Source organism: Daphnia carinata, chromosome 8 (genome assembly GCF_022539665.2).
Source record: "Daphnia carinata strain CSIRO-1 chromosome 8, CSIRO_AGI_Dcar_HiC_V3, whole genome shotgun sequence".
Classification (NCBI taxonomy): Eukaryota; Metazoa; Arthropoda; class Branchiopoda; order Diplostraca; family Daphniidae; genus Daphnia; species Daphnia carinata.
Genome location: NC_081338.1, coordinates 257,283 through 327,454, shown reverse-complemented (window position 1 = coordinate 327,454; position 70,172 = coordinate 257,283). Strand labels below are relative to the sequence as shown.

Below are 70,172 nucleotides of genomic sequence, written 5' to 3'. Positions count from 1 at the left end.
AAGATATAAAAGAATACTGCTCTGCTTGTGAAATTTGCATCGCAAATACGAACTCCAGCCTCAGAGCTTTCCTGTTTCCACATGAAGTAGCTAAATTCCCATTTCAGATTATAGGGATAGATTTTTTATGCCCCGGCCCCAACCAATATCCCCTAACGGAAATAACTGTATTTGTGTAATCGCCGATTACTTCACAAATTATGTAATTGCTGTCGCCATTCCCGACCAAACTGCCCGTACCACTGCCGAATGCGTGTATAATAATGTTGTATTGATCCATGGGTCCCCACTAGCTATCGTCTCAGATAGAGGACCGAATTTTACCTCCGGTCTATTTAAATACTTTTGCAAAAAAACTCAACTTCGAACAAAGATTCACTACAGCATATAACCCGGCAAGCAATGGGGAAACCGGACCCTCACAACTAGGCTAAGAAAAGAACTCGTAGACGGGCAACATCATAATTGGGAAGACATATTGGGAGAAATCTGTTTCGCGTACCGGGCATTCGTTCACTCCTCCACCAACGAGTCACCTTTCTACATGATGCACGGTCGGGATTGCAACATACTCATCAACAAAATTCTGGGAGCAGTTCCCGAAGCCAGACCCTTATCTGGTGGCTACGTCGACACGCTGTTAGAAAGACTAAAATGTAGTTTCCAGCGGGCACGGGAAGAAAATGAAAAAGCCAGAGAACGACAAAAAGAACAATATAACAAAAGGGCCAAGATATTTAATTATAAACCGAGGGATAGAGTCTTACTAGACGTCCGGGTCGTGCAGAAAGGAGACAACCGGAAATTTAAATCGAATTTTCGAGGCCCTTATCGTGTCGTTAAAGTATAATCAAATCGTACAGTGGACATAGCAGAGGCATGAGGACAGTGCTACCCTCCGTCAGAAGTACCTAGAGGTTTCGACAGAATTACCCCAAAAAACGACAAATCTACCCCGACATACGTACCCCTGCAGAAAAAGGGAAAACATCCTCCGTCAAAGCTACCCCGACATATGTACCCACTAAAAAATTAAAAGACGCTCCCGTCACATCTACCCCATTATAAATATACTACAATTACAGCCATCATATGTACCTTTTTGTTTTATTAAGACAGACATACTTACCCGTTCGTTTAAAACTGATCGACACAGCTACCCCTTCGATTAACACAGGCCGACATACCTACCACTTCGATGGAAATTGAACAACACACCAACCCCTTCAATTAAAGCTGTCCGACATACCTACCTCTTCTTTGGAAGCCGGACGACACACCTACCCCATCGATTAATACAGACCGACATACCTAACCCTTTGTTGAAAGCTGTTCGACACACCTACCCCTTCGTTTTGTTGAGCCCGACAAACCTTCCCCTTCGTTTTTAAAAATCCGATTTACCTACCCCTACGTTCAATTTAGCCCGACACACCTACCCATTTGTTACAGACTTTTTATTTATGTATTTAGACTCTCTTAACTGTCCCTCTGATAAGAAGCACCCGTTTTTAATCATCTTTAGTTCTGTAAGAAGATAAGGTAATGAAACAAGATATTATTTCCATGTAAGATACCGTACTGTTTGTATTATTTGATCAGCTTTAACAATATTTTATGATTCTATTAAGGGGGTTACAAAGACAAACTGGAAAGTATTCAATGAAGAAAGTTCCTAGAATATTCCTGTTCAGGTTACCGTCTCCATACTGTTATTTGTTACCTTGAAAGGACGAACGAGACTACTTATGCCTTTTGGTTCGTTTGGGAATTTTGGGTAGGAAAAAGGATAGCCGACTTATGGGAGAAACCCTGGATAAGCTTTTCTGTCTCAGAACGACAACAATTGTGTTGCCGAAACTACCCTACAAGTAATACTACAAATAATAACTCACAGTTCTAACTATTACAACTTGTACAACTATTACATACGCTACAGAACTTTACCACTTGCAGCAACAATTATATATAAGTAGAAGTGTGCGACAGAAGCTCTTGACAATTTACAGTAGCAGACGAAAGGGAAAAAGGGAAAAACACAAATACCGAGGCTAAACTCTCCCTCAAACCCTTGTTGACTTAATCAGATAGCTTGCCTACACTGATCCTCCTTCTCACCTCATCAAAAATTTGTGCTAAGTTCAGCTTGTGTTGAGTAAATATATCAACAAGTTGACTTTGAGTTCCGATGAAGTCTTTAAGTAGATAACTCAGCCAGGCAACAGCCTATGCAACTTCACAAGTAGATATGTAGTTTGCTTCAGTTGTCGAGAGGGCAGTAGAAGACTGCTTCTTGTTGGTTCGGGCTACTGGTCCACTATGGAAAAGAAATCTTACGAGACGTAGATTTAAGGTCGTTGATAAGTCTAGTTCTTTCTCCTTCGACCCGTATTCCGTAGTCTTTAGTTTCGTTGCGATATCCGATTTTGTTGATGACTGCTCAACTTTGGGTTTTGAGAATACTTGTCACCTAGGAAATAGCACATGCAAGAACGAGGCACGTTCGCAGAGCCAAGTAGAGAAGAACGCCATCGAGTTCATAGAATGCTCAGTTTTTTCCCCTCGCTCTTCGACTTCAAGCAATAGCTGAGGCTCAGTTTTAAGAATGGAACGGGTTTAGATATCACCTTCTATCCTTACCGAAGGAAAATTAACACCAAATTCACATTTGTTAATGTAGGCGACATAAGGCAGGACGTGAGGCGGCATTGGGAGGAGCACGCGAATTTGTTGAGCATGCGCGGGTCTTAGCACATCAACTCCTATATTCCGATTGTAGAATCCACTACTGTTATTACGAACCATCGCAATTATGAACGGAAACATCTTCTGGAGTTTCTGGCGGGCGCGAGCTGGACAAACATTCGGCCGGAATCGCTATTAACAATGGCTTTGGTTCTCAAATTATGGTACCATAATTGCTTGCTAAATCCAGAACGCGCCATGGCACGAGCTTCACCGTCTCAGTCATCGACACAAAGCGATTCGTTGGACATAATATAACCGACATGCGTGCGACTATGTTTCTTGGTATTATTCCATATGGCAACCCACAAATGTGCATCAAACCAATGCGTAACGCATGGAACGAGCTTAAGCCGTCCAGCAGGTTGGAATACACCTCTACCGACAAGTGATCGCTCTAAACATTTGCCAGTTGCTTTATGAATGACCTTTCCGAAAAATCTGTCTGGTGCAGGGGAAAAGTTCTCAAACCAAATGTTCTTCAATTACCAATTAAAATCATTGCATTTAAACCTACAGTACCTACACAAAGTTTCCGGACAGCCGAGGGCGGCTTATGGAAAAACCGCTTTTCGTAGAATTCGCAGAAAATACAATAGTCTGATGTAGATGATTCTTCAAATGAATTTGTTCGCAAAGAAAAGTTTTATAAGGGTTTTTTTTACGAATCTTTAATTCACGGGTAGGGCCCTTTTAAATCGGGCGATTAACTTTCCGGACAGTCAAGAGGGCCTGTAGTAAATGGGGCTACTTTGGATCTCATGTACACGGCGATAATAGGGCTACGAGGGCGTTTTTTGGGCTTAAAAAAAAGAGCATCGTTTAAACTATAATCTAATATTTTCCTACTTATCTACATAATAAGTCGGAGGGGAAAATATCTTTTAGAGCCTATAGTGGCTACTGCTGCCGCCGTAGAGACCTTGAATATTTTCTGCTCCGATTTAAAAAGTAGATAAATAGGAAAATCGCTACTATGCGGATTGGGAAGATAGCGCAAATTTTTTAAGAATAAAAATTTGCCGTTAAAAAATTAAAAATTCGTAAAAAAAACCTGTATAAAACTTTTATTTGCGAAGAAATTCATTCGAAGAATCATCCACATGAGACAATTATTGTATTTTCTGCGAATTCTACAAAAAGCGGTTTTTCCGTAAGCCGCTCTCGGCTGTCCGGAAACTTTGTGTAGGTACTGTATCACGCAATGGAAGGCGTGACCGGATGGACTGGGCATCACGAAGGCGGTTGGCTGCAGGGTTCATTTTGAAAAAGAATTCTTTCCATTCGTCCATCCATACTAGCGCAGCTCGAGCAAGATTTGAATAGAGGATTTGATTCACTCCACCTGGAAAAGATGTAAGGACTCGATTTCTGGAATACGTGAGCGACATGGCGATGTTTCTGCTTGACCACCACACTGCCAAATTCGTAAAGACATTTCAATGTTTTCGCCACCCCAAATATCCATCTGGTCGTCATATGATCCAATCTTTTCAAAAATAATCTCTGCCAATTGCAAATAATCCGCCTGTCATCACTGGAGTCCTGAAAGGAATAGTCCTGTTCCGACGTCGACATTAAGGTTGCCGATACACCAAACCATCGAAAGTGCAGATTCCACGACATACCTCGGATCGTAAAGAAGCATACAATCAGAATTAAAACATCAAACCAAATTCTGGGGAAAATAAAAAATCGTAAGAATCGAACAAAATTGATTGGAATCAAAATTGATTCGGGCGATCACTGCCAGCACCCACCAAACGCCACGCGGAACTCATTCAATTTTCGTCCTTACCATGTAGTTTTTTCCTTCTTCGGCGAAGAGGCACAACAATCAGAGTAAGGATTTTGCTTTTTCTGTGTCGGGGGGATAGGGTTAAAAGCATAGCACACCACGAACCAGTGGTCTTTATTTATGATATGAGCATGCGATGGCGCGAGAAACAATTATACTTTTTCTGTAGTGATGTTGATTATCGGTGTATGCCTTGAATATTACGATACTGATATATCACAAAAAGTTATCGATGTTCTTATGCCAAATGATATGATATTTTATGAAATTCACCTAAAGCCTTGCATTCAAATTCGAAAATTAACACAGTATGTTGTCAGTTTTACGCTCTACCTTATGGAATGTGCTACGCACAATGATTTGGATTCGGCAATAATAGGGTATAGGATTCATTCCGAGAATTTTCTTATTTTGGAAAGCAACGACGACCCATGGGTTGTAACAGTACTCATTTCATGGTTGGTCATTCATTATTTTTTTTTCAATATAATTCGTTGTTCAGATAATGCCAAGAAGAAAAGCGTAATGTAAATCGGCTTTAGAGATGGAAGACATTTCGACAACAGATTCAGAAAGGAATAAAAGAAGTCTTAGCAATGCCACGAAAGGGAAACAAACATTCGACAACAGGAGTCCCCACCACCTCCTCCACCTTCTTTGCCTCTTCTGTCTCGTTTAGGTTATTACTAGGTTTAATTCACATAATATACAAAACAAAACAACCCTTTCTATCAGTTTTCCCAGTTCCACTTAGAGTTTTAGACTTATTTATGGAAACGGGGTAATATGGTATGTAGAGAAACAGAAAAATTTGGTCGTTTGGAGACGGTGACCAGAATAGAAACTAGGCAGGGAAAATCTTCATTGAAAATTTTGTAATCTACTTCATAGTATTATAAAAATATTAAAGCTGATCAAATAATGGAAATAATAGGGTAAGTGTAATCACCTTGTTTCCTCATCTTATCTTATGAGCAAAAAGATGATATATTACAGCAGCCATGAACGAACATTCCGCGACTAGACCCAATCAAAACACAGGAACATCGGCAATCGTCATCTCAGCAGCCGAAAAAGCAGGTCTCGGTACTTTCACTAATTGGTTCGAGAACTTTAAAGTCTACTCGTTTATCATTCTACTTATCGCTGCCTTCCCACACGGCAAGACGGGCTCCTCAGTACCTCTGCAGAACTGCCTACTTTCCTCCTCAGTCTACCCCATTACCATCCTAAATTCCTCTTAGAACCTTCTATTTCGCCGCCTGGTAGCTGCCTGACAGGCTCTTCAGTCCCTCTTACATCCTCCTCAGCTAGTACCTAGAACCTCCCATGATGAAAAAATTGTGTAACATATGTCTTCGATATACCCAGCGGCTTTATATAAGTTTTATAGGAATTGAATGTAATTAACACATAAAATGAATATTAAACGACAACAGAATATTGGAAATTGTATATCAATTTCAAAAACTTTATCTTTTTTGGGATTTGCAGTGAAATAGGAATGACTTTTTAAATATTTTAGGTCAGTTCTATTTTTCCAAGGCATTAGTCCTATTTCTATTTAGAGTTAGTCCTATTTTCTAAAATTGTTTCAATTGGAACAATTAGCCTCCAATCCAGTAAGCAACATAATGCGTAAAAGCGTCGGCTTATATTCATTTTCCTTTTTAAATTACCGATGGTGTTTATTCATTACTTAAATGGTTCACAAAACTTTTTTTTCTTATGCTATTTTAATTAAAATTACAGCACAACATGAACTATATTATATTTGATAGAGTTAATTTAACAAAATACTATTAGAGTAAAATCAGAAATATTTATTACTTATATTGCACTTTATAGTGGTCATAAAAAACTTTTCCAATTGCATAAATTTTTTACTATTTCATACTACTATCGTTACCTAATTCTAAATTTCAAATTTTTAATTCTAATTTGAAATGGTAAACCCCAAAATTTACTTTATCTAACAATTCTACTTGAGCCAAATGTTTTTGTGTTACTTTAAAACTCACGAGCCTTCACTTTCATGGAGGGTTCTCCTAAACAATTTCTTGAATTGAAAATATTGGCATGTTTCTCCACAATTTTCCAGCCTCTTGTGGCCCTCCTCTGTACTTCTCAACGGTATGATTGATGCGCATGGGGAGGCTAAGAGCCTTTTAGGAGTGTTGGGAATATATTAGATTCCCAACAGCAGACGACGCGGTCTGGACGCCGCACGAGGCTGCCCAGCCGTTTTAGCACTTTTGAATTGGGTGGTCCTCGATAGAGGGCCACCATTGTACATTTCTTGTATGTAAGCCCCGCCCTAGGCCTATTGGCCGTCTCGGAAGAGAGGGCAAGGGGCATTCAGTCGCGAAATACATCTCCTACAGCTAACAACGAGTATCACCAGTGCCTCCCGTGTGTTTCAATTCTTCAACTTCAATTTGTTAAAGGTAAAAGTCAGAACACGGGCTGATTATTTCCCTTCATGGTCCTTCGTAACCGTTTAAGTATTCTTAATTTAAGTTAAAATTTCTTACTTTAAGTATTTACTTGTTGTGTTCTGTGGGGGAGTTTTTCTGGGCTCACCTCTTTTAGTACCTAGACACCGCGTGGGAATTTTCCCTTTTTTTGAACACGTGTTACCCTAAGCGTGTGAAACCTTTTTTTGCTGTTTCACCACGCGATTAGTTAAGACTCGTGAAATTTTTTTCCTTTTTTTTGCCTTTTACCACTCGTTGAGCCACGTGTGAAACTTTTTTCTTTTTTCACCACGTGTTGAGTGTGTAGGCACCCTTTTTTTTCCCTTTTGCCTTTCAACTGTTAGGGCAAACACGTGGTTGGCGGCCATTAATTTGGTCGTCCCTTTTTTTTCTGATTTTGAATTTTTTGGTAAATTTTTTTTTTCTCTCTTCTCGTTCTCCCTTTGAGAAACGTTTTGCTTTGCCTTCCTTTTCATCTCCCTTCCCATTTACTTCAAGTAAAGTTAGGGCTAAGTAGGGTGGGGAAAAAATTTTTTTTTGCTTTTTGCAATTTCGGTCGCGTGGTCGGCGGCCATTGGGGACTCCGCCTCCAAAATTTTTTTCCTTTTTCAATTTTCAAATACACTATTTCGCCTTGCTGCGTGTAGCGGCCATCCTTGTTGCTTCACATTTAGGGGTCCAAATTTTTCCTTTTTTACCTTTTTTGGAATACCCTCCCTTTGGAGGATATTTATATCCTCCACTACTACTCTTTTCTTCTCCGCTTTAGCGGAGCACCTGTAAGGTCTCCAACACCACCTCAAAAATTCGCGACGCCGAGAAAATCAAGAGGGCGAAGAGGAGGGCCGAGGGTCTGGAGAGGCCGTGGACAGGTCCACAACAGCCGAGGCGATTTAGAAACACCCCGGAAGGACGGCGGCAAATTAGCATCTTCAACCGCCTTGCAGCAGCCGAACCCGAAATCAGAGGAGCTGCCTCCATACTTCCAATTGCCATTCATCACATGCCCTTGGCAACCATCAAGGAAGCTCTCGAGCCGAAATTTTGCGGGGACATCAGGTACCGCCCAATAAACCAGGGGGAGGAGAAGGAGGAGGGAGCCGCAGCTGAACCAACTCCAAGTGGGTTGACCAGTTCCCAAACAATTGCAGCAAGAGCAATTCTTTTTCGCTTACGTGGGTGGCGACTCCCCACTCTTATTAACCAGAGTGAGGAGCCCCAAGTCGGAGCAGGAGCCAGCGGAGGTGATCGACCAATCGAACCCCAAAAGGAGAATCCATTGGAAACTCCAATTCAAGATCCAACCCCAGTGTTGGAACCAATAAGATTAGTGGAGCGCACAGCTGAAACAGAAGAAGACATCCTGCAGATTGAAGCCGATCCAACGGACCTAATTGATCTCTACACCAAATTGTAATTCCCCATGTTGCAATAAAATAATTGATCACTAACCTTCCCTTTTCACTTACTTCAGCTAGGAGAAAACGGCTCAACCGTACTCCACAAAAAAAAACAAAAAAAAAAACTTTCTTACATTTTTTTTGGATTTGGGCTAAAAACCTAAACTCCCACTAATTATTCCCTTTTTTTTTCTTCCTTTAGAAAACTAGCGCCATCTAGCGCTCAAAATTACAAACCTTAACTCTCTAACTTTTCAAAAAAAAAAAAAAAAAAAAAAACTTATTTCTTTTCAGAACTGCAAGCTTACGCCATCTGGCGGTCGTAAGCAAACTAAAAATCCAAAAAATTCAAAAAATTTCAAAGTTCTTTTCCTTTTTCTTAAAACTGAACGCTCGAGCCATCTAGCGGTCAAATTAAGAAATTTCTCCCCAGAAATTCAAAAATTCAAAATTCTTTTTCCTTTTTTCTCAAAAACTGGAGGCCCGCTCCGTCTAGCGGTCAGAAAAACAGACTTCTCTATTATTTTCATTTTTTTTCGATTTTTGTTCAGAAACTGAACACAAACACCATCTAGCGGTCAAAAACCAAAGGATGGTAAAACTTTTTCTATTTCTTCTCATTTCTTCTAAACTGAAAGCTTATGTAGCCTAACGGCCAAATAAGCAACCTTATTTTCCAACTCATCGGAAAATAGTCCTTTCCCACTCCTACCCATTGAGCATCGTGCTAGCAACTTATCAAATCTTGACATTTTTTATTTTTTTACTGACAACAAGGTCGGTTTATTCGCTCGAAGTTACCGAAAGCTAACTAAGAGCAACAAATTTAAGCTTCCACTTTTTCAAAAGATTGTGTTACATAGCAAGGAGGAGAAACCTCAACCAGTGGAGTTCAAAAAATACGCCCACTGATTGGAGCACTGCGTCAGCGCTGCTCCCTTTCCATTTCACGCACAATTTAGTGGAAGCACTAAAAGTAAAACTTTTTCCAAGTTTTCCTTTTTTCTTTTTTTTTCCTCACTCCTTCAAGGGAAATCCAGGAGTGAACCCCGCTGAGGATTGTAAAGAAGAATCAACTTTCCAATTCCAGCAAAACAAAAAATGTCACGATCAGTTGCAGCAACACGAGCGGGCCTGAAAGGCCACCTCACGAGGACAATGGAGAAGATCAAGAGATACAAGGATCTCACGATGACGGCGGAACTGGATAACGATATTGCCACGGATACAGAACTCCTGAAGCAACGTTACCAGAAATTTATTAAAGCAAGTGACCAAGTACGCTGGGCCTTGCAGAATACGAACGCTACCGAGGAGCAAATCGAGCAAGACTACTCCACAGTAGCTGAAGTAGAAGAAGAAATGAGCAGCATACTCGCCTTCGTTAAAAACAAACGAGACGAGTACAAAAGACAACAAGACTCGGAATTTCAAGAGCTGCAGAGAAAAGAACAGCGCCAAATCGAGGAGGACAGAAACCGATTGCTTCAAGACCTGCTTACTCAACAGCAGCAGCTCTTCGCAACCCAAATCCTCCAACAACAGCAAGCCCACGCCTTACAAATTCAACAACTCATGGCGCAAAACCAGGCACCAGTTCAAGTAGCAGCAGCAGCAGCTCCAATTCAACATGCTACACGTCTTCCCCAAAGACAAATCAAGCATTTTAAAGGAGATATTCTTGAGTGGACATCATTCTGGGAGAGCTTTAATGCCTCCATTCACTCGTCTACAATGTCGGATGTCCAAAAATTCGACTACTTAAAAGAATATTTAAAAGGGGAAGCGTACTTGTGCGTTGAAAATCTGGAACTCACCGCAGCAAACTACAACGTAGCCATAGCAGAGCTAAAAAGAGTCTACGCTAAACCAAAGGCTCTTATTCAAACTCATTTATGCAAGTTTGACAACCTAGCTCCTGTCAAGACAATGGCAGACGTATCGGCGCTGAGAAAATTGCAGCTCACAGTCCAGTCTCATATTAACGCCTTGGAAACCCTCGGGGTTCGAAAAGAATCATTTGGAGGACTCCTTGGCACAAAACTAATGAAATTGCTTCCTGCAGAATTGCAGAAAGAGTGGTCGAGCTCTGAAGAAAACGACATCACAGACATCGCATCCCTACTGAATTTCATCAGGAATGAAGTTGACGCAGCGGAGAGGTACAGCCGATGGAAATCGGAAACCACAAAAACGCCACAACAGTCAACATCGCCAAGTCCAGCGAAACCAATACACGCTGCCACAGCATCACAGCTGGCGATTGGAGCCAGATCACAACCAGCTCCACACACCAGCAAAAACTCCAGACAATTTGTGCCACCGTCAAACACACCTTTTAGGAGACAGGACAATTTTATCATGCGAGAATGCACAAGACCATGCATTTTCTGCGGGGAAGTTCACTACCCCACGGTTTGTCCAGTGAACCTAAAAGAAAAAAAGGCCATCATCGCCAAGCTGAAAAGGTGCGTCAGATGCTTCAGTGCAAACCACGAAACTCTGAACTGCACCACAAACTACACTTGCAAACATTGCCAAGCCATTCATCACACGGCTCTCTGCGACAAAAAGCAAACACGTTTTGCGCACCAAACTGTTAATGGCAACAGCGCCATCACAAATGTTACGGCGTCTGCTGCAAGCGCAAACACCCCAGGCAATCTCGTGGTGAAGACAGCCACAGTAAATGTAGTAGGCCCAAATGGCAAACAAACAAGAGCCATTTTATTTATAGACGACGGTAGCCATAGATCTTGGGTCACAAGATCTATATCAAAATTGTTGGATCTTAAAGTGGTAGCAGTGGAAAACATCGGTACCAGAGTTTTCAAGCAACGAAAACCAAATCCAGTGAAGAAGACCAATTCAGTCGAGCTGACATTTAGGGGCACTTGGCATGGTGCCCCACTCGTCAAAATTACAGCACTAGAAACGGACTACATTGGAGACACTGGTCCATATGCCCACACAACATTCGCACAAAAATTGTGGCTGGACAACGAAAGAATGGCTGACGACAGGTTCGAGACAAACAGCCAGGAAAAAGATGTCGGGATTTTAATCGGAGTCGACCAGATGTTTGAAATCATCCCTAATGAAGCAGCTATCCAAAGCCCGTGTGGCCTAAGGGCCTACAACACAAAACTTGGGCGGATGATAGTTGGACCTTCTAAAGAAAAAAATTCGAAAAAAGGCAAAGCATTGATCCAGCAAATGCTGCAATGCAGTAGTTTCTCAGCCCAATCAGTAGCTTCATATGCAGCCGCCTGCCTTAATTCAAACTACACTTTTACAACTCTTCCAGAAGAAAAGGAGAAAACGCCGGATGTAAAGGAGAAAAAGGAATCTTCATCTCCCCACCCGACCTCTATAGAAGAAATTTCCATAGAGAACTCCATTATTAAAAAAGAAAAAAAGAAGATTGTAAAAGAAGAATTAAAGCGGCAGACGGACTTTGACCTATCCTTGTTTTGGAAGCTAGAACACTTTGCCATTTTAGACGATTGTGATGCAGTGGAGCCAGACGATCCTCTTGGCTCCTTTGGAGACAAAATCACCCGTCAAGAAGATGGGCGATACTGCACCCCAATCCCATGGAAAACGGATAAGTGGAGGTTGGAGAAAAATTTCCTGATGGCTAAAGGAAGACTGGAGAGTCTTTTAAACAGACTCAAGAAAACGCCAGCGCTTCTATCGGCTTACCACCAGGAGATCGAGCAACTCAGAGTCCAAAACTTCGTAGAAAAGGCAGACCTAAACTACGATGGACTCCACACTTATCTGCCACATCATCCTGTCATACGACAGGATAAAACAACCACGAAAATCCGACCGGTCTTTGATGGAGCGGCTAAGTCCAAATTTGGACCAAGCCTCAACGACGTCCTAGAAACCGGTCCGAACCTGAATCCTGACCTGCTAGCCGTTCTAATGCGATTCCGATTAAATCGGATCGCATGGATAGCAGATATTGAAAATGCTTTTTTAAACATCGCCCTGCATCCTGAAGACTCAGAAGCAGTACGATTCCTGTGGGTAACGGAGCCAGAATCACCTGGCTCCCCTTTAGTTGCTTACAAATGGAAGCGAGTTCCATTTGGACTCAGTTCCAGCCCATTCTTGCTTAGAGTTACCCTCAACAAGCATTTGGATGGAATGGAGCCACTGTACTCCACTACAGTGAAGCAACTAAAAGAACAAATTTACGTCGACGACTACCTAGGTGGCGCCGACAGCATTCCCACAGCCAAAAACAGGATTCAGGAAACAAAGGCCATCTTCCAGGAGGCTAAACTCAACATGCGAAGCTGAGTGACAAACGACAAAACACTTCGCAAATTTCTCAGTGAGAAGGGGCTTATCAACCCCATTGTCAAAATCTTCACTCAGAAACTGGAAGAGGGCCAACCAAAGGTCCTAGGCATTCGGTGGGACACCGAATCCGACACATTCCAATTCGACCCCGCGCCCATCATTGAAGCCGCAACAGAATTGGGGGACCTTGTCACCAAAAGAAATATCCTACGGATATCGGCAAGAGTGTTTGATCCCATTGGGTTCTTAGCACCCACTACACTCCTGCTAAAAATCATCTACCAGAAGCTTTGGGAAGCAGAAATTGACTGGGACGTCGAAGCGCCGCCGGAAATTGCACAAACATGGATAACTGCTATGACTGGGTTGAACGAGTTCGCCAAATTGAAAATCCCCCGCTGGATAGGCCACTCGAAAAGTGTCATACAATCAGCAGAAATTCACGTCTTCGGGGATGCTTCTGAGGCGGCGTATGGAGCCGTTGCTTACGCAAGGCTCCAAACAAAAAACAACGAAACCAGCATTCACTTTCTAGCCAGTAAAACGAAAGTGGCACCTCTCCCAAAGAAAAAAGTTACCCTACCTCGACTGGAGTTATTAGGCTCGCTTCTAGCCGCAAGGCTAGGAGAAAAACTGAAAAATTTTCTTCACACAGAGTCATGGCGAACCATATTTTGGACAGACTCTTTGGTAGCACTTGGGTGGATCAGAGGAGATCCTAACAGATGGAAACCATTTGTTAGGAACCAAGTGGAAGCTATCAGAAAGCTGTCTGGAGTGAGTTGGTGGCGGCACTGCCCGGGCATACACAATCCTGCGGATCTTGCCTCGCGGGGAGCGCCAGCGTCAGCGCTGGTACACTCCGAGCTATGGTGGAATGGTCCACCATGGCTTAAAGAAGAAAGAGAATGGCCGGATTCAACACCCGATGCAGGAGAAACAAGCATCCACGAAAAGATCGAAGCGGAAGCCAAAGGAAAAACCGTCATCATGTCGGTGGTTACCGTGGAACCAGCTACCCCAATGGAATGGCAGCTGGAACGAATTCCATCATGGAATCGACTACTTCGACGAACCGCCTGGATGCTTAGGTTCCTCCACAAGAATCGCCCCATCAACAGAACGCAAATCAGAACTCCAATCAAGATAGGAGACGAAAAGGAAATACTGGTAGACCATCTGACAGTAGAGGAACTGACGAAGGCGGAGCTACTGATCTACAGGCAGCTCCAAAAAGAAGCATTTCCAAAGACGTTCCAAGACCTACAAGAGGGAAGGCAACCACACCACAAGGAGAAAATTGCCAAACTCCGACCCGTGTGGGATGAAAGAGACAAGCTGATCAGAGTGACCGGAAGGGTCGAATTGGCACTAAGAGACAGGGACATTGAACCTGCCATACTGCTGCCCACTCACCACCCAGTTGTCAAATTGCTCATCGCAGACAGGCACGTCTCACTTAAACACGCCGGAGTGAAAACTACCCTCTCCGATCTAAGGGAACGTTTTTGGATTATCAAAGGGCGTCAGCAGACCAAATCTGTTTGGCATGCCTGCGTCAAGTGCCAACGGCTAACTTCACCACCATTTACTGAAGTAGCTGCACCTCTACCACTGAATCGCTTGAAACAAGCGAAAGCCTTCGAAATCACGGGTGTGGATTTCGCAGGGCCATTGTATTACAAACACCCAATATCACGTAAGAAACGCAAGCAAGCGGAACTTACGACCTCCGTGGATCCCCCACAAACGGATGATCCAAGTGTGGAGACTCCAGCCGAGCCTCCAGCCATGGAACAAACGGAGGAAAAAGAAAACCTCCAACCGGACGACTCAGGCAAGAAGAAAAAGGGTACAATCAAGCAACCCAAAAGTTATGCCTGCCTATTCACCTGTGCGGTGACTAGGGCCGTCCACCTGGAGTTGACCAAAACCATGTCAGCACGTGACTTTCTCCTAGCCTTCAGAAGATTTTCAGCTAGGAGAGGTAACGTGTCTGTCATGTATTCGGATAACGCACAAACATTTAGGTGCGTTTCCAAACACTTAAAGGTCTTGAGATCCGATCCAGCGATCCATGACCTCCTAGCCATGCGAAAAACCGAGTGGATCTTCTCCGCCAGCCTAGCCCCATGGTGGGGAGGCTTCTGGGAACGCATGGTTAGGACAATGAAAGACCTACTACGGCGTTCCAATGGCCGTGCGTGTCTAGAATACGACGAGTTGGAAGTCAGTTTGATCGAGACAGAAAGCGTAGTGAACGCAAGGCCACTCACCTACGTGGCAGAGGGGAGTGATGATCCACTTCCCATCACTCCGAAACAATTTCTGAACAACAGACGATCTAATTGCACTCCGCCGGAGCCAGCAATTAACCTACTGACTCCCGACCCAACCAACGCGCGACTCATTGAAATGGACCGCCTACGCAGAGACTACGTCAAGGACACTTGCGAGCGATTCGTGAATGACTACTTGCTCCAAGTAGACAATTTTCACTGCAAAGGAGGGCCTGGACGCAAGATCCGAGTAGGCGAAGTTGTCATCATCCACGATGACAACACGAAGCGACTTATGTGGACAGTCGGTGTAGTGAAGGAGCTCATTTCCAGCCGAGACGGGCTGATTCGATCGGTAACGGTCAAGACCCCTAACGGGAACTTGATTAACCGAGCGATTCAGTCCCTACACCCCCTGGAATTACGCGAGGACCAGCCCGACGACGTTGAAGTACTACCCGCGCCGGAAATGGAGCCGGAAGAAGACACAACTCCATCCGTGTCAGCCGCCAGCCCGGTCGAAGAGAGCGAGCCGTGGAGCACGGGCTCTGGTGGGGAGTGTGTTGGGAATATATTAGATTCCCAACAGCAGACGACGCGGTCTGGACGCCGCACGAGGCTGCCCAGCCGTTTTAGCACTTTTGAATTGGGTGGTCCTCGATAGAGGGCCACCATTGTACATTTCTTGTATGTAAGCCCCGCCCTAGGCCTATTGGCCGTCTCGGAAGAGAGGGCAAGGGGCATTCAGTCGCGAAATACATCTCCTACAGCTAACAACGAGTATCACCAGTGCCTCCCGTGTGTTTCAATTCTTCAACTTCAATTTGTTAAAGGTAAAAGTCAGAACACGGGCTGATTATTTCCCTTCAAGGAGGTTCCCAGGAAGGAGATGTGCCGTGTGGGTTCCTCCTACTCGCTCGTGGCTGCTATGCCCTCGGATTTTGTGGCTTAATACGGAAATATGGTTGTAAACCCGCTCGCCCTCCTGCTACAGCAATTTACCGACCCCAAAATAACCGCCCGAGAGAGCCCTGAATTTCTTTTGGATTGCGGGACGCAATCTGGTATGACGGGGAGCGATGTAACGAATCGTCTAGCGAAGCCCTTTCTTGCCTTCCTTTCTCGAATAGACTACAATCTTATACCTTAGACCTTGTTACTTAAAAGCCTTCATTTACTAAGCTAGTTTTAAAACTCCGTTAAGAATATAATAAATAACGAAGACATGTCTCGGCACGTTGGCTAAATATAGATTTATTTTGGTTGGTTGGGAATTGCCCGAAATGGCCTAACACCGTCCGACCGATTTTTAGCTAGTGGGCAGCGAGTGGGTCGACGGGCAGTTAGGGGGCCGACGGGCAGTGAGAGGGTCGACGGGCAGCGAGTGGGTCGACGGGCAGTTTGGGGGCCAACAGGCAGTGAGAGGGTTGACGGGAAGCGAGTGGATCAACGAGCAAAGAAGGGGCCGACGGGCAGCGAGTGGTTTGACGGACAGAGAGGGAGTCGACGGGCAGCTTCAGCTGGTATCTTGACGGGCAGAGAAAGTGAGGGGGTGGACGGGCAAAATCAATGAGTGGGTTGGCGGGTAAGACAGGGGAACCCTTCATTGCGAAAAAAAATTAAAAGTAGACGGCGAAAAAATGGAGTGGAATCATTTTCTCGGAAACAGCGTAAGGATACGCTAGCGCCAACTATACCCCGGCCCTGGACGGGCCCAGCATTACTAGTCTATACTCTATAAAACAACAAGGAAATTGGAGGTGGAGCCTGTCACGCTGTGCATTTGTTGTGATTGGCTGGCGCCAAATCCGCCGTCTGCTTGGTGGGATGGGGTTGTGGAAAACTAAACTGCGGGTAAAATTGCGGAATCGGGTAATTTTCCAGTCTACGGGCTTGGCGGTCAACGACACGTAAGCTGACGGGCAGGGCGTTTTATTATTATTATTCTAATTAATTTTATTAATTTTATTAGTTTTATTTATTATTTTTATTGGCCACTACGGCAGGCGTTTTCGCGTGCAGAGAGGGGGTCGACGGGCAACAACGGCGGGTTTGTTGTGAAGCAAAGTGGGTTGAAGGACAGAGGCAAGAAATAAGTGGACAGGCAACTAAAGCGGGTATTTTGACGGGCAGAGACTGTACAATAGGACGGATAAATGCAATTTTTTAGTCTACGGGCTTGGTTTAAACGGGTGGGCGCTGCAATAGGTAAGCGGACGGGCAGAGACTGTACGGTTGGAGACGGGCAACTTCAGCGGGTTTTTTGGTGGGCAAGGGGGGTTGACGGGCAGAGACTATTCGAGAAAAGACGAGCAGAGGGAAAAAGTGGATGGACGGCAACTACAGCGGGCGTTTTCTGGGCTGAGACTGTGAGGGAAAGACGGGCAAAAGCAAATGAAAAGGTCAATGGGCCACTATAGTAGTCGTTTTGGCGGGCAGCGAGTGAGGTGACGGGCAGAATAGGGGTCGACGGGCAGCGAGTGGGGTGACGGGCAGCGTGTGAGTCGACGAGTAGAGAAGGGGCCCACGGCAGCGAGAGGGTCGATTGGAAGAGAGAGGGCAAACGGGCAGTGAGGGGGCCGACGGGCAGAATGGGCGCCGACGGGCAGCGAGGGAGTCGACGGACAGCGAGTAGATCGACGGGCAGCGAGTGGGTCGACAGGCAGCGAGTGGGTCAACGGGCAGAGAGGGGGCCGACGGGCAGTGAGGGGGCCGACGGGCCGAGAGTGGGTCGACGGGCCGAGAGTGGGCCGACGGGCAGAGAGTGGGTCGACGGGCAACAGCAGTGAATTTCTTGGTGGGCAAAGTGGGTTGACGGGCAGAGACTTTACGAGGGAAGGCGGGCAGAGGAAAAAAGTGAGTGAAGGGCCAATTATAGCGGGCGTTTGACGGGCGGCGACTGGACAAAAGGACGGGCAAATGGAAAAAAATTTAGGTGGACCTCTAAAGCAGGCGTTTTGGCGGGCAGATAGTGAGTTGACGGGCAGAGAGAGGGTTAACGGGCAGAGAGTGGGTTGACGGGCAGAGGGTGGTTTGACGGACAGAGAGGGGGTCGACGGGCAACTTCAGCTGGTATCTTGACGGGCAGAGAAAGTGAGGGGGTGGACGGGCAAAATCAATGAGTGGGTTGGCGGGTAAGACAGGGGAACCCTTGATTGCGAAAAAAATTAGAAGTAGACGGCGAAAAAACGGAGTGGAATCATTTTCTCGGAAACAGCGTAAGGATACGCTATCGCCACCTATACCCCGGCCCTGGACGGGCCCAACGTTACTAGTCTGTACTATATAAAAAAACAAGGAAAAGAGGAGGAGCCTGTGTCCGTCACGCTGTGCATTTGTTCTGATTGGCTGGCGTCAAAACCGCCGCCGGCTGCTGTGATTGGCTGGCGCCTTAACCGGCCTCTGCTACAGTGAATTGGTGGAATGGGGATTTGGAAAACTAAACTGTGGGTGGAAATGCGGCTTTGGGCAATTTTTTAGTCTACGGGCTTGGCTTAAAACGAGTGGGCGCTACAGTAGGTAAGCCAAAGGGCAGGGATAGCGGGTGCATTAAATAGGAAATAAGAGTGGCGTGACGGGCAAAAACTGTGGGATGGAAGACGGGCAGAGGCGAAGAGTAGATGGACGGGCAAATAAAGCGGGGATTTTGACGAGCAGAAATTGCAACAAAAGACGGAGAAGTGCAAACAAAATATCGATGCTGTTTTGCGGGCCGACGGGCAGAGAGTGGGCCGGCAGACAGATAGGGAGTCGACGGGCTACAACAGCGGGTTTCTTGACGGACAAAAGCAAAAAGTGGGTGGACGGACAACTATAGCGGGTGTTTTGACGGGTGGAGACTGATAAAACGATGGGCAAATGACAAAAAAGGTAGATGTGCTCCTACAGCACGCGGACAGATAGTGGGCTGACGGGCAGAGAGTGGTTTTACTATTAGAAAATGGGTTGACGGGCAGAGAGTGGGTTAACGGGCAGAGAGTGGGTTGACGGGCAGAGGGTGGTTTGACGGACAGAGAGGGAGTCGACGGGCAACTTCAGCTGGTTTCTTGGCGGGCCGAGATATTGAGGGGATGGACGGGCAGAAAGTGAGTGGGTTGACGGGCAAGAAAGGGGAATTCTTGATTTGTAAAACGAATTAAGAGTAGATGGGCGAATAGGCGAGGGTCGATTTTCTGAAAAATAGCGTTAAAATACGCTAGCGCCACCTATCCCCCGGCCCTGGACGGGCCCAACGTTACTAGTAATTGAATAAAATTCCAGCAATAAATAGGTTTTAGTTCAGGTGGGAACAGGGTACAATAGAAAAGATAAGCCTTACGATTAATGCTTTCCATGCCAAAAGCCAATCAGATCAGGGAATAAAAGCTGTAATGCACTAAAAATGAACACTAAGACCAAATAAAAACATTGTTACTGCTTCCGTCTATTTTGTAATAGGCCTATCACTCTTGTGAATCTTGTCAAATTTTTTCTTTTCACATAGTTCAGTGGAAGCAGTGTCAAACGTTCACCGAAAGTGTTTTTGTGATAGTCACAGCAATTTACAATCTAAGAAACAACGAAAACGCTTCATTGTATTAGGCCAGGAATGTCTCCAGTCTGCGTTCGTGAGTGTGCTCTTTAGCGCTAATCTTATTTCCCATTTGGTAGGTTGCAGGTTTTTTTTGGATAATTTTAGTTGAAAACTATAGCATTTTTATATAGCTGAGAAGGCATGCCTTTTCACGCCTGTCTGGACGTCCCTCGGATGTCCAGCACTATGTTCCCGGGAAGCATTGTAATATGCAGTCGATACACGAGGAGCATCCTACACCGAGGTTCGGCATTTTTCTATGGATAGCCATCGAAGAGTTGGCTTGGAATCTAGTACACAATCTAGACAGTTCATCTGCAAGAAAAAGTTCTACGTTTTACCTAGCATTTTCACGAGTGTTACAAGGTTTTTTAAGTTTATTTAAAATAAATTACGCATTTCCGTTTTACTTTCAATTTCGCCCATTAGACTTCTTATTAAACCTTCTTTGCCCCTGCAATAAGAACACGAAAAAAAAATTGCATTTTTTTATTCAAGAATTAGCACAAATCTGCCGTGTCCGAATTGGCGCTTTCACCCTATTTGAAAAAAAGAAATGACTACTAACTAACTTAACCGAAGGTAAAGGAGTTTTGGATGCATAATAAAAAATTCAATCGACAGTTATATTTCAGTAGAAAGATTTAATTTCCCTTAATACACCTGTTTAGGAATTGGTCCCTAGCAAATCGAGAGCTGCTTTGCCAATCGTAGATCGCACTTCGGTGCTTGGAGTGTAAATATTTGCGCCACCAACACAATTGGAGTACGTAATCAGGTTAAAACCCCGATTGGAACCAATCGATATATGCAAGACTATACTCGATCGAGTTTTTCGCCCGAATTAGGATTGATTCTACTCAAATGCCGCAATTTTTACCTTAAATCAAAAGAGCCATCATCTTTTAAAATGGCGTTTGGGCTTTCAGAGTAACCTAAGGTTTTTGTACCACCCTGTCCTGGAGGGACGAAGTTGTCCCCCATTATTCACCCAAACAGCTTTTCTCATGGCGGGACCCAGAATAGAGCCAAATCTGACCGATCCCTACATCTGTAAGTTGCTATGCTTCTCAGGTCCTTATTTCAAGTTGAAGTGTCAAAACTTTTTATTCATTAAATCTAGAAATATAAGTATATTATATAATATAAATATTTAAAAAATTCAAATCGATGATGCCAAGAAAGGAATGTAAAGAAATGTTTTTTCGCAACTTTCTAACGGCAATTCTATTCCAATTCACTTCAGTTAAAGTGCTAATATAACGGTAATTCAGCATTACACTTTGCTTTCTTTTGTTTAACTTCAGTCTGAAATATCAGACGAACTCACTTGCATAAATAACCAGTGCTAATGCAGAGAAGTTTCTGAATGAATGACTAATAATTCTAAAGACGTTAAGTATTTGTAATGAACACCATGGTCAGGTCAACTTATTTATATTCCGCTTGAGATGTAAAACATGGTGTCGTTATCGAACAAAGACGTCGGTATTCCTGAAACTGGAATTGTCCCTGGAGTTTGAAGGGAGAAGAGGTAGAGAGAGGAAGAAAAGAAAAAAGATTATCAACCCTCATTTGAATGGTGAAGCCACCATTCCATACTTGAGAGAATCGGTGTGGTTCTTGTATTCAAGTATAGTGTTCGGTGGAAGGTTCAACACTCGGCGTAAGGTGTCGCGAATTCGATTGGTGGTGGCTTGATCGCTGGCAATCCGGTTCCAAACAGAGATTATATCCTCCTAGAAGTGAAAAAAGAAACAAAACAAAACAAAACCATCACCATGTGAATTTAAGCACATGGCAAGTTTCACCTACGGCAAATCGAATCGAGATCACGGCCCCACAAATTTCGTCGCCTACCATGAACTGTTCACCTAACATTGCTAATATTAAGTTCTCCCAACAACGTGAAGCCAAACCTTTACGAAGACGCACTATCCATTTGCCACCACAGCGATTGGCATCATCCTGTTGAAAACATTCAGTATATCAAAAGACAATGATGATCACGTAACATTAATACTACCTCCCACATAGGTTTAATCCCATCTTTAAACAAGTGAAAATCACTATGGCCTGAAAGTTCACAGGGCCTGACCAGATGACAATAGTATGACCAAAACTGTTCAACAGAAGCAAAGCGTCCAACCATTCTAAGATTTTGATCAAAGCTTTGAGGTGCTGCATGTTTTCCAGGAGCTCGCCTACTGAACCACAAACAATAGGTATACCTGGATAGCAAAAAAAAACATTATAATTATACATAAACATATTTAAAAAATGGTATTCTGTACTGAAGTGGGTGTTCTTCTCTGGGAACTTGAATAGGTGGCTGAAAAACACAAATAAGAAGTCAACATGGATTCAATATGATATTGCTGTGAAGATAACAAGTTTAGCCAATGCAATAAACAATGCATACACAATAAAAAAACAAAGTTGCACGTAAAACTGCAGATCCAACATAATCTAAAGTTTTCCTTAATGTCTCACCAAGGCTAAATCCTTTTTCTTTCTGTCTTCCGCGAATGATGTTTCATCGTCATCACTATCCTCGCTGTTGTTCAAACTATAATAGAAAACTTTTTCATAGCAAACATGTGTTACTCATTTCAAAATATGTGAATACTTACGCATCAAATTTATTATTATTCAGGGCCATTTGGAAACAATTAGGTGATCTGATCTGTTACAGTGATAGCTGCTATTTCTTGCTTTTATTTTTTAATATTGTCCTTCGGCAACTGTACGGGCGATAAGGGAGAAGTGGCAATTTTCTAACGCAAATTTGATGGCTTACAATGTGTAACAGGGTTGCCTGTAAACTAAAGGCCGGTCGTCTGGCTGCAAATTTTCTTGGCAGCATGATGCTAGTAGGGCTCGGCCCCGCGACGATCGGGCACGATTTTGGCCAACCCGCGCGTTTTTTTTTTAAAGGACAAACCGGTGCGGTTCGGTTTGCCGTTTTTTTCAAACAGACTGAACCGCGGTTTATATCCGCAATTTGTGCCCGCGGTTTTACACGGTTTGCACGGCGTATTTGCGATTTTCACAGGACAATCAATCAGAAACAGATGTTGTCGCAAGATGGCGGAAGGATCGACCGATTTTCGATCGCGATCACCGCAAGTCTGATCGGAAATTAGAATTAAAACAAGTTGTTGACCGTCATTACTCTCACAACAATTAGTGATGATTGGTTGATTTGAAATTTCAGCTAAATTTTAAAAAAAATTTTAATGGCGGTTCAAACCGGCTTTGCCCAGTTGCAAACCTAAAACCAAACCGCAGTTGAAAATGGCTAAACCGAACCGACGGTTTGACGATTTTTTTTCGACAAACCATCCGTTCAGTTTAGCCATTTTCAACTGCGATTCGGTTCATGGTATGGGAATGAATACCTATCAAGTACGAACAGCTGGAAATTTATATAGCCATAAATGTTATGGCTATAATTATTTGTTTAAACAATGCCAACTATTTTTCATTATAGCAGCAACGAAAAGGTCTTAACCAACAGTTACGGAGTAGGATGCCATCAGAGTAATAAAGGCATTGCTGTACCATTGCAATGAGCAAAAAATAAGAATACTGGCGGTGTTAAATTTTGATTAAAAAAAATTAAAGTTAAATTCTACTTGCGGCGTTTTATTAATTTGTGTATTTCTCGTCTGAAACAGTCAGTTGATATTACGTTTATGTGGTTTATGGCTCCATTTTAAGTACAAAGAAATTTCTCATTGTTACCCAATTGTATGATACTAAATTTATCATAATTCATTTATTATGTTTTTTATTATTATTTTTTTATTTTGTTCGTTTGGGGTACTGGAAAGAGCATGAATGTTTCCAGACAGTGAACATAAGTCTGCTCTTTAGCGCTCACCTTTTTTCTCATTTGGCGTTGTTTGCGTTTTTGGTACTAAGTTAGTTGTAACTCACTACGCAAATGGAGCCAGAAATGCGTCTGGTTTTACAGCAAACTTTTAGGATAGTCTTTTATGCCAGTTGGCAAAAGGACTCGCGATTAGCGTGGATTTCCAATGGGTGCCCCAGAGTTGACCTAGGGCAATTTTTTTTCCCTAAGTATGTTCCAATGGACTGACGGGGCAACTTTTTTTCAGAGCAACTCTGGTTTTTTGTGTTCCAGTGACTGCCCCAAATTTTTAGAGTTACCCTAAAACTGCCCTTTCGGGCGCTCACAAAAACTGACTTTTTTTTCCAGGTTTTCAAACCCTGAACGGGGCACCTCCTAGCAGACGAATTTTTTCGAACTGTCACATGGTTTTTGTTGTGATTGTTATTTGTTTACATTTTCAAAATGAGTGATACTAGTGAACGTGGAAGTATTTGCGAATTTGTTAAATTATATCGTGATGACGATAAAGCATTGAAAAATAAACGAAGAGGAGATGACAATCGTTTTTTTGAGAAAAGATTCCGCAGGTATTTTTTAAATGTAGGTATAAAATAACAAATTGTAATTGTTGTGTCATTATTTTTTTTTAGGAAATATTTCTATTTACAAACTCCATTTTCGAGAACTTACAGACTGTAATCTAATTACAGACTCTACTGTTCCTGATTTTTTTCACGCGGACAATCAGGTAAGTTATGCTGAGGCTCTTCGTTTTGGTTATGTAGCCATTCCTGAGAAACCCATCGAACCAGAAAGTGCAAACAGTCCGATGTCCCGTACTTATGCTGTATACAATATGGAGGATGACTCAGGTGAGCAGGCGTGCAGTTATATATTGTTATGATTTATACACTATATCTAATCTGTCTGTCGTATATTACCTTTCCCTTATAACTGATCTGTTTTTCAGTGGGAACTGTGTTCGATGAGGTTGGGAAAACTTCCAGGGTAGCAATGTCTACTTGCAACAAGGGAAAGGCTCTAAAAAAATTCCAACGAACTCTTAAAGAAATCAAAAACGGACAGCGGCAGGTTCCAGTGGAAGGGCGAAGCACAAACAAGAGAGATGCTCAGAATCTACGCTGCACTTTTCCAACAGGTTGGACCCATGAAAAATTCAAAACCAAGAAGATGTTGTGGGTCCAGCTCGCGAAGCAGTTAAATGAGAAGTATTCAGCTTCTCATTTCACTCCTAAAAATATTGAAAACCGGTAAGAATGCTACTTACGCATATCATTTATTAATGTTAACCCCTTTTCTATCAAGAGATTTAAAACTGTGAAAAAGCAGCACACTACTGCAAACAGAAAGAATGGAACAACTGGTGAAGTGCTGCACCGCTCCGAGTTTGATGAAGAATTGGAAAAACTAGGAGCAAAGGACGACGGCATGATTCCAGCTGTCATACGTGGACAAGGGGCGGTAGTCTATCCCAAACCAAATTTAACACTGCCCATTGCCGGGAGCGTCTGCAGCTCAAGCAGCTCGGCTAACGCGGAAGCTGACTCCGATGGCAGAAGCAGCAAATGTTCTTCGGGAGATGGTCCACCGTCCACCGTAAAACGCAAGAAGACAATAAAAGAAGATATCACCAAGTTCTTGCAAGAAAAAGAAGAGCTACTTGCCGCCCAGCGCTAGCAAGTTGAAATCCTGAAGGCGGAACACGAAAACCGCAAAATGTTTCGCGAACAGAAACTGAAGGCGCTGGAAGAAAAGAATACCCTCCTTCTTGCTTTGCTTTGCGGAAAAATGTTGCTGAACAAGCCGACTGGTGGTGCTGAATAATAGTTGCAGCTTATCTTCAACAGGCACACATTGCATTTCCTTACGTCAGCGGCAAATAACAAAACACAGAATTCAAATTTAGTCAACTTACCTGTTCAATCCTGCCATTTCAATTCAGTTAATTTTGCTTACGGTTTCAATGTTTGTTCATGTAATTTATTTTCTATGTAATATATGTGTGAAAAAAAAATAAAGAAACGTTCACTTATTAAGTTATTAATTTAACTTATTATTACTATTAATTTCATGATTTCATTCATTCATTCATTCATTCATTCATCAGACATACATCTTCGCTTGTGTTCTCCGATTATTTTTGAAATTTCGCGATTTTCTGCATTCCCTTAAGTCCATGGGGCCGGATCTTTGTCTTCATCGTTTGTTACCTCGGCATTCCCTTCGTTTTCAGCGGTAAGTGTATTCGTCAAAGTGTCATTTTTAATTAGACATAAATTATGAAGAATGCAACAGGGCACAATGATTTTCGATCTAGTGTCAGTTGTATGAAAATTCATCCGCATAAGCTGTCGGAAGCGCTGCTTTAAAAGTCCGAATGCGTTTTCAACAATGATTCTTGTTTTGTTGAAGCGTTTATTATAGAATTTTTCTGCATCTGACTCAGGGTTTCTGTATGCAGTCAGAAGCCAAGAGGATATGGGGTACGCACCATCACCAAGAATGTGATAATTTTCACCACAAAGCTCTTGCAGCTTTGGATATACAGTACCCACGAGAAGAAGTGGATCACCCCTTCCAAGTTTGCTGTTTTAACACGCGTAGGATAGGCCCTACTGTGTCTCACGCCGGAGCTCTTTTCGTAAAGAAATATTGCACGTAAAATTTTAGGGTTTGTTGCATTCGAAAGATAAAGGAATGCTCTTTATCTCTAATTTTTTTATGTAAAATCCGTTCAGGATTCTATGAAATTTATCATAGACATAAAATATTGGATCACCCCTAAAATCGCACGCATGGAGTGTCCCTACCCGCAGCTTAGCCTTAGGATATGGAGGTGGCAAAAAAAATCACCTGATTTTTTTACATTACTATTTCTCCCATCTTTGCCACCCCATATCGGTAGGGTATATAGGTAGGGTATTTAATTGATGTAACTACTACAAAATTTTATCCTGCGAAATACACAGCCTCAGTTTACCAGTTGTTCTCAGTAGTTCTAGACGTGTTTTCTTCATCTCTTTGGGTAAGAATGTACAAACGCCTCCCAACTGTAGTGCCGTTAACTGTAATTCGAAGAGAAGTGATCAACCCGTTTCAGTTCATAAGTTTCTTAATGATGCTCTGCGATTAATTATCTGGCTGCAACATTGTGCGCTTAGATGTAAGCCTTAAGAACTACTGTTTTGGCCTCATTTCCCTTTGATTCCGCTTGGTTAGCTTGGAATACCACAGGCTTGTTCCTCGGCGAAATGAAGAGAAATCGAATATTGTTTATTACCTCATCTTCTTAATCCAATCTTTTGCTTACAAATTTTTCAAAATTAGATGTTTATCTTACATCAAATTTTTCAGTCAAAATATGTCTGGAGAAACTTTGAATCGTAACCAGTTAAATGAGTTCATATTATAAACAAATCTGTAAAACAAATTCAATTGAGAGTTTACTTTTAGTCACAAAAATTTCTTTTGTATGTTCTTACCTGGCGCATGGTCTGATTTTCCTTGCCCGTCTTAAATCTGCCGCTTGTAACATTGTTTGCTTGCAGGGAATTCGTCTGCTCATGAAGAATGGATGGAATTAGCCGCTAGATGGTGTGCCGAAATCTGTCATGGCGGCTTTCCTTATTCCGTATCCTTATCTCTGGTGTTATTAGGTATCCCGAACGCTAAACGCAGTGTTCGGTTAATACATGAAAGACATGCTAGTCAATAAATCTTATAGATAGAAAATTGAAAAAAAATTTATAGATATTTAATTAACACAAAGAAATTTTTTAATTTTTTGTCTTCATTTTTTTTTGTCCCTTTTTTCCATTTGCGCTAGGCACCTTCCGCCATAAGACGTCATGTAAAAACCCCCTTTTGGTCAGAAAGGGGGTATGACGGTGTTAAATAAGTATTCCAGAGTCCTTCTCATACCTCCCCGTCGCATGACACAATGCTAAATAAACGTAAATGGCGCTATTTTTCCCCTGAAATCCAAACGGTTGGCGTTACGCTTTAATTGTTCCTCTCGGCGAATCATAATCCATACATTGGCGTCTACACACACCGCTGTCACACCAAGCACAAACCAGAGCAACCACAAACACAACTCGAAAACTTTCCGACTAATAGCTAACCAACAAGATACAAATAAAAATTAAACCAAGAGCGACCGTGCCGCATGCGGCAATTTGATTTAAATCCTGGTTTAAAAAGGCAAAATAAAGTTAGTTTTATAGAATGAAAAAGATGTCTTTTTATTAACATATTTGTTTTACAAAAGTTAAAAATTAGAAAGCATCAAACTAGATTTTAACAGTGGTCATGGTTCTACATATAAATCGGGGCAGAAGTCTGGGTAAACGGGGTAAAAAGCGGAGTAACCGGTTTTTGAATCGGGTTTTGAATCTAGTTATTAAAGCCAGATCTTGGAACTCGTTTGGGATCGGGGTCAAAATTTGTCTTGACCCAATTTAAGTCTGTTTAGCCATGGACTGAAAATGGGCGATACGCATTCTGGAAGAACTGCACTGAAAACCAAAATGACCCGACACATCGCAGGCTGGTCGCGAGGCAATATGTACTACTTAGTACATAATCGCGCCTACAGTTTTCTATATGGAGAAAGTGTGCGTTGTCGCCACTAGGGCCTTGATTTGGTTGCTTTAGTGGTTAAACCACTAAAGTTAAACCAGTTAAACAATAATGCGTGTAGCGCATGTCTTTTAAATTAATGAAATTAATTAAAATAACATGAATTCGGTTGATGTAAATTTTTCCAATGAGGTAATATGTACAATATAAATACTAATATATATGTTACAATTATACATAGATATTTATATATATTACTATTATATATGTACGATACTATTATACATATACAATACTATAATATATATTATATATATTTATTCTGCTTACATAATGAATATGTACAATTTGTGTGGTAATTGAAATAAAAAAATATAAAAGAATTTTTTTTTATTATTTGTTAGCCAAATTAATTGCAATAATTAGTTGATTAATTACAGTAAATAGCCCTTGGTAAGGGCTATCTATTTTTGTGTAATTGTTATTAACATTTTGAAAGGGAAAAAATCTTAAAGGCAAAATGTGTTTTTGTTGTTTTTCGATCTAAAGTTCTAATGGACGCAACTGATAAAAACAAAAAAATTGATGTTACGCTTAAACTTTTTCCTTTTCTGAAAATTTAACATAACTTTCATAGAATTAGATAGTTCTTGATAAGAGCTATCGATTGATGCAAAATTTGTCAATTTTGACTGTTTATTTTCCTCATAAATAATTATTAAGGGATTTCATGATTTTAGAAAGGGGGGTGTGAAAAAGACGAAAGCTTTGCATTGATTGTTCGATGCTTAACCTTCGTTAAAACACGAAATCATTATAATATTTTTGTTGCTGGTGATTCCAGGAACAAGTTGTTATAAACGTTTATTTTTAGGATGCATTATTTAATCCCAAAAATTACGTTTGAAAAAGTAGTTTTTGATAAACCATTATGGCGGCCATTTTTTTACCGCGCCAAGTTCAAATTTTAAAAAGTGTAAATAAGTGTAAAAAATTGTAATTATAAGTACATATTTACATTTTGTTTGTGTCTAGAAAATTTCAGTATTCTGTCTTAGATAGAAAATCTTAAATATTAACTAAGATAAGTTAAACAAATTTATTTCATGGGTTCTCATTTAATTTACAATTTTACGTGTCTTTTTCCACATTTCCGCGTGGAAAAACTCCAAGCAGACAATATTCCAAAAAAACTATTGACTAACGCCCTGCGCGTCTATCATGTACCCCATAAAAAAAGTGCATCTGCAACTATGTACTACTTAGTACATATGTACTGAGACTATGTTGACATATCGCTAAAAATGCTCACTGATTGATGTGCAGTCGATCGCTACCAGGAAGTTGACTTTCACAACATGGTCTCACTACATATGTACTAAGTAGTACATAGTTGCAGATGCAGTTTTTCTTATGGGGTAAATGATAAAGGCGCAGGGCGTTAGTCAATTTTTTTTTTTAATATTGTCTGCTTGGAGCTTTTCCACGCGGAAGTCGCGATATAAAACGTGGTTTTCCATGTGGAATGTGGAAAAAGTCACCTAAAATTGTAAATTAAATGAGAACCCATGAAATAAATTTATTTAAATTATCTTAGTTAATTTTTAATATAAGACGGAATGCTGAAATTTTCTAGACACAAACAAAATGTAAATATGTACTTATCATTAAAATTTTTTACACTTATTTACACTTTTTAAAATTTGAACTTGGCGCGGTAAAAAAATGGCCGCCATAATGGTTTATCAAAAACCACTTTTTCAAACGTAGTTTTTGGGGTTAAATATAGCATCTTAAAAGTAAACGTTTAGAACAACTTTTTCCCCGAATCACCAGGAACAAAAATATTATAATGGTTTCCTGTTTTGACGAAGATTAAGCATCGAACAATCAATGCAAAGTTTCGTCTTTTTCACACACCCCCTCCCCTTTCTTCTAAAATCATGAAATCCTTTAATAATTATTTATGAAGAAAATAAACAGTTAAAATTGACAAATTTTGCATCAATCGATAGCTCTTATCAAGAGCTATCTAATTCTATAAAACTTATGTTAAATTTTCGGAAAAGGAAAAAGTTCAAGTGTAACATCAATTTTTTTGTTTTATCGGTTGCGTCCATTAGAACCTTAGATCGAAAAACAACAAAAACGCATTTTGCGTTTAAGATTTTTTCGATTTGAAAATATTGATTACAATTACCTAAAAATGGATAGCCCTTACCAAGGACTATCGATTTATATTATATTTATATTATTTATGTATTAAATCAGCGAATATCATAATTAGTTTTTCTGACAAATAATTAAAAAATTGTTTCTCTTATATTCGTTTATTTCAATTACCATAACTATTGTACATATATATAATAGTAATATATATATTGTAATTGTATGTATGTATAAATATATAAATATAATTGTACGTATGTATAAATATATATATATAATTGTAATATACTGTATATATGTGTATTTATTATATTGTAACATTTATGTACATTATCACAATATTGTAAATATAAATTTATATAAACCTAATTCATATTATTCGCTTTGAAAAATTAAGACATGCGCTACACGCATTTTTGTTTAACTGGTTTAACTTTAACGGTTTAGCCATTAAAGCAACCAAATCAAAGCCCTAGGGGTGACAACACACACTTTCCCCATAAAGAAAACTGCAGGCGCGATTATGTACTAAGTAGTACATATTGCCTCGCGACCAGCCTGGACTTTCATGTCCATGGGTATGGAAAAAGGCACCTTGAAACCCGATAGAACTGCACCGAAACCCAAAACGACTTAACCGATCAGTCAAAAGGCTACGCGATTGGCCGCTAGTCCCAGCCCTAGGTTCTAGAGCATTAACAAGGTTGGCTATATTTATTTCTCATTTCAACATTTAAAATACTTTGTACCAAAATACAGTTAATGCTAATTCTTTTCCAAGTTTTTAAAAACAATAAATGGTAATATTGAAAATTTTTGTCGAGAAACATCTTATTTTACGAACGTTAGATGAATAAGATTAAAAAGTGGCAATGCCTTGATTCTTCCGCTTTTCATTATAAGTTTCATTGCTGATAGTAGCACGTAGCAACTCGATAGGTTTTAAACACAGAACTCCGAACCACGTGTGAACCACGATGCATTCATCCGGTATGTTCATCATGAAATCGTTTAAAGTATCATAGCAACCAAAAACTAGTTTTATCGTGCTTTATTTAAAAAAAAAGGGGGCCCTGGTAACCAGTAGAATTATTTTCATCAATTGAACCAAGTGAAATGTCCATCGTTTTGAATTTGTGGGTTTCATTCGTGTGTTTCTCTTTATTTTTCTATTCTAGAAGTCTTAGGAGAGAAGCATAGCGCAAAAAAATCTAAGAAATCACTGGGAGACATACAGGGAGATGGCAACTTTGTCATAGAACCATCAGAAAAGCCAGTAGCCAAACTTGATTGTTCACAGTGGCCGTTGTTACTTAAGGTAAGAAATTCAAATAACATGGAACACTAGTATGTTGTTTTTATCTTCCTCTCTTTAGAATTTTGACAAGTTGAACACCAGAACAAATCACTATACACCTCTTCCTAACGGCTGTTCACCGCTGAAGAGACCAATTAAGGATTACATTCACGGTGGTTTTATTAATCTTGACAAGCCGTCAAATCCAAGTTCACATGAAGTAGTTGCTTGGATTAAGAGAATATTGAGGTGTGAAAAAACAGGCCATTCTGGCACCCTGGATCCTAAAGTGACTGGTGTGTGAACATTGATGAGTTTTGTTATTGTGAATATTCAAAATATTTTTCTTTCTAGGGTGTTTGATTGTCTGCATTGATCGTGCCACAAGATTGGTTAAATCTCAACAGGGTGCTGGTAAAGAGTATGTTGCCATTTTTAAGCTTCATTCCTCTGTTGAAGACACAAACCAGGTATGTGTTTTCAACTACAGAATTGACTGTTTTGGTACTGGTCATTAATTTATTGGAAGTAGTGAATAGAAGTTTTTATAGCTATTTTGGACAACAAAGCATCTTCAGACTGATAATTCTCTTTTTAGTGAAACATATTATTTTAATGTCTTGCCCTGTTTTAGATTCCAAGAGCTCTGGAAAAATTGACTGGAGCCCTCTTCCAGAGGCCTCCACTTATTTCAGCCGTTAAGCGGCAGCTCCGCGTGCGTACCATATATCAATCCAAGTTCTATGAATATGACGCAGAGAGAAATATGGGTATTTATTGGATTAGCTGTGAAGCCGGAACATATGTTCGTACCCATTGCGTCCATCTCGGATTGGTGTTGGGCGTAGGTGCTCAGATGGCGGAACTTAGGAGAGTGCGATCTGGTAAACAACTGCTTGTGTATGATTATGTAAAGTATTAACTTTCATTTTTAAAGGGATACAAAGTGAGAAAGAAGGTTTAATGACGATGCACGATGTCATCGATGCCCAATGGTTACATGATAATCATAAGGACGAAACGTATTTGAGAAGAGTGATTCGACCCCTTGAAGCGTTGATGATGTCTCACAAACGTATCATCATGAAAGACAGTGCTGTAAGTATAAATTCGTTTCATAAAGTTCTCTAATTTAATGGATCTATCGACAATGTCATAGGTGAATGCCGTTTGTTATGGAGCCAAAATCATGCTACCGGGTGTACTGCGATATGAAAACGGAATTGAGTTGAATGAGGAGATCGTGATAGTCACTACCAAAGGTGAAGCTATCGCTCTCGCCATTGCATTGATGACGACTACAACTATGGCTTCGTGTGACCATGGAATAGTGGCCAAAATTAAGCGTGTAGTCATGGAGCGTGACACCTACCCTAGGAAATGGGGATTAGGGCCTAAAGTAAAGCAATACTACCAGGAAAACTAGATGTTGGCTAAAACATTTTTCTTTAGGCTTCTGTGAAAAAATCTATGGTGAAACAAGGATTGTTGGACCAGTATGGAAAGCCAAATGATAAAACACCCAAAGATTGGTTAACCACATACGTTGATCTTAAGTACGTACCTTTATATGCAGTAACAGTTCATCGTCGTGATTCGAATGGTATAATTCTAGCAATGTCAAGAAGGAAAAAGTTGAACAGTGTGATGTTGAAGATCGAAAGCGAAAGTTGAGTGAAACGAGTGTGGTCGCTGAGGCACAGTTAGAATCAATGCCGGAAACAAAAGAAAAGAAAAAGAAGAAAAAGGATAAGGAAAGGGTAAAAAAAATTTAGCTGGATTTTGTGGAGCTAAAGGAGTTGAAATTGTATAATAAATATGTATTATGCAATAAGGAATCGCTTGGTGACGGTAGTGCATCCCTCGGGTCGTTACCTGAAACAAAAGAAAAAAAGAAGAAGAAGGATAAGGTCTCAACCAATGATGAGTCATTGAATGTAGAGGACAACACAGCAATTCAGGTAATTTCATTGGTTATCCTATTTTTTAATGAATTAGGTAATTTTGATAGTAACATAATTAAGTGGTTTAACAATGGAATGAAAGCTTCATTTGCTCAACAACTGCTACATTGGATCATTAAAAAACGCAAATTAATCTTTTTAGGAGCCTGAGTCAGGAAAGAAGAAGAAGAAAAAGAAGGATTCAGAACATAATGACTGAGCGCCATTGAAATAACTTAATGGATTATGTTTGCAAAAAAAAAATAAACGTTTCATTTTACATCTTCGGAATTGTGTATTACACTGTTAACTTGATTGCTGGACAATTGGCTGTAAGTTCATATTATGTAACAACTTCATTAGCACCTTCGAAATTCAAACCTTCTACGTCTACTTCGTTCTCGCTAGCATTCAGCATATTTAACGTAACTTCGGCGGTGGGTTTGTTGTTCATCATTTGAGGTTGCTGAACAACTACAACTGTCTGCTGAGGGCTGGAAGCTATGTTCTGGTGTGAATTTGTTTGTGTGGTGGTTTGATTAAGAACTCTTGGTAATGAAACACCTGCAGTTTCAAAGCACTTTTTCTTCAAACTTCCATGGATTTGGGTTCTGCATAAAAGTCATTTTCTGAGCCCAGCAATCTGTCATGATTTTAATCTCAACTTACACTGTTTTGTCTTTAATGTGTTCTGATAACTTTTCGAGGTCCTCTCCAAATCGCTTGATAGAATTTCTTAGCATTTCTATTTCATCTTCACTCCATTTGGATCTATGAAGAACAAATTATATGAAATTGCATACAAAACAAAATTCTCAAGCTATTTGAAAATAAGTACCCAGCGTTGGCATTTTCGGAGGAATGAAGTTGCATGGTCAATTTTCCCAATGTACTGAAAGCTAATAAAAAAAAGGCAGCAATCATTTTAAGGCATAAAAAGAAATGCTATCAAGTAACTACCTAGACCTGCAGCACCAAATATATCGGCAACTTTATTTGCAGAATTCATTGTACGATGAACCAGACCTTTCGCAGTTTAAGTCCACGATATTATTTACCGCTAAACCGTTTGTTCAACTAAGGAAAAGTTTAAACTCTCCTACAACGGGTGTCAAGAATGTGTTTGATCACAATACAAGAAGCGTGGATGTCCCTAAAACGCAGAAGCCAAAAGCCAAACGTTTTTCTACTAAAATGCAAACGCAATGCGGAACCAGAATCCTTGTTTTGTGGTTTAGACGCGTTCGACCTTTCGCAAAATATGTTATACCAGCTAGACTGCCAGCTAGACCTAGACAACTTCACGCACAGAGTTTCCATATATATGGTTGTTAATTATAAAATGACAATTGTGCTGAAGTCAGCCATGTTCATTGTCCCGCAGAGATCAAGTTGTAAATTGTGCCGTCGGGGGCAGCACCTTGAAAGACGCGACGTAAAAGTACCATAAAGTAGTAACAAGGTTCCACGTTTGTACTAGAACGGGACAAGCAGTGCTGTACTTTTGGCTCCTCTTAGTGATATAAAATTGGCCTCAGCTATTGCATCTCACAGGCCTTAATCGTTAAGTTGGTCTTGCATGTAGTTAGTTACAATATCGCCAACGCTTCCGTAAATCGTACACCGAGTAGGAAATTGACTAGAAAGAGTTCTGAGTTTGGTGGAAACATTCTGTAATCAGCACAAATACTATAACGTAGAACCTCACAATAAGCTGTCCGATTCGAATACTTTTTTTCTGCTTTTTCATTGCATATTATTTTTAGTTGAAAATGACGACGGCTTCAAGACCAACTTTTGCCCCCGCTACTGGCGGACAAGGCAGGGGAGAAACGTCTCTCAGTTCCATGAGTAAACAATATTCAAGTCGAGATCTTGCATCGCATACAAAATTGAAATACAGGTGAGATAACAAAAGTTAGGTTGATGAACATATTTTCAAAATATAATTTTTGCAGGGATATTGGTCAAGGATCATCAGAAGAAGTGAGAAACAAGGATTTGAAAAGAGATCTTGAAGAACGAGAGAAATTTCATAAAGATAAAAGTGATAGAAAAGATAGATCATTAAAGAATGTTTCATCAGTCTCATCTGCCCAGTAAGTAAATGCAAACTACTTTAATAATATATCCTCTAAAGAAGAAAACAAATTGTTTCAATTTCTATTTTGTTGCTGTGGATCAATGGTTAAATGTTTAACTTTCCCATTGCAGAAGAAAGTTTCGTGTAGATTCAACCAGTAATGGCTTAGATACAGATGATCCCATTGAAGATGAAAGTGATGATAGTATTGATGATGAAGAAGAGGATGATACAGCTGAGTTAATGGCTGAATTGCAAAGGATTAAAGCTGAACGAGCATCTGAATTGGCCAAAAAAGTATTTTGTGATAAAGTATACTAATAGAGGTTAAGTGTATTTGTTCTGTATCAATCTTTTTTAGGAAATGGAACAAAGACAGGAAGAGGAGCGTATTAGGATGGAAAACATTTTAAGTGGAAATCCCTTGTTGAATTACACTGGGAAATCGCAAAAGTCTGATTTGCGCGTTAAACGCCGTTGGGACGATGATGTCGTCTTTAAAAATTGTTCTCGCGCTGAACCGGAACGAAAAGAAATTACTTTTATCAATGACTCACTTCGTTCCGAATTCCACAAAAAGTTCATGGACAAGTATATTAAGTAATTCTAGTTTCTTTGCTAATAAAAATACATTTCCATACTTACATATCGTGGTGTTGAGACAGCCCATCAATTAGAATGCAAATCAGAATAAGAAACTAAAAAAAAATTAACTGTTTATATTTCAGTTAGCTAGCTAGAGATGGCAAAAACAATTCTAACAAATGCGTAATGTTTTTAAACCTTTGGTTTGTCAAGGTTTTAGAAAATGTATGAAGACTGATTCATAGCAAATTCAATGAAAAGTAAAGCGAAAGGTCAGCTTGTTCTTTGTACTAGTTGTACGTATCATAGGAATGGGCCATACAGAGTAAAGTGCGGATGGGCATAAAATTTTTTACAGCAGTCTTCAGTTTTCCCATAATGTAATAGTCCGTGTATTATTTGGGGACTAGTAACTTTGGACCCGTTAAAGGCCATGGGATAGGTGGCGCTAAAGTATTTGCTCTGCTCGTCAAAACGTCAGCTATAGTTGCTCGCCTACCCCACTCCTGTGAGGACAGAGTCTTTTGGGCTAGTTGCCAAAAGGATTCGAGGTTTTCGACACTTGGACAAGCTGTTCGCGTCAGTAGAACATCTATCTAGCGACATTTGGACTATTGGTTCCCGACGTTTGGTCGTGACAACGAAATGTTGCTGAACCTAGTAAGCCCTATACTATGGTTTTTTTTTGTTTTTAATGAATGAATAGGTATTCACAATTATTGTGATTGTTGTATCGATATTTTTATTCGGGTTTATCGTGTAATCAGACTTGCCGCGATCGCGATCAAAAATTGATCGCCGATCCGATCTCCGATCAAAAATTGATCGCCGATCCGATCTTTTGAAAAAGATCGGAGATCGGATCGGCGATCCCAAAAAATTGATCGCGATCCGATCGTTTTTAGCGATCAAACTTTTCGCCATCTAGCTGTAGATTTTCAGCCGCAGGGTTCTATTTCACTGCTATTTATGCGAATGCCAATTGAAGGAAACTGTTTAGTGTTCACCCTCAAAGGCCGCCAGTGACTGTCGCTGTGACAGCCAATGCTATTTTCGCGAAACAGTGTAAATTTTTACCGTTAGATGCTGCACAAAAATGATCGCTAAAAATGATCGGCAAAATTTGATCGCCGATCCGATCTTTCGCAGTTTGATCGGATCGCCCGATCCGATCAAACTCAAAAGATCGGATCGGAGATCGCGATCGGAAAATTGATCGGCGCGGCAAGTCTGCGTGTAATAAACTTACATATTGTCCCGTCAGCGAAATAGAACTCGTCACCGCGACGGCCCCAGCAGCGCCAGGAAAAAGATCCGGCTCTGTTTATGGCCATCCTCCTGAGCGCCGCCCCGTTCGCGAAAAATAAATAGAGCGGCTTAAACCACACTCTCCGTCTTAATTTGGCTTCTTTTGTTTTAGTTGTGTTTTGTCATCTCGCTTGGTGTCGTGTCTTGTCTAGTAAAACGTGGGTCTTTTCAATTAACAGTTGAACTCGGAACGTCACTTCTCGCTTTCTCACCCATTTTAGGGGGAAGATCGCGTAACGAAGCCAAATATGCATCTTCGATATATAATTCTTTTCTTCGCATCTTTATCCTTATTAACTGTAGACATATTAATTGCACCATAACATACGCAGCACGGTTGACCTAAGTGAACACCTGCTAGCTGACGCACCACAATCACATTTTGATTAGCGGCACTGGGCGACGCTCATCATTACACCATTATCATACATTTAAAAAATCTTTGATTGGCGGCACATGCGACGCACATTCTCGCACAGAAACACGCCATTTTGGCAATATGCGAAATTTCATGGTGAACCTGGAACCCGAAGAAAGTCACTCAACGACTTGTCTGCGATTCCAGTAGCTTTTATTAGGTTTAATTTCATCTAGTGCCTTTTTCTAATTATTAGTTTTGTGTTATGAACATTTAGCCGTGTAATTGGTATCTACTGTGAATACTCAAATATCTGCATTGTGTTTTACCGTAGGGCCTACGAATTGTGTTACGTTTGGTTTTCAACTTGCGTCTCTTCTCGTATTCCGCTCGTGCTACTAAGGAAAGATTATATTACGATTATCTCTTTTTCACGTTCAGTTTCCCAATTGTATCGCCTGAATCATCTTTCATTCAAATTCCCTTTTTGTATTCAAATGCCTAGTCTATGAAAATACATTCATAATTGTGGGTAAAACGCCTCTGGAGTTCATTATTACTTAATTGACTTAATTATGTAAAGTCATTCACCCCACGACGAGAATGTTTTACAATCGCAATCCGTTACAATATTGTCATTGTAGAAGAAAAGTATAATTATAATCCCCTGAGTTTAAGATCACTTGCAATGAAACTGTAAACTACTTTTTTGACATGGCTTTTGATTATTTCCTATTTAACAATATAGTGTATGGGTTATTATATATTTTAAAAAAATCTACGTAGTAGAAAAGGATAGGCCGTAAGATTGTTTTTAACCTTTAAATTTAAATTTAAAATCAATAAACTAACAAAAAATGAATTTTAGTGAAAAAGTTCTATACAAAACTATCTGAAAAATAATTAGGAGGCAAATTAGGAGAGTCAATGTGTGGCTGGCACGGGAGTCCACTTGCCGTAAAATGTATAGTATCCTGCACAAAAAGAAGAACACCAGATGTAATTTGAAAATGTCATCTATGGGCAAAATTTATGAATTATTTACCTTTTTTAAATAGAGTCGGCCTGTGTTTGGCGCAGAAACGCAATAAGTTGGGAAGGGTAGTTTAAGTCCAGACAGCTTTTGCTAATGCCCCAGGTGTTATGAAAAATGTCTAGAAAAAGTAGCGTCTAGTCTTTTTTTCTTTTGGTTAGAGTGGACCAGACTTGCCGTCCAGTTATTTCTTGAGCGATTATCGGTAGCCGTCGATAATCGCAAAAAAAATGATCGGCGATCATTCGTCTGTTGAAAAAATTTGATCGGCGATTAAATTTCTTAGCGATTTTTTTTCCGATTATTTTTGAGCGCCATCTAGCAGTAAGAAAATAGCTTGCCACTGTTTAAATTGAAAAAAATTGAAAAAGTGAACATTTCAAAAAAAGCGTCTGCTACAAAAATGACAAAGCTATGAGTAGACTTTCATATAGTCTCATCTACCGTTCATAGATGTCGCTAAATAATCGAAAAATAATCGCGATTAAAAATTAATTTTTTTTCACTTTAATCGCCGATTGCGATTATTTTTAAATAATTTGATCACCGATTAAAATTTTAATCGAAATCGCAATCGCGATTAATTTTCAATCGCGATTACGGCAGCTCTGGAGTGGACCAATACAGCGGATGGCCCACATAGCTATGTTTCGGGACTGCTACACGAGCCTCCTGCCTAATCGATGCTCTTCGGGCCTTCTTCACTGCCGCCGGCATCCCAGTAAAATTTTGGTCTTACGGCGGACACTAGTTCGTCGCCGCAGATTTCCTACAGGATTCGGGAGTATTGCCGGCACCTCGTCGTCTCACTATCCGCAGTCGAATGGAATCGCCGAGGCCGGCGTTAAGGCAATGAAGCAACTCATCAAAGCCTCATGAAAATCCGGATCGTTTAACCAGGGCACGTTCGACAGGGCTCTACTCCTGTTCCGCAAAGCGCCGGCACAGCATCGCCAGCGCACCTGATCTTCAACCGTACTGTGCTCGACAGCCTTCGCCGCTCTTTCGCCTCCGAATAGCAGCGCTACGTCGACATCCTGAAAAAACGGGTGAACCAAACCACTCCAAATCGAACACTTCAACAGGACGGTTCACCACTTGCCGCCGCTAGCAGTCGGAGATCATGTGGTGGTGCCACACCCAGCCATTAAGTGCTGGGGCACACCTGGCATCGTTGCAGGAATCGACCCAAAGTGAGACTACCTTGTGAAAACCCCAGCCGGTCGACTATACCGCAGCAATTGACGGTTCCTCCGGAAACCCATCCTGGTAATACGGCTCGAGAGAACCCGATTTGGTCCCACCTCATCCCAACGTACCTGACCCACCGGTACCGTCACCACAGCCTCCACGCCAAAAAAACATCGGCCTGCCACGTCGTTCAACGAGACACCCGTTACCGACGAAAAGATTCCCGTCTAATACGTGGACCAAATAGAGATCAGGGAACAGCAGGTCTCATGACAAAAGCTTGCCTTGCAACCCCCGCCCTGTTAACACCTCACAGGCGAGATCGTGTCGTGAAATAGAAAGCATGACGTCAAGTCTGTGCTCTGTGCTTTTGAAAAAAAGGGCGTGTGATGACTTCCGTTTAGTATTAACTCACCGAAGCCACCCAGCGGCCAATATCGACGATAGTTTTTGTAAAACATCCCACCTCTCACTGGCGTTCACTTCGCTACATTAAAATACAAGTTACACACGCCATCGACCGCACGCAGTTTCCTTTACTTACCTCGCCGCTACTCGAAGCAGCCCGTTATAGGTCATTACAGGTCGGTGGATAGGTGGTGCTAGCATATTTTTCGGTTGCTTCTCGTTACATATCGGAAGGTACTCGGGAGACATACGTGAAATGCGCTTTTTATTTATTTCGGTTACAGTCTGGGTCCAATGGGATAATTAGGTTCGAGAGCTAAAGCTAGAAATGATAATTTGAAATTTTCCATCGCTTGATGTAATAATAAAAAAAGCATGTTCACGATTGAATGCCGCTGGAACTTCCCCTAGGCCATGCAGACTTGCCGTGACCGCAATCAATAGGTGATCGCGATCCCGATCCCGATCAAAAACTTTATCGCCGATCCGATGATTTCAAATTGATCGGAGATCGCATCAGCGATAAAAAAAATTGATTACGATCCTTAAAAACAGATCGGCAAAATTCGATCAGCGATCCGTTCAAACTACGAATGATGGGATAGCCGATTTCGATAAAAAAATTGATCGGAGTGGCATGTCTGCTCCTTTATGGTCGGGAGACTGAAGCGAAAGGTAGTTTCTCGTTTTATGTCGTGAAGTTAGATGTAGTTATGAAGAAAACTTTAAGAAAGAACTGATTTGAACACCATAGTTTGTATAAACACTTTGCATAATTGTCCGTGGGTTGAAGACTGTTCAGGGAGATGGATGCCAACCTTTTCGAACGTCTGGCGTGACTTGTTAATGGTAACGCGTATGTTAAAAGCACAGGAAATTGGTTCTCGACTTCTTTGTCTTTCAATTACTAAAAGAAGTTGAGTCATCCGTGCTTTAGTCACTTCTTTAAGTTCTAAAATTTCTTTGTCATTTCCAACTCGTCTGTGATTAATCATTTGCTGTCTGCTAGCTTCTCGCCTTTCTTCTGTTTCACTCATTTTTTCATTGTAGCGAACATCTTGATGCCAGCAAAGGAAAAAACCATTTTTGGCGGTGAAAATACTTCTTCGTCATCAATTAAAAAATTGCCAGTAATACTTTACGTTACACAGGTAACCTACGTCGAAGAACACTAACTGAAATTACCTATGGGGGGAAATATTTAAAGGCTGTTCCATCCAAGGATGTCATCCATCCATCCAACAGTTTAAATATCATGTTTAAAAATCCTTACATAAAAAAATAATTTTTTTAAATAATGAAGTCGTTTATAAGCCACCATGTTGCCGAAAGCGGTGTTCGGATGTTTGTTGACTAGCAGGCTTCTCAACAATCATTGGTGATAAAAAAAGGTTTAAAAAACGTACCAAATACCCTGTTCTTAGATTAACGATCGACTAAATGTTAATTAGTATGCACCGATTATCCCCCCGTTTATCCATTCACGCAGTACATCCGCCAACACAAGAGGTTGTGTTAAAATATGTGTTTAAAACGGTGGCTGTTCGGACACCGAGGACGAGTACTGTATATTTAAACAAATGTTGACTTAATTACAATTCCAGTATGTTCGAAATTCATAAACACCGATATAAGGGGATTGTAATGGGATCCCAGTAGATAATGAGTAATTTTATGCAAGTCCGCAAATATCAGTCAATATTTACGCTTCTTCATCCGCACCATGAAGCACGATTGGTTGGTTACCGCTGTTGTCATGAGTGCACAAGTATCGTAGCTAGTCCATCCTATCAATAAAAAGAGCTACGTAAGCGTGTCGTTAACTTTATCACTAGATAGGACTGCATACGCACGTAAATAAAACTTAAGGATTCCAATATCCGAAAAATAAGACGAAAAACAAATAAGCCGAACATGAGGGTTGTCGGGGTGCACAAAAAGCAGAAAACGAAATGCTGAGCAGTTAGAATTGTATGATTAACAGAGAAGACCTCAACCTTGTGTTAACCTTTTTCATTACCAAGCCTTTCAAAAAACAGAAACAAAAAAAAAATCGCGTCTACCAGCTTAGGTGCTACCACTTAAGACCTCAGATCTTTTCAGGTGAGAAATACAAAAAACATCTCAACGACCGTTCCAATTTGGCCGATTTGAACCTGCTATCATTGCTGCATTGGTCGTTGCCTCCACTGCAATTATTTCGGCTGAATGAGCCACCCTACCTGAGAAAAAATAAGAAAAGATAATAGTCAAGCGGGTCGGTTAGGGTGGGGAGGACACACAATTTGAAGGTCTTCTCTATTAGTCACACAATCCTAACTGCTCTTCGGGTACTTACGCGGCCTCGAGCAATTGCACAATTGTACGCTAATCGCTCGATCTCAACTTCATGATTTCGAAGCATCTCGGTGTTCTCAGCCAATCGGTCCGGTTCCCGGCTCACCGACCGGGCGCTAGTAGTGTTTTGAAAAAATGGATTCTGTAACCCAGCCTCCAGCTTTTAGGATACGCTCCAGCAAGATTGCTACATACGCTTCTGCTACAGCGACTCTTCTTGTAGGATGTGCCGAAAACATGCCCTTTAGTATGTAACAGATGTGGAGGATCCATCTGCTGCCGACAAATATTTGATGACTTTTTTCGGAAGGTTTCTTGACTCCTACCGATTCCTGAAAACTGCCAAGCCATTAAAAGTAGGCCGCCGTTCAAAAGTAGTGGTGAGGAGCCCTTTCGGGTAGACTAAACTATTCTCTTCGCGTTGAAGACGTAGTGGCATCTCGCGTGTTAGCTCAGAAAAGGAAGAGGAAACACGGCTGTGTTGGCCAAAAGGGCGTAACAAACGTCAGCTGGGCTTCGTCTTCGGCTTGGATGTCGCTGGATCAGGGCAAAAGAGGGAAAGGTGTAAGGTTTCAGGTGCTGCCCGTCCAGATTGAACGCGTCATCATCGAGGTGGAGCAGTGGACTGACCGCCCAGGCGGTTAGTTGGTATTAGGTGGAACAGCACTGCAGTAGCATTTAACAACCGGCTACACGATCGCAACTTAAAAACCTCTGGTCGGTACTAGCGAGAAACTTCACCAGACTCCTGTCTCCGTAAGAATAGTACAGACAGGTAGAAGCTCGTTTTCAAGTGCCAGGCAAGACGAGCATTTCCTACGCACTGGCAAAGGCTGTCGTCAGTATCTGTATTCCCTTAGCCCAGAACAATCGGTTTCGTTCTTAACAAAAGGCTTGGCAAAGTGGGAACATTTGGCTGTCATTATGGCAAGGCCTCCAGCAAGCACGCTGCTATTTATCGAGTGGATGCTAGAACTACAAGAAATGGGTGTAACCGTCAAACCTGAGCTAAGCCAATGTTTCATCAAACCACGTATTCACCTTTTTTCTGGGCGACCTCCTCCGCCTTCTACCTGGGGGAAGATTGGATCGTGAGAAGTAAAACTAAATTAGTCGTCGGAAATGGGAAAATTGTGCCAAAAGAAAACTGGAAGGAGGATGAGTCGGCGACAGAAATCGTGCCACCGCCCCACCGACAGCCCGCCCAACCACCTCGGTAGCATAACCGCCAACTGACCCCGCAGAGCAAGATTTCTCGACGGAGTCAGATAGCAGCAGTGAAGTCGACAAAGAGAAGCAGACAGACGTCGAAGACACCCTGGAGGACAGAACCCTAACGGTGAATCAAGAGCTGTTTGAATCAATAGCCGCAGAGAGTCCAACATATAGGTACCTGCAATCGTTACGATTTAATGTGGCCAGTACGGTGAGAATCCCAACCGGCTCTATGGCGTTCATTAGTAGGGAAATCCCAGTCGAATTTTCCGGAACGGGTATGTTGCGTTAGGTTTGCTTTGCCTATCCGAGAAAAGTATGGGTGATTCCTTCATGTCTGATGGCGGTGAAATGGGGACAGGTAAAAATCCCCGTGTCACAACTTCACAAAGAGACTCTGTGTTTGAGACCCAGAGGACTCTTAGCAAGTCTAAAGTTGGATTTTGAATGTGAAATTGCTGTAGTTCAGGGGGGAATATTCGATCAGAAGTTGCTTGTACGTTCGTACACGAGAATGTTGATTCTGACGACATTGAGGAGGTAAGAGTAGCAGAAAATCTTACCGAAAAGCAAATCAAAGGTGGGCCGTCACACAGCCCATGGACTGCTTATCCTGTCAGAAATGGACAAACATTTTTATGTTGTTCACTAGATATCAGCATAAATTCTTCCCTAACTTTCATCTAACTTGATTGCTGTTTAGTCCTTTTCTCCCCCTTCCGTTCTGCTTTTATTCAACGGTGTCAGGTTTGATTTCGTTCTTATTGTCTAAAAATTATCCCTTGCAATATCTGATCAAAGTGTATGTTTGTTCGAGTAACATTACTCAGATAACGATTCTGTGTTCTTGTACTAAATCATTATTCTCAGCAAGCCAATATAGAAAACCTGTACAGACAGAAACCTCGTGTAATGATGCCATTCTTATATTTCCTAACACATTCTGTCGTACTCGTTAAGAAGAAATCACTCATTCACAGATAGATTACCGGCGCCTCAATCTTGTTACCCTGGTGTCTAGCCTAGAATTGATGATGTGCTCTATCGGTTCGCTGGAGCCACATTTTTTTTTCTTCACTCAACCTGAGGAACTTCTTCGTGAGAGAACTTCTTCGCTCGACCTGTCGAGGGTGTACGGCCTGATCCGGATAAAGTAAAGGCGTTGGTGGGTTTGGAAATCACAAACGTAAAAACATTGCGTGGATTCTTGGGACTCGCATCATTCTGCAGGAAGTTTATCCCGGATATTGCTGCCATCGCCCATCCGTTGCATCTATTTTTTAACAAAAAGCTGTATGGTAGTTGACGATCGACCAGGGGCCACAGGAAGATATCGTGATCCAAACAGATGCTAGCCTGGACGCGGTACTGGTGCAGTCAGGAGAAAAACGGGCCAAAACTCGTAGCGTTCGTGAGCCCTCATCTCACAGAAGCAGAGGCTAAGTATCACTGGTTTGGGCTCTACAAGGATTACGATGTTACGTGTATGGCCGTCCCTTCTCAGTCCGAATGATAGTTCGGCCGTTAAATGGGTTTGTGAGAAAAAAAATTTGACAAGAAAATTTTCACCTTGGATTTTGTCCTTACAGGAATTTGACTGTAAGATCCATCTTATGGAAGGTAACGAAAATATGGTGGCAGATGTGGTCTCGCGGAATTCAATTGCATCCCGCTTGGGAACTTGCGAATCCGTGACAGAACATCACGCTAGCTGCTTGCTCACAAGTAATGGCTACGCGCCATGCGAACTGGCATATCTGAAATAAATAGATAACCACTTACGACCCTTCTTTGAAACCTTTCTTGAAACCACATGGCCCTATCTTAATTTTTCTTGCACAAGGGAATCTTATTTCAGCGAAACGACCAACCCCGGAGAAGAAAGAGTTTACTAGTAGTTTCTTGTTACTAACTCCTGGGACTGACTGACACTTTATTTCTATGTTTGAGAGGGAAACAAAAAGTGGGAAACGAAGACTGACTTTGGCACAAAAAAAGACGACTGACTGCGGGCTATACTTAGATGAGAACTGCTCAACCTTCAAAGAAAACGGAACAAAGAAATCAAAAAGACCAACAAAAGAAAAGACCTCTCTAATATGCAGGCCCGCACCCCCTACAGCCCTGCCCGCAATGGCAGCACTGTTGGTGACAGTTCCTTCCATCTTATGACAATACTTGCTAATTGTCATGACGATCCAAAAAATACGCATATGGGGATGCCAAAAAACTTTGTTACGGGTCTCTGAACGCTACTGGGTGGCCACGGCTGACTAAGAGTGTGCCAATGTATGTTTTAGCATACTCGTATTGCCAGTGTTATAAACATAGTGCGAGCCATCCCCGAGGTCCACCTCAACCGATTTCGCACCCACACGTCCGTTCGAAACTTTCGGGATCGACCACCTAGGGCCGTTCAGAATTGCACCTTCGGGAAACCGACACATTGTCGTGGCAATCGACTATCTTTCCAAATCAGTGGATGCCGCAGGGGTTGCATAACACTGCTGCAGAGTCCTTAATAAATTTTGTAAGAGACGAGATCATCAACCAACATGGATTCCCGACACGCATGATAAGTGACCAATGAGCGGATTTCACTAGCGGGAATAGAGTCAGCGATGCAGGCGTGGAGGATTAGCCCCGTTTTCTTCAGTGCCGAAGAAACCACCAGACGAGTTTCGCTTGTGAAAAGGGTAAATCGGACTTTTGCGCTCATTCTAGCCCCAGGGGTAGACCCAAATCATGCCAATTGGGTAACCTGCTTGAAGATGCAATCTATGCAATCAACTCGGCCAAACAGAGCACGACAGAGCAGTCGCCGTTTGAGTTAATTTATGGCAGACTACCAACCCACACGGGAGAAAACGAAAAAGAAAAGTTAACGTTGCGTTTCGGGGTTTCAAGTTTATTCTTAAATTGGCACCAAGACATTACAAAGATACACAACTAGTCTATGAGACGACTACGAGGGGACTCCCTTTTGGGAAGCTCGGGCGGGGGTTTTATACCGCGCTTTTGCTTGGGGACGCTAAGGTTAGCGTGGGTAATAAAGCAGCAAAACGGTTGTCAAAAGGGAAACGAGGTTAGCAGATAAGCTTGGTGTCGTTGACACCTTGGTCAACCGGAAGAAGGTAATAAAAGGGGAGATCGTAGCGAAAAGGTCGACTGAGGTAGAAAGATAGCAAGGGCAATATGCGAGTTGAGTTGAGCTTGAAGTCCTTACAACGTATGCCCGCCGACAGGCCGCAATTCAACTCAATGTTGGCGATCCGGTGCTAGTCTGTCGCCAGATAAAGAAGAAGGGCCTAAGAAAGAAGTTTTTTGCAAAGTTCACAGGCCCATTCCAAGTTGTGAAAACAAGTGCCATTTACAACTTACCTGATGGAAGATCTGCCTGCCCGAAGGCAAGAAAACGTTCTAACGCTGTAACGCACTGGGATGGGGTAGTTGAACGCGCGCCTGAAATACTCGACGAAGATACGATCCTAGTAATGCATGATCCTGTAGTATCCCCATGTTAAAGGAAGAAGACAGGATGCCATCGCAAACCATTTCACACTGAGGAAGGAATATTAGCCCACCTCAATGGCATGCGGATTTCGTACGCTTCTAACAAAGCGTGGGTATACTGGTCCTCGGGTATTGAAGCTCCGTTATCGCTGTTGCGCAGGTTGTTCCTGTTTCATTTTGTTGTTGTTGTTTTGTTTCAAGTGTTTGTCATTGTTGGTGTTTGCTTAGTTCTAAGGTTTTGTGCTAGTGGTGTCGTTGATAGTTATTGAGTACCCGTTACATTTTTTTGTCTACCGTGAGCCAGAAAACGTCCCTATAATCACGCTCATCATCCATACGATTTCCGATATTATTAATTTTCATAGTATAAAATGTCTAGTCGCATAGCCTATTGGGGCATGTGTCAACTAACTCGCAACTGGCCGACGTCATCCAGAAAGGGCTTGAAGTTGCGAAGCTTGGATTTCAGTGGCAATTCAAATTATTCAGGAAAGCGTAAATTTCTTAAGCGAAGGCCGATTCTTGAGCACGTTTGATGCACAGTATTAGTGACGTCAACATTTCTGCTGCGTCAGCTCTACGGCCGTTAGCTTGTCGCAACGTCTTTTAGCTCTCGTATTCTTTGCAAATCTTTGACCCCCCCCCCCCCCCCCCCGGCTTGATCGGCTGACATGGACTCGGAGATGAAGAGAAGAGAGCAAGCGATGTCCAATAACTTGAATCGAAGGGATGTCAAAGATTTCTCCTTTTGCTTCACCTTGGTGCATTCAGGTCCTTTCCTCTTTTCATTCTTCGGGCCATTGAATAATGAAGCTTAGAGCACTGGAGAGTGTTTGTCCTTTTTAAAAAATCGGGCTCATAGCATTTACGAATCAATCTTGCGTCCGACGGCTGGGGGCATGTAGTCATATACTTGCGAAATTTCTTGCTACGCGATCTTTCCACCGTAAATTTCTTCGCAAGCGGTTCATCCGATGAAGACGACCCATCCCTGGGACACTACATAAACAAGTGACGAGATGTCACCTCTTCAGGGTCGATGAAATCCATAAAGGCCAACTTCGGTTGAGGAATGAGGCTGCCACTGCTGACACTGCGGCTGCTACTACGGCCTCAGAAGTCACCTCTGGTCCGACTTGTGGTCTCCGCGGAGCTACGCTTGTGATTGCGTTCCCATCTTCATGAGTCGAAAGATGACGAAGTAAAACAACTTGACGATATCGCCGATCTAGGCATCATTACACATTTAATTTTTCAAAACTTAGAAAATACAACCTGCTCTCTCAAAAACTGAGGAGGGTGTAAAGTTCCCAAATCCCGTGTATTTGCAGTGAGTTGCTGAAACAACTTCAAATTACAAGCTACAAAATATGCAGTATTTATACTGCTACAGAACACAAATGTTGAAGGTAAGGTGGGAGGAGATACGTTCACTTTCACTTGTGAAACGCTTGAGGGATGTAAGAGGTGTGGCTCCTTTTGGTTAGCCTTTGGGCTTGTTACATTCCTTCCCCTCTTCGATAATAAGAATTGGTCCTCCAATATGCATTTTCCGTCACTGACTACAGTTGTTGCTTTTGCGGAGCTTGTCGTAGTAGCCGTTGTTGTTGACGTAGGTTTCGTGGTTGTACTGGTTGTTGAAGTTGAAGATATTTTAATAGTTGTCGTAGGCCTAGTAGTAGTGGTAGGTTTAGTGCTTGTTGACGTGATTATTGGTTTTGTAGTTGTGGATGGTTTTGTTGATGTTGTTGTTATACTTGTGCGGTACTTGGTTTGTTGGCTGCTGTGCTTGTAGCTGGCTTAATTGTCGTCGTGGTTTTTACCGTTGTTTTTGTCGTTGTTCCCAAGGTTGTTTTTATTGTGGGCTTTGTAGTCGTCGTAGCGCTTGTCGTTGTTGTGGATTTTTCTGTTGTGGGCGTGGCAGGGGGAGTGGCCAAAGTTTTGTTCTTTTCTGATTGGTTGTTGATCTCCCTTTGCATTAGTGGTGGTGATTGCATCGGTGATGCAAATATCGCTGTTTTGCAATCGTATTGTTTGGTCAACGATGTATTCAAATTCTGACCCCAATGGAAGTGGGTCATCGTTTTTAAAACGAAAGTGGGCTTTCATCGGGTTGCTCTCTCTGGGATGGTAGATTATATGTATTGTGGCGTTATAAATTATGTACTGTCCTTTTTCGTCTTTTTTGATTGGTTGTTGACGTCTCATTTTTATTGGTCCCCAGGCGTACGAGATGCTGTATAGACGTTTACCGATATCTGAATCTTCGAGAGGTGTGTTTAACAAGAACGTAACTTCTTGTTGAATCGATCGTTTCCGCTTTGATTGTGGAAGTTCTCTATAATCCTTGCACACTGGTGTATCTAGGTGAGTATTCTGCAGGCATGTATTTATAGTTGTTTTAAACATCTCATAGAGTTTTCTTGTAGTTTCCGTTGGAAAAATTAGGTATGTTAGTGGTAAACCGACAACTTTGTAGCCTAGTGGAGTGATGTCCCGATCTGGTTTGTTGAGGAATGATATCTCGATTTGTCGGTTCGCGTCATAGAGACGGCTGGTGTTTTCGTGTTCCGGCATTCTTGGAAGTTCCAGATATCCGCTTCCTTTAATCAACGTTTGGGAGTATGAGTTATTTGTTGTCCTATCTCCCCATACTATTGTGTTTTTATTTTGGATGAAGTGTCCTTCCTGCTGGGTAGTATTTAAAGGTCCAAATGGGCTTTCAATTGGGTCGTCCTGTTTTTCCTGCCGTAGAGTGATTTGTTCTGCTACACAGTTGAGGGTGTGGTATTGTTTTATGGCATACCATTGCCCTTCACCTGTTGGGGTGGCTGTAAAACTCAGTCGTTCACCATTTTCCAGCATTCCAGTGGGGTTATTAGTTTAGTTTCTTGTGAATATATTGTGTCGAAAGATCCAATCCAAAATGATCCTGTTATATTCTTCGTTTTTATCCATTGTTTGCATGTCCAGCCTTTCCAAGAAGCTGCTGGTTTCTGCGTTGTTTTTAACGTGTACAGTGTGGGTATTCTGGGTAAGTGTGCTGTATCTGTTTCCTTGTTGTTGCAGTAATATGGTGCTTCTATATTTAAAATTCCTCTGGTCTTTACGTTGTTACAGTCGCGTACGGTTGAATAGGTGGGATACTTTGATAGAATGATGGTTAGTAAGTGGACGAATATTATTATCAGTTCCATCTGTGAAATAAAAATTTGAAGGTTTTTTTTAGAATCTTGATACTTCATTACGTTGCCGTAAGTTGTATCGTGGATTCGTCATTCTAGTAGGCGCAGGATGATTTGGTATAGGACCGGGAATATTTGGTGTGGTAATGTTGCGAAACTCTTCTTCTGTCGCTCGATATATACGCATTTTAGGGGGAGGCGTTCTTTCGTTGTTACTGATGTGTTTTCTTAGCCTTCCTGGACCTCTTCGTACCGCCTCATTACTCGGTTGGTTGAACTCACATGATGTTCCGTCTGTTCCTTGATTTCCTGGGACGTACAATTTTAGGCGGTTGACGTGTACTATTGATTTTAGTTTTTCATTTTTCGGCGTTTTGAATCTCGTAAGTGAGATCTGAGTAATTCTTGGTAATTTTGAATGGTCCATTCCACCTGTTGATGAATTTTCCGGCAGTTGGTGGGGCTTTTAGTAACACAAAGTCACCAATGTTGTATTTAATTGCTTTTGTTCCTTCGTCGTAATATCTTTTTTGTCTTGTCTGCGCCCGAAATAGGTGTTCCTTCGCTAGTTGCTGAGCATTCTTCCATTGATGTGAGTACATTACACTGGTGTCTTCGTATGTATCCTATCGTCTGTCTATTTTGATGTCGTTTGGGATCACGGGGTGTCTTCCAAAGAATAGGAAGAATGGGGTTTGTTGTAGTGTTTGCTTTTTTTGGGATTGCTTTGCTGTGTTGTAAGCAAATGTGACGAACGGGAGATATTTGTCCCAATTTCCAGGTTCACTTCCCACGTAGCAAGCTAACATGTCACACAGGGTTCTGTTAAATCGTTCTACTAATCCGTCCGTTTGGGGGTGGTATGCTGTTGTTCTTATTTGTTTGATCTTGAACATTTTGCAAATTTCTTGCATTAAGTACGACTGGAAGTTAGTTCCTTGATCTGTTAGGACTACTTCGGGGGATCCATATTTTGTGTAAAAATATCATAAACCAAGATTGTAGCAATTGTTTGGGCAGTCTGATCTTTCATTGGCACTGAAAAAACGAAACGACTGGCGTAATCTGATAGGACTAAAATGTACTTATGTCCCTTTTCGCTTATTGGAACTGGACCCACAATATCCATCGCAAGTCTTTCCCACACCCTTTCAGCTGGGGGCATAGGTTGCAATGGTACTTTACTTCCTCCCATAGCCTTGCGTTTTGCGCATTTTAAGCAATTTTTAATGTATTCGGTTACGTTTTGTCGCATGTGTGTAATGAAGTATTGCTCTCGTAGTCTGGCTATTGTTTTTTCTATTCCTAAATGTCCTGCTAACATGTGGTCATGATTTGCTTGTAAGATCCTTCCGACTGACTCCCTTGGGACTACTAACTTTCCTTGCCTATCTGTTAATAAACCTTTCTCGTTGATTATAAAGTTGCTTCTAGATCTGTTACTTTTCTGATCTTCTTGTATCTTTATCATTAGTTTTTGGCAATATTTATCTGCTTGCTGCCCTTCTAGCCATTTGTCTTCTCGCCAAGACCTTTTACTGTCACTTTCAATTTCTCTTTCAAAACCTTTGTTTTCCGTTTTATGATTTTCCATTTCGAAACTTTCGCTTTCTGTCTGACTACTTTCGCTTTCTCTCTCCAGTTTCCTTAAACTTTCCATTTGTAGTTTGATTTTTAATCTTTCCATTTCTTTTCGATCTCTTTCATGCTCTTTTATGACAATTTCTTTTTCCTTTGCCCTTGTTTCTACTCTTGCTAGTGGCACTATAGGAATACGGCTTAGGGTGCCAGCATTTTGGTGCGATTTCCCAGGCCGGTATCCAATGACGATGTCGAATTCTGGTAGTTTGAGTGCCCATCTAGCTAATCTTCCTGCGGGTTCTGTCTTGCTCATTTACCATTCTAAAGGTCTATGGTTGGTAAATACGGTAAATCTACGTCCGTATAGATATGTCCTAAATACGTCAATTGCGTGGGTGATTGCGTAAGCCTCTTTCTCTGTGGTTGACCACTTGGCCTCGCGATCGTTCAGATGTTTAGAGCTATACGCGATGACGACTTCCGCGCCGTCTGATTCACGGGGTTCCTGTACGTCGGACTCTGCTGAATCTGCTGATTGAGGTAGAGTCTGCATCTGAGCCAAGACTGCTCCTATTCCATATCCTGAAGCATCTGTGTAGATGATAAATTTGCGCGTGAAATCTGGATACCCAAGGATAGGTCTAGTTATGAGACAGTTTTTGATGCAGTCAAAAGCGTCCTTTTGTTCCTCTCCCCATTTCCACTCGGCTGATTTTCTCGTTAGCGCTGTCAATGGGTGGGCTTTATTAGCAAAAGCCCGGATGAATTTTCTATAATAGCTAGCCAGACCTAAAAATGAGCTCAATTCCTTCACGTTTTTGGGAGCGGGGTATTCGATGATTGCTTCTAATTTTTTCGTACTCGGTGTTATTCCTTTTTTCGAAACAATGTATCCTAAATAATCTAATTCTTCCTTGAAAAATTCGCATTTCTTCCGTTTGAATTTTAGTCCTGCGTCTTTAAGAAGCTTAAACACCGTTTCTAGATGTGTCACATGTTCAGTAATATTATTACTGAACACTATGATGTCATCCAGATAAACCAATGCGAACCTGAACAATACTGATTTCAAGATGTTATTCATCGCACGTTGAAAAGTGCTTGGCGCATTTGTTAATCCAAATGGCATTCTATTAAATTCGTATTGTCCAAGTTCATAGATGAAAGCGGTTTTGTGTTTGTCGCTTTCCTCTATCTCGATCTGCCAGTAGCCGCTCAGTAAGTCCAATGTTGAGAAGTAAACCGATCCACTCAATGCTTCAATGGTGTCATCAGTTCTTGGTAATGGATCTTTGTCTTTTACGGTTATTTTGTTTAGTGCCCTATAATCAATACACATACGCATTTCTCCATCTTTTTTGGGTACCATTACAATGGCTGCTGCAAATGGGCTGTGACTTTCTCTAATAATTTTGTTACTCAACATTACTTCGATTTTTGTCTTTACAATACGTTTTAATGCTTCTGCAGTTCTGCGCAGTCGTTGAGTAATTGGGGCGTTATATCCTATGTTAATGAAATGTTTTACATCGGTTGCTAAACCCAAATCTGATTCTTTTTCTGCAAATAGAGCTTCGTGTTTTTTCAATAAAATTTCTATTTTAATGCGAATCTCTTCAGAGATGTTGGTTGTTTCGCCTTCGCGGCTTTGTTTAATTCGTTTGGATTTCATGTTATTGTCTGATTGGGAAAAAGATTCTAAGCTGCGATAATCTGCTTCAGTAAGGTCATTGTTATCGGCTTTTTCTGGTGATTGGTTGGGGAAGAGTGGAATGTGAATGCCTACTTTGCCAAACGTTAAGCTATATATTGGGTGTATATTTGTTCCAAAGTTGTGTTCCACCCCAAAATGGTCGTAATTTATCTGTCTGTTTCTAGTATTAATTTTTACATTGTTGCTTGATAAGAAGTCTAAACCCAGGATACAGGTTTCACTTAAGTTTTCCATGATAAAGAAATGATGATTAATAACGTAATTGTCGTTAATGACAATTGAAAATTCAAATTTTCCCATTGATTTTAGTATTTCTCCTGAAACCGTTCTGAATATTGGCGAGGGGGTGTTTTTAATTTCTTTAAGTTCTTCCCTCTTTTTTAGGTTAAAAAATATGCTGTCTGAAATTAAACTGGCTGCGGCTCCTGTATCTACTAAAGCGTTAATTTCTTTTCCAAAAATTCTAACGGGTATACGTATTAGTTTGGGTATCGCTAATTCTAAATTATCTGTTGGGGAATTATTTGGTAAGGATATCGTGTTTACTGCATTGGACGGCGGTTCGGATTGTTGATACGTGCCATATCTGTCCAACATTCTCGTGCAATGTGTCCTCTTTTATTGCACTTGTAACAGATAATAACCTTATTCCCAAAGGTGTCGGGGTGTTTGGTTGGTTTTGTCGTTGCTGTGGGTATTGTTGAGGATAACCCGGGTTTTGATGATACACTTGTTGATTGTTGTGTGGTTGAAACTTTGGTTGATTGTAATGTATCTGTCCGTTGCTGTTTGGGGGTCTCTTCGTTTGTTGATAGGAAGGGTAATTGGATTACCTATACCCTGGAGAGGTACCTTTTCTTCGTGGTGAAGTATAGTTGTTGCGATATGGGCTGCTCTCTCTGCTACGATTGAAGTTTCGGTCACTACTGGGACCTCTGCTATTCGGTCTCTCGTTGAATCGAACTCGTGGATTTTGTGATCTGGAGTATCGATCACTCGATCGTGGGGATCTTGGTTCGTATCGATCTGCTGCTGTTATGGTTATATCGGTATCCTGTGACAATTCACGACTCTTATTAGTATTTTCCAGTTCCCTAATTTTTTGTTTGAAGCATTTAATTTCTGTCTTTTGTTGTGAAAGTTCGTTGTCTTGTTGTTTCTCGTGATGCGTTATCCCTGCGATTACCGCGTTTATTTCTTTGTCTTCTGCAGTCTCCTTGCTATATAGGATGCCTTCGGATATGATTACTTGTTTACATAGCTGGTCAAAATCTTCAGGGTCTTCGTTTCGAGTTCAGCTCGGAATTTTGGTAGTATGCCTTGCATCAAAATTTTGATTTTGGTATGATCTCTCATCCTCTTGACTGTGTTGATGAGTCGACCTTCGACGATGGTTTGGTTTCGGTCTGATTTTTCTTCCTTGCCTTCAATGGACTCGTAGAGACTGTTGATTCTTGAGATAAACGCTTTGCATTTTTCTTCGGGTTTTTGTTTTAGTGTGGATAACGTTTTTCTTTGTGCTGCTAAGTCGTATGCATCCTGGAATCTTGCAATGAGGGCGGTTTTCCACTCATCATAACTTAACTCATCACCTTGCTCCTCTACGTAGTTTCCATGCCATTCTAGGGCATCACTTTTTAATCTGTCGGAGAAGAATCTTATTTTTTGGTTGTCGTCCCAGTCGTTGTTGCGTGCTACATGTTCTGCGTCCTTTAGCCATTCTGTTATTAATTTATCAGTACTTTTCCCTTTGAAAATTGGAATTGACTTTTTGTCTTCTCTCGAAAATAATTCTCCTAATGCTTTCACAATCGGTTGGGTTGTGGATGTATCGATGCTATCGCTATCCGTTGTGTCGCGGTCAATTATCGAAGTTTCTTTGTGTGAAAGTCCCATTTTGACTTTTTCTTTGAGAGTCTGATACTTTTGTTTTAGTTGAAGGAGGTTATCGTTTTGGGTCTCGATTTGGTTTTTTAGGTCGTCGTTAAGTTGTTGTAACTTTTCGACTTGTTCTGATTCTAGCTCGAAGTGAAGGGATTTGTCTCCTTCTGTTATTGAGGTTAGGTCGTTTATCTCACTCACTAGTTTCGTTATTTCTCTTGGTTCGTTGGAGGCGTCTAAGTCTTCGGTTTCAGCGAATGTTACCTGTTGCTTTCTATATTCTTTTATTCTATTCTCCAGATACCAAATTTTTTCTTCTCGGTTTCCTGCCTGTATGTTGTTCTTTTGTAATTCCGTTTCGAGATTTTTATTCTTTACAGTACTATCTATCAGACTTCTTCGTAAACCTGCTTTTTCTGCTAAGGTTTTTTCAAGGATCTCTTTTGTTTCTTTTGTTTCTGTCTGGAGTTGTTTGGTTGCTTCTAAAGCTGCTTTTATCCGTTGTTCGGTGTCTTGTAACCTCGTAACCAGTTGTTTTCTTTCACCTTCAAGTTTGCTAATTATTTCTTGCCCTTCTCTTTCAACAGCTATATTGTTTTCGTCCTTTTTTCGTAAAAGGTTTTGCAATTGGTTCTCTGTTGCTGTGGCAGTTTCAAGGCTGGTTTCTAATTCGCTGATTCGATTGGCAGACTTTTCAAGGGCGTTTTTGAGTGCTTCGTTACTTTCTTGGAGTTGCTCAAGGGAACTACTTAGGGTGTATTTGGAACTTTTTGCCTTTTTCTTGTTGCTATCTAGCTGTTTTCGTATGCTTTGTAACTCGTAGTTTAAGTCAGATGAATATTTCTTCTCAGCTATCTGCGCAAGTATTATTTCTTTTGGAGGACTCTGATTGTACCGAATAGGAATTCTTTTTCTTTACTATGACCAATGCTAATCTGTTGCAATATACTGTCAAGGTTTTCAGTGTTGCCACCGAGGGATTCTACGTGATTTTTAAATGTCTTTGTGGTGTTTGTAATAGTTTCTGCTGTTATACCACTTGGTGCTTGCAACGTTTGTTCTAACAATGAGTATGAATATAATTGCAATGCGTTGTGTGTCTCTTTGCTAACTTCTTGTTTCTTAGATTCTATTTGTTATACATGTGCTTTTGTCGTAATGGTCTGATAGGTTTTGTTTTGTTCTGACTCTTGTTCAAATTCTAAGTCCACAAGAGTTTTCCAGTGGTCCAAAAAATTTTCTCGGAGACGGTTGGGATTTGGGCTGGTTGTGTCTGATTTAGGGAGTACGGGGTACAAAGGTGGGGATAATTCGTCGACAACGTTTGGGTACAAAGTATTTTCTTTACGAGTAGTCTCTGGTACGATATGATCAAACGGCATTCGCTTACCTTTTGATGGTGTTCCTTGGTCTGGTAGAGCTGTTGGAGACTCGTCGGGGAAATGTAGAGCACAATCACTGAAATAAGTTACGGGTAAGAAACTTTGTACTGGACAACAAGTGTTAGTCTCGTTGGGACCTCCAATTGTAAAGTTCCCAAATCCCGTATATTTGCAGTGAGTTGCTGAAACAACTTCAAATTACAAGCTACAAAATATGCAGTATTTATACTACTACAGAACACAAATGTTGAAGGTAAGGTGGGAGGAGATACGTTCACTTTCACTTGTGAAACGCTTGAGGGATGTAAGAGGTGTGGCTCCTTTTGGTTAGCCTTTGGGCTTGTTACAAGGGTATGAAGGGTTGGCACCCGAGCGGATAGCCGTGGTTTTGTTTTGCTTATAGGCTTTGAAAAACCGGGTAATAAAAAAGATCGATATAAGGTTGAAGTAAAACAATGAGCGTACAACTTATCATTTCGATTAAAGTCCTTCCAGTAGGCGGGTCGAGTTACGCCGAGCATTGTTTCAGGCCATTACAGTATGCCGGCGCTTCTCTCATACAGCAATGGCAAGGAGCTGATCGTACTTCGTGGTCCGCACTTTTAAATGGTACCTGTACGAAACGGTCCGCATTTTACCGCGAAGTCCGCGAAAAATCTCGGAAACACTTTGGGGCAGTCCGCAGATAAAAGTCCGCAGTCGGGATCCGCACTTCACTCTGGCCCACATAGGAATATTTTTTCACCAGAATTTCTAAGGTTTCCGTAGAGATGAAGAGGAAATTGATAAAGCACACGAGAAATAGCATTTTTTATGAAAGTGTCGACACCCAACAGTTGGCCAAAGACGCTGAGGTAATGTCGTGGACTAAGCGTCGTTTTTTTTTTAAACACAGAATATGGGGACCAATAACGAATTTCTTTGGCCAGCCGAATCAGCGCTGGTATGGCGGACAAAAATGTGAAAACAATGTTTCGTTTATTCATACATAACCTTGTTAATCTCGTCTTCCTCTCTGGGTTTTCGACAGTCAATAGAAGGATGTCGATTTTTCCTATTTTTTACAATTTAGTCCGAGATGTAATAAAGTATATTAGGAAGAAGAGTATTTGCATTCCACTTTAAAGACAAGTAAGGCCCACCTTGACACCTCTGGTGAAGTTACGTCACTCCAGATTCCCCAATTGACCGGATTTATTCTGGTCTAAGTACACTAAAATTCGACTCTACGTAAATCGGGGAGTTTTTTCGTCGATATCGGAAGTTTTTATTTTCTTCATTGCAAAGATTTCGTAGTTCGGGTTTTGTTTGTTTGTTATGTTGTTTAAGGAGCCTCCGGCGCAGGGATGCCATGGTTGATACGGGTCTTCCGTTAAAGACCATAAAAAGGCATCGGCATAATAAAGGTCCAAGTTGTTGGAAGATGTTTATGGCAGGAATTTCTCTATTCTCTTTTTTTTAATGGACGTTTTTGGAGCCCGTTCTACAGCAACTCAAGAATGGTGTCTCGTGTGGCGTAGTTGACGCTGAAGTCGTAGCTCGGGTTGTCCTCCGTTGTAGATCGTAGCAGACCGCTTCTACTATTTACGCACACTGATTACACTGCTTTCTGCCCCGTATAGCCTGCTTCTACCCGATTTCGACCCAGAAATTTTATTATTAACCATTTTTTCCGCATGAAAATTGTATTATCCCTTAGGGAAATAAGATATGATGAAAACAGAGAATACGATTATAAAACAATAGTAAAAGACATGTTTGTATACAGCCGTGAGTGAAACACTTTTACGGTTACGTTTTCTATCTTTCTTTTAACGTGCCTTCTCTTCTACTGTATCGACATGATAAAAAGGAATAAGAGAGGTAAATAAAGTTTTGAGAAACTGAACTATGTTCATGAAAATTCTACTTGCATATCAGATCCCTATTACTTAACCATTTTAACTTTTTTTTCAAAACAAAGTTATAAAATATATTGCCGTTTAAGAATGTGATAGCCCAAATTGTCGGCGTCGTTGCCCGAAGTTACGGCGTCAATGTAATTTAAGTCATTTCCTCTTTTCCTCCTTTCACCAGAACTGTCATGGAAAATACACGAAAAATGAAAAACGAGAGGGATGAATAAGGGGGCCAACAACCAAGAACGTATAAAATTAAGTTGAGGAGATATTAATAATATATTCCTTTCCATTTATTAGTTCCACTTGCAAAAGTATGCCTGATTTGGTAACAGGAACAACGTTTCTATAAAAAATAGATCATTCATGGATTTCCTAATCCTCGTATTCTTCAATTAGGATGTCCGTATCTATCTCTGAGTTATCTGTGGCATTCTCGGTCACGGGAAATTTTTGAGCTTCCAATTCCATTAGTTTGGGCGCGTGGGTTGTGGTTTGAATGGTTCGCAACTTGGGATCTTCTAATTTATAGCCGTAATCCAGTTCCAGTACCTGATTCAATGCTTTACATAAATACATACAAGTGAGCGAACATAATCGTTACGAGCGTTACAAGGCACATTAAATTCTACAAACCAGAAGTAGTTTTCAATCTATCGCGAATCAGACGCATAAATGGCCACGTCTCGGAAAAAAAAGAAGGTCCACATTGTTTGCCATTAATTTCTTGCATCTGTGAACGCAAATCTTGCTGCTTCAGGGTAATTGCGAAATGGTCTGGCTTTCTCAAGGGGCGCCACGTACTTCCTTAAATTACGAAATTGCATACTTGGTGAACTGTAGGCTACAGATTCATCTGCCCTTGGTTACCATTGACGCTGGTATTGCTAAACATGAGGCCTCGTATAGCAGTTAAAAGCGAATATTCCTCGTAAATTTCTTTGTACGTTATCTGGTTGCTAAGTGAGTCAATAGAGCTAAGATACCCTATTGCCTTTGATACATCTTCAATTTTGTTAAAATACACCGGATAATTGTGGTGCAAATACAATAGAACCTTATGCGATGTGTCACCAATATTTCTAGTTAATTCATTAACATTTTCTTTCAGTGGCATTCTAAACTCGTCCAACAGATGTGGTGGTAAACCAGGTGAGTTACATTGAGCTTCATTCAATCCTAACATAAAATTAGAACGAAAATAACACTAAATAAATTTCTTAGAATAACAATCAAAATAAAATAAAATACTCTTTGAATGCAGAATTTTCCCTATGGCATGCATGAAATCCATTGATCCATCTCTTACATAGGCCGTTTCTAAAGCATTCCTCTCGTGCTTTGATGACAGTTTCCTCTTCTTCGGGTAGACATATTGCTTTTCATTATTATTGCTTCCTACATCAAGAAATACAAAAACATAAGTTCTAAGCTATTGAACTTGAAACATATTTACTCATGTTCATCCAGTTCATCGTATTTAGTGCACTGCGCAGATCACCATTGCAGGAACCAGCTATAGCTTGAATCACTTCAATTGGGGTAGCTTTCTGGGAGTTAACAGCAATTTTTTGAAGAGCTTTTAGCACAAAAGTATTTGCAAGTCCACTAAAACTAGGTCAAATGAAAAATAAATGGACAGTGTGTAAATAATGCAATATTGAAGAATCTCAAGATGAAAAATACTTAATCGTAGAGATGTTGAGTCTTTCTTGCAGGTCATGTGGGAATAGTTTAAGCTGCATACTGCTGAAAGCTTTATTATTGGTCAAGATGAACACAGCTGGTATTTTCCCTCTGGAACCAAACTTTCTGTGTACATCAAACATAATTACTGTAGAAAACATACTGTAGTGGAGCACAGCAAAAATCTGAAATGCCTATGTACAAGAGGATGTTGTGCCATCTTTCCAGGTTTTGGAAAATCATCGGAGGGTAATCTTGTACAAGAAGAATTTTTCTCAATGAAGGTTTTGGATGAAGTGATAGTTCTCTATCTTTCATCTTGAGAGTACAGAAACGGCTGGTTCTTTCCAAGAATTCTTCAAGATGGTTATAGAAGTTACTGTCTGTTTGGTTACTCTCTGTACGGTGGGCTGGGCTGTCTGCATAAAAAGTATCCTTAGCATCTTTTTCTTTGACATACAGTAGCAGTTTATATTGACCGATATCCCATTCTGTTGCATTGTAATGTCTGATTGGTTCTTCCCAAGTAAGGATGTCTATGTGCAATTCTTTACAAATAGTACTTAGTGTTTGATATTTTCCACATCCAGGAGGACCAGTAAGGAGGAGAAACTGTGCCTGAAAAAAAAAAAAAAAAATAGTAATAATAACATAGAGTAAAGTAGAGTAAAGTAGAGTAAAGTAGAGTAAAGTAGAGTAAAGTAGAGTAAAGTAGAGTAAAGGAGAGTAAAGGAGAGTAAAGGAGAGTAAAGGAGAGTAAAGGAGAGTAAAGGAGAGTAAAGGAGAGTAAAGGAGAGTAAAGGAGAGTAAAGGAGAGTAAAGGAGAGTAAAGGAGAGTAAAGGAGAGTAAAGGAGAGTAAAGGAGAGTAAAGGAGAGTAAAGGAGAGTAAAGGAGAGTAAAGGAGAGTAAAGGAGAGTAAAGGAGTGTAAAGGAGTGTAAAGGAGTGTAAAGGAGTGTAAAGGAGTGTAAAGGAGTGTAAAGGAGTGTAAAGGAGTGTAAAGGAGTGTAAAGGAGTGTAAAGGAGTGTAAAGGAGTGTAAAGGAGTGTAAAGGAGTGTAAAGGAGTGTAAAGGAGTGTAAAGGAGTGTAAAGGAGTGTAAAGGAGTGTAAAGGAGTGTAAAGGAGAGTAAAGGAGAGTAAAGGAGAGTAAAGGAGAGTAAAGGAGAGTAAAGGAGAGTAAAGGAGAGTAAAGGAGAGTAAAGTAGAGTAAAGGAGAGTAAAGGAGAGTAAAGTAAAGTAAAGTAATGTAAAATAAAATGTAATGAAGTAAAACAACAAAGAGTAATATAACACAAGGTAAAATATATTAAAACAAAATAATAATAATAAACAACTTAGAAGAGACATCTCAGAAGTGCATACCTGATGATTGTTGGTGGAAAATGCTTGCTCTAACCAACACTTCACGTCTGCAATTTTCTTTTTTTGGACTACAAGTTCACTCGAGCTTGTCGGCGTACAAATGTTTTTCATATTTTTCGTGGATTCTTGTGGTCTTTTTTTTCTATTACAATCATGTTGCGCTGAATCATCATTTTGCACTTTTCTTACGGGACAAAAACTTCCTGTAGCAGCTGTTCCAAAATCGGGCTTCACCCAACCATTCTTAACAAAATTTACTGAGTATTACAAAAAAAAATTTACAATGTTTACCAATTTGTTTCTACCTGAGTCATGATTAGTATATTTACGTTCTTCCAATAATGTGAGATCATAGGTGGTTGAAGCCAACTTGGTCTCCGTCTCCTAGGCCAACCGTTTAACTCTTGCATTGAGCCAAACAGTTGGCTTAAGTCAATGGTTTTACGAAGTCCCTTCTAACCAAAGTGCTGTTTTTTCTTGCGCTAAATCGCTTACTAGGGCTAGGGCTCGGCCCCGCGACGATCGGGCACGATTTTGGCCGACCCGCGCGGTTTTTTTTTTAAAAGGACAAACCGGTGCGGTTCGGTTTGCCAGTTTTTCCAAACCGGTTGAACCGCGGTTTGACAGTTTGTACCCGTGGATTTCCAGTTTGCATAGGACAATATATCAATAACAGAGTTTGTCGCTAGATGGCGGAAAGATCGACCAATTTTCGACCGCGATGCCTACAAGTCTGATCGGACATTTGATTTATAACAAGTTGCTGACCGCCATTACGCTCACAACAATTAGTGATAATTACTTGATTTGGAATTTTAGCAAAATTTCAAAAAAAATTTTTTATGGCGGTTCAAACCGGTTTGGCCCAGTTGCAAACCGAAAACCAAACTGCAGTCAAAAATGGCCAAACCGAACCGACCAACATGGTCTCACTACATATGTACTAAGTAGTACATAGTTGCAGATGCATTTTTCTTATGGGGTAAATGATAAACGCGCAGGGCGTTAGTCAATTGTTTTTTTTTAATATTGTCTGCTTGGAGCTTTTCCACGCGGAAGTCGCGATAAAACGTGGTTTTCCATGCGGAATGTGGAAAAAGACACCTAAAATTGTAAATTAAATGAGAACCTATGAAATAAATTTATTTAAATTATCTTAGTTAATTTTTAATACAAGACGGAATGCTGAAATTTTCTAGACACAAAAAAAAATGTAAATATGTGCCTATAATAACAATTTTTTACACTTATTTACCCTTTTTAAAATTTGAACTTGACGCGGTAAAAAAATGGCCGCCATAATGGTTTATCAAAAACCACTTTTTCAAATGTAATTTTTGGGGTTAAATATAGCATCTTTTAAGATGCTATATTTAACCGTTTAGAAAAGTAAACGTTTAGAATAACTTGTTCCTCGAATCACAAGGAACAAAAATATTATAATGGTTTCCTGTTTTGACGAAAATTAAGCATCAAACAATCAATGCAAAGTTTCGTCTTTTTCACACACCCCCTCCCCTTTCTAAAATCATGAAATCCTTTAATAATTATTTATGAAGAAAATAAACAGTTAAAATTGACAAATTTTGCATCAATCGATAGCTCTTATCAAGAGCTATCTAATTCTATAAAACTTATGTTAAATTTTCAGAAAAGGAAAAAGTTTAAGTGCAACATCAATTTTTTTGTTTTTATCGGTTGCGTCCATTAGAACCTTAGATCGAAAAACAACAAAAACGCATTTTGCGTTTAAGATTTTTCGATTTGAAAATATTGATTACAATTACCTAAGAATGGATAGCCCTTACCAAGGGCTCTCGATTTATGTTATATTTGTATTATTTATATATTAAATCAGCGAATATCATAATTAATTTTGCTGACAAATAATTAAAAAATTGTTTCTCTTATATTCGTTTATTTCAATTACCATAACTATTGTACATATATCTAATAGTAATATATATATTGTAATTGTATGTATGTATAAATATATATATATAATTGTACGTATGTATAAATATATATATATAATTGTAATATACTGTATATATGTGTATTTATTATATTGTAGTATTATGAACATTATCATAATATTGTAAATATAAATTATATAAACCTAATTCATATTTTTCGCTTTGAAAAAAATTAAGACATGCGCTACACGCATTTTTGTTTAACTGGTTTAACTTTAACGGTTTAACCATTAAAGCAACCAAATCAAAGCCCTAGGGGTGACAACACACTTTTCCCATAAAGAAAACTGCAGGCGCGATTATGTACTAAGTAGTACATATTGCCTCGCGACAAGCCTGGAACCGCCGGTTTGACGATTTTTAAATGAAAAACCGCGGTTTACCCCGATCGTTCGGGCAAAACCGGTTTGAACCGCCATTAAATTTTTTTTTTTCAATTTTGCTGAAATTCCAAATCAAGTAATTATCACTCATTGTTGTGAGCGTAATGGCGGTCAGCAACTTGTTATAAATCAAATTTCGGATCAGACTTGTAGGCATCGCGATCGAAAATTGGTCGATCTTTCCACCATCTAGCAACAAAATCTGTTACTGATGTATTGATCCTATGCAAACCGCAAATCCGCGGTGCAAACCGTAAAACCGCGGTGCAAGCCTTGCAAAACCGCGGTGTAAATCGTCGCGGGGCCGAGCCCTATCGCTTACACACCGGCTTTGACATTAAAATTTTGTCTGCTGGGATGACATTACACTTTTTTCCTATTGGCCAATTTTAGTCAAGTAGCCCCAGGCAAAATATCGACCCGTGCGGCTCGGTTTGCCGTTTTTTTTTTCAAATAGTTTGAGCCGTGGATTGACTGTTTGAACCCGCGGTGTAAACTGCGGTTTGCAGCGCGGTTTTACGGCTTGCAAGGACAATAAATCATAAAGACTTTTCGCTAGATGGCGGAAAAATCGACCAATTTTCGATCGCGATCACCGCAAGCCTGATCGGAAATTTGATTTATAAGAAGTTGTTAACCGTCACTACGCTCACAACAATTAGTGATGATTGGTTGATTTAAAATTTCAGCTAAATAAAAAAAAAAAATTTATGGCGGCTCAAACCGTTTATGCCCAGTTGCAAACTGAAAACCAATCCGCAGTCGAAAATGGCTAAACCGAACCGACGGTTTGACGACATTTTTCCGACAAACTGTGGGTTGCCCCGATGAAAGACGATCGGGGCCGAGCCATGCCCACATCATCTCTGATGATGGGGCACTAAAAACACTGGGGATTGGGCTGTCGTTAAAACATCCCGAGGATGCTCGACTATCCCGAGTGAGAATGTCCCAGAGGAACTAATTAGGTAGTCTTTAAGACCCCTTCCCTTCGTGCTAATGTTCGGGACTAGTAATATCTTTAAGATAACTTTCAAGACAATCTGCGGACAACTTAAAGTTTTCATTTCCATGCATGAAAAACCTTCATGACGATGTTTTACAAAGACAAACTCACAAAAATATCTTATAGTTGTCTTTAAGACGTCCCGAAGATGATTAAAGACGCCTAAACGAATAGATAATGATGTATTAAAGGATCGTTAAAGCTGCCCAAAAGAATACAAAATGTTATGTAAAAGAATGAATAAAGATGTTCAATCAAATTGAAAAAGATATCCAAAGGAACGGTTATAGACGTCTAAAAGCATACAGAGAGACTTCCCATGTTATGGGTCACGATGTCCCAAGGAATGGAAAATGGCCCCAAATGCATTGAAAGATGGCGTCTGAACATGTCTTGAATCTGGCAGAGTACATTGCCGGGTCATGTGGCCTATACAGGATCAAGTAAATAAAAAGGGGACATGTAAAACAGCATCAGCATTTGTTAGCTGTACTTTGCTTTAACCTATCGACTGCTTTTCTTAAACACATTTGGAATGCTTGTTCAATATGTAGGATAGGTGGTTTGCTGAATTCGCCATATTTAACTGCGTCTGTAACAGCTAGGAACTATCTCAAACCTCTCACCACTAAAGCTTTCATCTTCCCAATGTTCGGTTTTAGTGTTCCACTCCAAGTGTAGTTTTTCATCTATTCGTTAGCTATCACCTCGCCCCAAATTCTTCTAATTGTACAGTCGCAACCAGAAAAACTGGAACACCCCTTCCAATTTTGCTGTTTTAACACGCGTAGGATAGGCCCTACGATGTCTCGCACCAAAAAATTTTTCGGATAGAAATGTTGCATGCAAAATTATCGGGTTTTTTTGCAATAGAAAGATCAAGCAATGTTCTTAATCTCTAATTTTTTAATTTAAAATTCGCTTAAGATTCTAGGAAATAGATCAGAGAAATAAAATATTGGATCACCCCTAAAACAGCACGCATAGAGTGCCCCTACTCGCGGCCTAGCCTTAGGATATGGAGGTGGCAAAAAATAATTCACCTGATTAACCTATTTCTTCCACCTTGGCAACCCCATATCCTAAACTAAGGTCAGGCTTTTTTCAAATGAACTACGCAGCCTATCTCCATCTGAAATAAAAAATGTTAATGATATTCTACTGCAACTAGAACAGTTAACTAATTCAACATCAATAGAGCCCTACAAGGTTTTTTCGGACGTCAGGTTTCAACCATTCTTCCTCGAAATGTTGGAAGTCTCGTTTCGTTTTCAAAGGAAGACTGCCCTGTTTTTGACAGGCAGGATGGCGATTTTTGCCACTGTCTTGTCCAGTGCTTTCCAAGGATTGTTTATTGAACAAAATCCGACGCAAATTCCATTGTTCTGCTATAATGTCAGCCAATTCCCTCGCCATCACTCGTAAGTAACGATTTTGGTCAACAAAACATTAAAGTAAATTAAATAAAACACTTTTGGCAGGCAAAAAATTATTATTTCCAACTTGCAAAGGATTTCAGAACTTGTTTTTCAAAATAAGATCGTTTCGCAGGCAAACCTGTAAATTTAAAATTTATACTACTAAATCCATTTTTGCATTAATGAGTTCTTTGAAATATTGTTAACCAACAATGGTGTTTTTCGTTTACTGTAAACGACAAACGGACTCCCGATCTAGCGACAAATGGACTTAAAATTCATAAACCGATGCATCATAGAAAAACATTTCTATAGTAATTACATTAATTAAATACCTAATAAAAAAATTTATGTTTACGTATAGAGTCCATTTGTCGTTTACATGCGAGTCCGTTTAACGTTTACAGTCCCAGTCATCAAGTAAAAAAAAAAGATCTGAAGCTCTAATGTCGATGAAGCGAGAGTCCTCTTGTCGGAAAGTGTAGCGCTCGTTTGGTTCAGCAACAATTTATTGTTGCCCCAAACGTTGGGGACCAGTAGTCAAAACGTCGGTGGACAGATGTCCTAACGTCGGGTTCCAGATATCCAAGTGTCGGAAACCCTGGAGTCCTTTTTGTAACTCGCTCAAAAGAGTACATGCCGCAATCCTGATAGACTGACACATCATGATAGTGTTTAGAGCGAATAATGTTATACTTATAAGTCCCGAAAGCCCCGCCTCGATGACCCGAAATGCGATTCCCGATTGGAAAGAAAACACTCCGATTAGCTAGGAGTCCATTTCAAAGTGGAACCCACTTTTCGGATCGCTAAATTCTTATTAGTTTTGACTAATTCCTTTATCAATTGAAATTGAAATATTGTCGCAAGTGAAAGAGGCGGAGTGGTTATCTCTTCGCAGAGATCGGTCGCCGAACTTATTTGAATTTAGCTCGCACGACTCGATTGGAAATGAACAAAAATTAAGATGGTTGCAGGCATTTTAAAATTTTTCAAACTGTATTTTATTAGAATAAAAAGCGCTACATTGTGGGTGAAAAATGATGAACAACCGAGATAGGGAAGCTCGTTCCACATGATTACATTGCTAGCCACCGTTAGAGGTTAAATTATCATCCGAGTTGGAATACCAAACAAATTCAAAATGGTTGTAGATACTTGGCTATTTTAATCCATTGCTGGAATTTTAGGTTTCCAAAATCAGTGTTTACGTTTCAATTGTTCAAAACCATTACTGATATTTGGCTAATTAGAGTCCATTACTGGTACTGAAATTGTTCAAAATCATTAATGATATTGATTCAAACCGTTCCTGATATTTGATTTATTAGCCTTTATCTATCCCAGTTTTATTCGATGTGAGACAAAATATACGTGACTAATTGACAGACAAGTGAATCACTTAAAATCCATTCCTGGTATTTCAATTGTTCAATATCAGTTCGCATGTAAATAATTAAAATCACTGCTAAAATTTGACTAATTAAAACCCATTGCTGGTATTTTAAATTTTTAAATGCAGAAATGATGTTTAAGTCATTTTAACTGTTGAACTTTTAACTGCTGAATTATAAGCGTTTATCTAGCCCTGTTTGGTTTTCATGGAGAGTAGGTATTCCAAGTAGGGGAGACTGGGGTGATTTGGGACACCTTTTGTTTTTGTTCCATAACTCCTTCACAAATTGCTTGATTTTATTTTTGACTGGATTTATATTTTTGCTGTACCTTTCTTTACCTCCGTGTTTTTTTTCCGAATTTTATAATAAATAATTTACGTTTTACAGATTTTTAAAGTTTTGAAAAATTTGAGGGAGGAGCCTATGGTGTTGGGTGAATTGGGACACCAGGGTGGGTGATGTGGGACACCCTAAGTTTATACTCATAAAATACATTAAAAAAATTGTAATAAATCAGTAGGATACTACTAAATATACTCTTTTTTTTAAAGAAGTAAGTTAGTTAGAAATGTAACTTTTTTACTAATTAATGCAACGCTGTTTTTGTAGCTCCGCCTTTAACTCCACCCACTACTGTTCAATTTCAGGCACATTTGCTGTCCCGATTGGCGGAGAAAAAGGCCCAGACGAAAAAGGCCCAGACGAAAAAGGCCCGCGAAAAAGGCCCAGACGAAAAAGGCCCATACGAAAAAGGCCCACTTTTTTCCAAATTCAAAAGTGGGCCTTTTTCTCCATTGGACTGGGCCTTTTTCTCCGTTTAATTTCCATGTTCCCACAAACTTTATATTTATTTTCAAAATATATTTCCAACCTCCTATTCCGTGGAAAGTGGAATGTACATAGGTTGCTGAAACCGTTACCTTCTATAAGGTTTGCCGAGATCAAACAATGTTAGCGTATGTACGTTAGTTAATCTTTGATTATTTATTCGTTAGCAATCTGATTTCGGATTACGTTAGTATTTATATATTGCTAATATCCCGTTAAATAAAGTTCATTTTTCACAATTTTTGTTTATTGAACTACTATCGGCTTTTTTTAATATAATACAAGAAATTAATGTTTTTCGCACTTAGCCTTGTTCTGTCCACCCTCTTTGATTATTCCCCCAACCCCCAGTCCATCTCCCTTATAACTTCCCTTTGTCGATACTTATGCCATAGGTAAAGACCACTGATTCGTTGTGAATAAGGAAACTGAATGAGTTCCGCGGGGCTTTTGTGGTTGCTGGGAACAAAAATATATGTTACCACGAAGACTAGTTTATTATTATTAACATTTGATAAATAATGTTTATAGGAATAATAGTACAAACTTGAACTATCGTCTGAAGCAAGGACCAAAACAAAGACTATTGTAATCCAATATTGATTCTAATACCATTTATTCTTTATACATTTTCAATTCTTTTAACAATTACAAAGAGCCCAATAAATATATTAAAATCATAACCTACTGCTATAAATGATTTTGTTCGTTCTTCGTGTCCTGTTTTCACCTTTTGTACATTTTCAAGCAGCTATTGATTACCTAATTACACATGACATACTACATTGAGATATAAGGAAGCTTTACACTTTACGTTAGCAAAGCTACTAATAATGACAAATCAATTTTCTACTACGACGGATTTTTTTTTATGAGAGTCTCTTATTAGTGAAGACACTAAACCTTTTAAATTGAATCTAAGATTTTTTTTCTTCAAATTTTCCACGATCATGGAAGGCATATCAGTGTATTTTTCTAAAAAACT

General features: G+C 40.5%; 5 protein-coding genes and 1 long non-coding RNA gene across 13 annotated transcripts in view; 2 read left to right on the top strand and 4 right to left on the bottom strand.

Moving 5' to 3' along the window:
* Window positions 1-20,931: 20,931 nt before the first annotated feature.
* LOC130688101 (eukaryotic translation initiation factor 4E type 2-like) lies at window positions 20,932-22,384 on the bottom strand. Its single transcript, XM_059496659.1, has 7 exons — window positions 22,223-22,384; window positions 22,083-22,158; window positions 21,884-21,921; window positions 21,616-21,820; window positions 21,405-21,557; window positions 21,192-21,328; window positions 20,932-21,101 (listed from the first exon to the last, which is right to left on the bottom strand). Exons 1-7 carry the CDS (start codon window positions 22,249-22,251, stop codon window positions 21,059-21,061), a joined length of 681 nt encoding a protein of 226 aa, XP_059352642.1. The 5' UTR covers window positions 22,252-22,384; the 3' UTR covers window positions 20,932-21,058.
* Window positions 22,385-31,067: 8,683 nt separating this feature from the next.
* LOC130688098 (H/ACA ribonucleoprotein complex subunit 4-like) lies at window positions 31,068-33,746 on the top strand. Its single transcript, XM_057511090.1, has 11 exons — window positions 31,068-31,209; window positions 31,398-31,537; window positions 31,596-31,812; window positions 31,871-31,986; window positions 32,151-32,400; window positions 32,454-32,614; window positions 32,676-32,915; window positions 32,969-33,072; window positions 33,132-33,276; window positions 33,352-33,477; window positions 33,623-33,746. The coding sequence occupies exons 1-11, from the start codon at window positions 31,197-31,199 to the stop codon at window positions 33,677-33,679; spliced, it is 1,569 nt and encodes a 522-aa protein (XP_057367073.1). The 5' UTR covers window positions 31,068-31,196; the 3' UTR covers window positions 33,680-33,746.
* LOC130688102 (chromatin complexes subunit BAP18-like) lies at window positions 33,747-34,730 on the bottom strand. Its single transcript, XM_057511094.2, has 4 exons — window positions 34,420-34,730; window positions 34,298-34,358; window positions 34,129-34,230; window positions 33,747-34,070 (listed from the first exon to the last, which is right to left on the bottom strand). Exons 1-4 carry the CDS (start codon window positions 34,466-34,468, stop codon window positions 33,803-33,805), a joined length of 480 nt encoding a protein of 159 aa, XP_057367077.1. The 5' UTR covers window positions 34,469-34,730; the 3' UTR covers window positions 33,747-33,802.
* Window positions 34,731-34,961: 231 nt separating this feature from the next.
* On the top strand, window positions 34,962-36,188 carry LOC130688099 (spliceosome-associated protein CWC15 homolog). 2 transcript variants are annotated; one of them, XM_057511092.2, is made up of 5 exons: window positions 34,962-35,132; window positions 35,226-35,362; window positions 35,418-35,558; window positions 35,677-35,839; window positions 35,904-36,188. In XM_057511092.2, exons 2-5 carry the CDS (start codon window positions 35,232-35,234, stop codon window positions 36,144-36,146), a joined length of 678 nt encoding a protein of 225 aa, XP_057367075.1. In that variant the 5' UTR covers window positions 34,962-35,132; window positions 35,226-35,231; the 3' UTR covers window positions 36,147-36,188. The 2 variants fall into 2 exon arrangements, with proteins under 2 accessions (XP_057367075.1, XP_057367074.1); XM_057511091.2 differs by having other exon boundaries at window positions 34,974-35,132; window positions 35,674-35,839.
* Window positions 36,189-59,402: 23,214 nt separating this feature from the next.
* On the bottom strand, window positions 59,403-62,593 carry LOC130688097 (cell cycle checkpoint protein RAD17-like). 4 transcript variants are annotated; one of them, XM_059496699.1, is made up of 11 exons: window positions 62,485-62,593; window positions 62,180-62,422; window positions 61,297-61,435; window positions 61,020-61,236; window positions 60,818-60,943; window positions 60,588-60,745; window positions 60,383-60,529; window positions 60,079-60,310; window positions 60,002-60,018; window positions 59,768-59,938; window positions 59,403-59,694 (listed from the first exon to the last, which is right to left on the bottom strand). In XM_059496699.1, exons 1-11 carry the CDS (start codon window positions 62,587-62,589, stop codon window positions 59,507-59,509), a joined length of 1,743 nt encoding a protein of 580 aa, XP_059352682.1. In that variant the 5' UTR covers window positions 62,590-62,593; the 3' UTR covers window positions 59,403-59,506. The 4 variants fall into 4 exon arrangements, with proteins under 4 accessions (XP_059352682.1, XP_057367072.1, XP_059352681.1 ...); XM_057511089.2 differs by having other exon boundaries at window positions 60,002-60,310; XM_059496698.1 differs by having other exon boundaries at window positions 60,002-60,310; window positions 61,020-61,435.
* Window positions 62,594-70,135: 7,542 nt separating this feature from the next.
* The window catches only part of LOC130688104 (uncharacterized), a 2,225-nt gene continuing 2,188 nt past the window's right edge, over window positions 70,136-70,172 (bottom strand). For all 4 annotated transcript variants that reach the window (XR_009000316.2, XR_009000319.2, XR_009000318.2 and 1 more), the window contains one exon: window positions 70,136-70,172. This exon is cut by the window's right edge and continues 280 nt beyond it. This is a non-coding gene — a long non-coding RNA (uncharacterized LOC130688104).

Coding starts and splice junctions, on each gene's coding strand:
- LOC130688102 (XM_057511094.2), bottom strand. CDS start 34,468: ATGAATTCTGCAAATAAAGTTGCCGATATATTTGGTGCTGCAGGTCTA. Junction 34,359..34,419: donor ATTTGGTGCTGCAGGTCTAG/GTAGTTACTTGA, acceptor TTTTTTTATTAG/CTTTCAGTACATTGGGAAAA. Junction 34,071..34,128: donor CACATTAAAGACAAAACAGT/GTAAGTTGAGAT, acceptor ACTTTTATGCAG/AACCCAAATCCATGGAAGTT.
- LOC130688099 (XM_057511091.2), top strand. CDS start 35,232: ATGACGACGGCTTCAAGACCAACTTTTGCCCCCGCTACTGGCGGACAA. Junction 35,559..35,673: donor TCATCAGTCTCATCTGCCCA/GTAAGTAAATGC, acceptor TTCCCATTGCAG/AAGAAAGTTTCGTGTAGATT. Junction 35,840..35,903: donor CATCTGAATTGGCCAAAAAA/GTATTTTGTGAT, acceptor AATCTTTTTTAG/GAAATGGAACAAAGACAGGA.
- LOC130688101 (XM_059496659.1), bottom strand. CDS start 22,251: ATGGCCCTGAATAATAATAAATTTGATGC. Junction 22,159..22,222: donor AATAATAATAAATTTGATGC/GTAAGTATTCAC, acceptor TTTCTATTATAG/TTTGAACAACAGCGAGGATA. Junction 21,102..21,191: donor AACCACACCGATTCTCTCAA/GTATGGAATGGT, acceptor TTCAAACTCCAG/GGACAATTCCAGTTTCAGGA.
- LOC130688098 (XM_057511090.1), top strand. Junction 31,813..31,870: donor CCTGGATCCTAAAGTGACTG/GTGTGTGAACAT, acceptor TTTTCTTTCTAG/GGTGTTTGATTGTCTGCATT. Junction 32,401..32,453: donor ACTTAGGAGAGTGCGATCTG/GTAAACAACTGC, acceptor TCATTTTTAAAG/GGATACAAAGTGAGAAAGAA.
- LOC130688097 (XM_059496698.1), bottom strand. CDS start 62,589: ATGCAAGAGTTAAACGGTTGGCCTAGGAGACGGAGACCAAGTTGGCTT. Junction 60,944..61,019: donor AGATGGCACAACATCCTCTT/GTACATAGGCAT, acceptor TGATGTACACAG/AAAGTTTGGTTCCAGAGGGA. Junction 60,746..60,817: donor CTCAACATCTCTACGATTAA/GTATTTTTCATC, acceptor CATTTGACCTAG/TTTTAGTGGACTTGCAAATA.